This window comes from Triticum aestivum, chromosome 5B, assembly GCF_018294505.1.
Source record: "Triticum aestivum cultivar Chinese Spring chromosome 5B, IWGSC CS RefSeq v2.1, whole genome shotgun sequence".
Taxonomy (NCBI): Eukaryota; Viridiplantae; Streptophyta; class Magnoliopsida; order Poales; family Poaceae; genus Triticum; species Triticum aestivum.
In genome coordinates, this window is record NC_057807.1 from 649,667,842 (window position 1) to 649,739,930 (window position 72,089).

General features: G+C 46.2%; 1 protein-coding gene across 1 annotated transcript; it reads left to right on the forward strand.

Moving 5' to 3' along the window:
* The first annotated feature begins 31,624 nt into the window (after positions 1–31,624).
* On the forward strand, positions 31,625–32,329 carry LOC123117395 (probable histone H2A.5). The gene has a single exon (XM_044538164.1). The coding sequence runs from the start codon at positions 31,691–31,693 to the stop codon at positions 32,150–32,152; it is 462 nt and encodes a 153-aa protein (XP_044394099.1). The 5' UTR covers positions 31,625–31,690; the 3' UTR covers positions 32,153–32,329.
* The last annotated feature ends 39,760 nt before the right edge of the window (positions 32,330–72,089 follow it).

Here is a 72,089-nt window from a genome sequence, read left to right on the forward strand (position 1 = left end):
CCCCCTTAAATAAGGTATTCAACCTCATACTAATTAAAATCTAACAAGCAAAAATTCAACTACTAATCTAATAAGCATCTGAAAAAACCCCAAGATGCTTTTATCTCTGAAGCAACGGCATTGCAGAGGATGTTCAATGCTATCAATATCTCTGAAGCAACAACAAAATTCCACAACTAACCCAAACTAAATAAGCATAGACTGCCCCTTCCCCTCGACCACGCTTCCCCTCTCCTTCAGAAGCCCCAATCCAACACAAAAAATCCAGCCCTTGAGAAGCTCTTTTTGATTAACATGACAACACCCAGTACATGAGCACATCCTTCACTATATTTACAACCAAACTAATGCACCATCTAATCACCTCAGGTAGACAATTTCCAAAACACAAGGCCATGCACAACCCATCTCATAGCCTCTGCCTGACAGGCATCAATCAAGCATCAAATAACTGCAACTATGACAATATGCATCAATCAAGCATCTAAGAATTGCAACTATGACAGGCATAATCCCTAGAACTGAGCATCCATTTAATTAATCATCAAGCCAAAGAACTAAAGCAGGCACCAACCCAAACCAATAGAGAAGTATATATTTGACTAATCCATCGTCTAATCCTCAAGCCAAACACCTAAAGAATTGCAAAAATTCCACTACTAATCCAATAAGCATCTGAAAAAACCCATCCCTCAATCCGGCTACTTCTAACCTAATCTAATAATCATATGTGGTCCACCATTCTTGCACGAATCAAATACAGAAAAACCATAATGCAGAGAAAACCCTACCTCCAACAAATCTAACCAAACAAAGTTCTGGCCACAAACACTACAATCTAAAAACTACCAACTAAAAGTGATAGCAGATACCTTCTGCTCCGCCTCCTACTCGCTGGAGCCGGCCTCCACCTTCTCCACCTTCTCCACCTCGTGCGCCTCGCCAGAGCCCGCCCCCACCTTCTACGCCTCGCCAGAGCCCGCCTCCACCTTCTGCGCCTCACCGGAGATCGCCAGAGCGGGCGCATCTGGCTGGACCGCGCCGCTGCGGCCCGGCCCCGCTTTCTTCAGATCTCCAGCAGAGGGAGCACCGTGCTGGACGCCGGCACGCCCCCTCACAATGGTGCCCGCAGCGACCTGCCACGCCTGCTCCACCAGATCTACGCCCCAATCGGGGCGCTCGCCTCCTGCGTCCGCCATGGCGATGGAGAGGATGCGGTGAGGGAGACGAGGAGGTTGGAGAGGAGATGGAGTGGGGAGTGGGGAGTGGAGAGAGGGAGACGATGCGGCGGGGGGAAATGGTGGGCGATGCGGCCGGAGGTGGTTGCCGTCCACATTTATATGATGGGACAGTTTTGGCAACTACCCGTGACACGTGCTGCCCCACGCGCGGGCGGCTTCACGCGTGCACGAAAGGCCGCCGTATACAAACAAATACATATACGGCCGGGCATACGATCCTATATGACGACCAACACGCCCGAAACCAAGGAAGCGTGCACCCGCCCTCCCTCGTGCGCCCTTAAGGCCATCCCATGTGAGGGGCGGGAAGCCCCTTTCGTTTTAAAATGTTCAGGACATGATAAATCTCACAGATTCAAAAAATGTTCGTGATTTCAGAAAGTGTTCATATGTTAAAAAAATGTTCATGAATTTTTAGTAAATGTTCAAAATATTTTGAAAAATGTATGAATTTTTTAAAAAAATTCATGAATTCGTAAAAGATATTAGGAAATTTTAAAAATGTTCACAATTTCAAAAATATATTTCTGAATTTGGAAATTTTTCCTGATTTCAAGAACAGTTCATCGTTTAAAAAAATGTTCCTGAATTCAAAATATGTTTATGTTTTTCTTAAGAAAGCGTGAATTTTAAAAAAAATCGCAATTTCTTAATAATACGAATATTTTTTGAAGTTGATGAAAAAATATAATTCAAAAGTGTTCACCCAGCAGCCATGCCTTCTTCGTCCGGGTCGATGCCATAGCTATCAAGTAGAGGATGCTCATGATTGCCAAAAGTACCTATTTCCACTTTCTGATAAGAACTAAACGTGTATCAGAATGATGCTAAAAGTAGAGCATGAGCATGTACCAATTGATGATTAATTGATGCTACCTATTTGTGTTTGAATGGGCTCAATAAAGCTGGTGCTGGTTTATGCTCTCTGCGTGACCATGATGGTAACGAAGACACTTGCTTGGCTATGGTCTTGCTGTCAAATTTAAGTATCAGTTCTTTAAGACTCTTTGTTTTTGCTGCTTCGTTGGGATCGACTAGCTTTCTCGGGCATCCACGTGCTCTCTTCCTTTTCGGGGAGTTGGGTGCACCACTTTTGGGGGAGTTGGGTGCACCGGTATCCTTCTGGGAGTTGGATGTGTCGGATTCGTTGGAACCATCAGGATTGTTGACTAGTTGTACATCGTCTTCTGAACCATCAGGTAGAACTTCTTGCTGGGCATCGTACACCTCCTTCTGTATAAGAGAGAGTGTTGCGTTAGTTCTAATCATGAGACTTATGAAATAAATGATATATTCTTGATGTGGCGCTAACCATTATGGGGAACTTATATGATTCGAGACGAAGCGCATTGCAATTTGAATGCAGTAAGGTTGTACATATTTTCCACCTGAAAATATTTATCCTTGCCTATATTTGATAACCGACACTTACGTCAGCATAGCTTTCAAGCTAAACAAAGTACAAATTTAAATTAGGCTTTCAATTACCTGGTTAAAAATATCGGTCATTTCATCCCCGTTCCATGACAACATGTACTGCAGTGTCCAAACCGCACAGGAAGTCCTGCGATGTTTAGTTAAAGATAAGTAATCTTATTCGTGTAGGCAAATAATAATTTATGAGGCCATGCGTACCCATCAGTCTGTTGTGGTATGTTCTCATAGCGTTTTTGGTCCATTCGGCAAAATTGATGTTCTTAGCTGGTGATATCAACCCATTCTTGACAACTTCGTCGATGCAGCACTGAATCGAGTCAACCTAGGGTACGACGAGTTATACATAGGGTTACAGTACTTTGGGAGCTCATGTGCCATGCGGATCAAAAGAGGCAGCAAGAGAACACTTACAAGAGAATCTTCCTTAGTCTTGTCGCAATGATAATTCATGGAGTTCAGAGTCTGAATTTCTTTTTTGTCAAAATTAAACATTATTACCATCCAATGGTTTTGGTGTACATTCAGTGGGACATGCACCTGCAGTAAAATTTGGGTTGGGTTGAGAACCGAAATTTGTCGTGTACAGTGTGTACATAAACTATGAAAGTGAGGAAAACGTGTACCTTTCGACGCCCTACAAATTTTTCTGCTACACGAGCTAACCATGAGACTGCACGTCCAACAGGAACCACCCCCTTCATTTGTAACAGCTTTTCGGTTTCTTGAGGGGATATGATTGAGGTAGTATCATTCTCAATTTGGCTAATGCGAGCATATGCCATAATAACCTGCCAAATTTTCAATCATACAATGATAAGACAGTTGTTGCAGTAATGATGTAGAATAGAGTATAATGGGCTTACATCACCATAAATGTATTTGTCGTCCAAATTTCGCTTCAGATTTTCTGCTGTGAGGGTAATGTCTCCGATTCTAACTATTTCAACAGGGTCGTATGTTCCGCGGATGTAAACGGCTGTCTCTATGTCCTCATCCGTGAACTTGTAATCATTACCAAAGACAGGCTTCATCGGAGTTAATTGTGGTTCCTCGTTGTTTGTCGTCACATGTCTTGCACTTGGTGTACTCGAAGTCCCTGTCGTGAATTGGCTAGCCCTAGGAGTTCTTGTCAGGGATGAATTGCACACATTGACTTGATCCTACAATGAACAAAGGTAGTTCATCATTAGTTTGTTACTTTTAGATATTAACGTGTTCGGCCATATTGATCACCTGCACGCCTCCTTTCTGTGACACTGTTTGTCGGTTGCTTGTAAATTCGTATTTTATTTCCTGTAACAATGCAAACAATAATGAACATGAAGGAACATATTCATACAAAATACAAAATGCACAGTATGACATACATGGAGTTCCCTCCTTAAGTCTTTAATTTCGTCCTCGGCCTTCGACAACCTAGGATTAGTGCCAGTTTTAGTCTTCATGTTGATCAACTCTTCACCTAGCATCTGGTATTTGACATCAAATCTGTGCTCAATTTCCATTAACTTCCTGCCTACCTTCTTTTCATGATCAGCAATGCATGCATTCATGGCTTCAATTACCATGTCAATCTGTGTAAACAAAATACAACCCCGTTGATAACAATAGCTAAATGAATGAGGTTCCATGACACCTATTTGTGATATTGCAAAAACAAATAGTCTTTGGAGTACATACTTGCTGGCTACTAAATTGATGTCCTTGTGATGGTGCTCGATACGGATCATGTTGATGCACATGTTCATCAATTTTTCTTGGAAAATTATTTGAATTCTCGGACGGTCGTTGAGGAGCACAAATTTCCAGGACAACCTTTTTTTATAAAATATAATGAACCATTAGTACCAAATAAAAAATCGGATATAGAAAGTTCAATTGTAGATAGGTACCAGCCCGTTATGAAGACCTCCTTTCTCGTAAGCATCGCTTCTTAAAGTAGCCATCATTTCGTCCCATCATGCGATCAATGGAGAGGGTCTAGAAGCATACATCAATCGACCACTATGCACGTGCTCCCAGTACCAATACTACATAATAAATTAGTTCATCACCATACAGATATGCAACAGAACAATAATTAAAGGACATTAAGTAGTGATCTAGCACTAACCTGGAGCAGAATTAGATTTCCTTGTAGACTTACGTGATCTCGATTTCTAAACTTGTGAACGAACTTGAAGAAGTGATTAAGTGTGAAACATCCCCAGTTAAATTTCTGAAGGTTTTCATGATCTGTAACAAGGTTGAGAAATTTCGAGTCCACATAATGTTGTGCTGTTGGTGCTAGAACAGTACCAATTGCGTACAGAATGAACTGTCTCAGGAAATCGCCGTCTGGGGCTTTGGAAGCTCGGATCGCCGTTTCAAGGTCAGAAATCAAAATTTGCCCATTGTTTGCATAGGCGGTAAACAATTCTGTGTCGGTTTGCATTTCCATATGTGGCTCTATATCCTCCCCTTCTATCGGAATGCCAAATATACACTGCATGTCCTCTTTTGTTATAGAAATTGGCATACCAATGGTAATGGATTGCGTGTCCATATCTATGCTCTTGGCTAGTCTAACCAACATTATGCGCCGTAGAGTCACTTCATGCACCTGGGTTAGACCGCCAAGACTGGTTTCTGATATGATGTACTTTTTGTGGTCTGGTGACAAAGTTTCATGGTTTTTCTGAACCTTGTCTGTGAGCATACTAACTTCATATGGCCATGCTTTTTGGCGAGTTCCTGTTACATGCCATTAAATTATACTGAGTACACATGAATTATGTGTACGAAATGATTGTACACAAACAGTCAATTATTTACCGCATCGGTAATTTCGGAGATGGGATTTTCTCCATTATGAAGGTTTGTATCTGAAACTGACATTGCTGGCTCGTATGCAATGATAAAATCCGGCTCAATTAATCTGAACAAAATTGGAAAATGTATAACAAAATTAGCAGCGAATTAATTTTAACAAAATTAACTGGGTCATTTAACATATGATCCACTTATGGGTTTAAGCACAGAACCTATTTGGGTGCAAAACCTATGAGGGTTCAACTACTAAAGGAGCGGCCGACAACGACTATAAAGAGTTACGATCAGGTAATACCTTATCTCGGAGACGGTGCCGCTGAGTAGATGGCGGCAGTTAGTGCGTCGCAAACTATAAGTGCCGGTATAGCGCGGTCGAGGGCGCAAAGGAAAAACGGCGCGTTCACGCCAGGGGGAGGCGGTGAGAAGAACACTGATGTCTGACCCCTCAAATCACGTTGGCGGTGGGCGGCGAGTGGTGGCCGCCGACTCCTGTATTCCGTGGGCGACCGGCGTCTCCGATCTAATCTTGCAGCGGTCGTGGGAGGTGCGGACGGCCCGGGTGGTTAGAATGCGGAGCTGTAATCGCGAGATTTAGGGAGGGGTGGGCCGCGTGAGTTATGTGAGATTTGGATAAATGATATAAAAAATAAGAAAATTTTGTCAACTCGTTAGGGGTTTAGGGGATTAGGGTTATTAGGGTTTAGGGGTTTAGGGGTTCAAGGTTTAGGGTTTAGTGGGTGGAGGGGGTAGGGTTATCAGGGTTCAGGGTTTAGGATTTAGTGGGGAGGGTTAGGGTTATCAGGGTTTAGGCTTGAGTGTTGACATGCAAGCCCGGAAATGCGCGTGTCAGAGATCGTACTTGCGTGTACATGTACTAATAATCCCAAACTTTCTTAATGGCATCCCATGACCACATAGAGAATGCATGTACACACACCGGACATTGGTGGAGCGTTGGTCTACAATGGATTCCCTCCGGTAGCATCGATCCGGTCTGTTGACTGTCTCGGCCGACAAACTTCGTGCCACATAGAGCATGCATCCATCCACTAGACCGGATCGATGTTGGGTTGGTTTCATACAGGTAAGGAACCCAGCTAGTGCTTTCGGGGTGTTGACATGCTAGGCCGGAAATGCGCGTGTCAGAGATCGTATTTGCGTGTATAATCCCAAACTTTCTTCATGGCATCCCATGACCCCATAGAGAATGCAAGCATAATGTTTTCCATGTGGGGCAAAATTTGAATGTTTTTACAGTTTAGTGAGGGGGGTTAGGGTTATCAGTGTTTAGGGTTTTAGGGTTGACGGAACTATGTTTGTCTTACAGTGGACCTATCACACACACCGGACATAGGTTGACCGTTGGCCTACAATGGAATCCCTTCGGTAGCATCGATGTGGTCCGTCGACTGGCTCGGCCGACATACTTTGTGCCACAGAGAGCATGCATCCATCCACTGAACCGGATCGATGTTGGGTTGGTTTACATGTACATGTACAGGGACCGAAAATGCGCGTGTTAGAGATCGTACTTGTGTGTACATGTACTAATGATCCCAAACTTTCTTAATAATGGCATCCCATGACCACATAGAGAATGCATGTACACACATCGGACATTGGTGGAGCGTTGGTCTACAATGGATTCCCTCCGGTAGCATCGATCCGGTCCGTTGACTGGCTCGGTCGACAAACTTCGTGCCACATGGAGCATGCATCCATCCACTGGACCGGATCGATGTTGGGTTGGTTTCATACAGGTGAGGAACCCAGCTAGTGCTTTCGGGGTGTTAACATGCTAGGCCGGAAATGCGCGTGTCGGAGATCGTACTTGTGTGTGTAATCCCAAACTTTCTTCATGGCATCCCATGACACCATAGAGAATGCATGCATAATGTTTTCCATGTGGGGAAATTTTTTGAATGTTTTTACGATTTAGTGGGGGGGGGTTAGGGTTATCATTGTTTAGGGTTTTAGGGTTGACGGAACTATGTTTGTCTTACAGTGGACCTATCACACACACCGGACATAGGTCGACCGTTGGCCTACAATGGAATCCCTCTGGTAGCATCGATCTGGTCATCGACTGGCTCAGCCGACATACTTTGTGCCACAGAGAGCATGCATCCATCCACTGAACCGGATCGATGTTGGGTTGGTTTACATGTACATGTACAGGGACCGAAAATGCGCGTGTTAGAGATCTTACTTGCGTGTACATGTACTAATGATCCCAAACTTTCTTCATGGCATCCCATGACCCCATAGAGAATTCATGCATAATGGTTTCCATGTGAGGCAAAATTTTGAATGTTTTTACGGTTTTGTGTGTGTGTGTGTGTGTGGGTGGGGAAGGGGGGGTTAGGGTTATCAGGGTTTAGGGTTCAGGGTTTTTTGGTTTTTTGGGTTTAGGGTTTAGGGTTGGTTTACAATGGATTCCATCCGGTACCATCGATCCGGTCCATCCACTGGCTCGGCCGACAACCTTCGTGCCACATTGTTCACATTGTCCAATTAACACTTTGTATAGATTTTTTGGGTAAAAAATGAACGAAATAATGCAACTAATCTGAACGTAACGTTTGGCATGTATCAAACCAAGTAGCCACTATTCCTCAAAAAAACAATTAGCCACTAATTGCGCCAAACATATCTCGTAATTACCAACGAAAATGGGTTGACAATTATTTCTGGAAATTCTTGGAAGGAATTTATGGCTCTTCCTTTTTTAGAGAACAATAAGTTACAAATTTGCTAACATAACAATAAGCTATTTCCTCTTTGCTAAATTTTATTTTGGAAACAAGAAATCAGTTTTCAATTTTATTTGTCCTTTCCAATAGATTTCAAATGAGCTTTTCCTTGGTCTGGTCATACAAGGCATTAAGCACAAATGACATTGCTTATACAGAAGCTGACTGAAAAATTTTGTTAACAACTTCTAACGACTGATGATCAACAAGTAAACAAATCCCACAACAATTATTGAAAAATAAAATCCCACGGCCATCAGATTTGCGTGCTTCTTCAGATCGATCAACTGCCTTAAGTTCTTGTTGATCTTCTTCAATTCCACCTTGAGTTCCGCATCCGCCACCATCGGAGGAACATTGGCATAGCCCTTATTATCCACCGTCGATGGCAGATCTAGCTCTAGGGTTGCCCCGTGCCTCAAATCAATTAAGCCATCCGTTTGAAGCCTCTCAATGTATTAATCCAGCCACTCAAAATGCTTGCATGTTTTCAGCTTCTGAAAAAGGGAAGGGAAAACCCAAATCCCAATTCCGAGGAAATAAAAATAAATCTGGGGTCAGAATTCATAGCAAAAAGACACAACAGAACATAGATTTAACCTTCCCCGCTTCTGGTTTGCTCACGCATTTCACAAATTCCCGCCCATGGTTTCCATTCTTCTCCGATATGGTTGTCAAACGCTTCAGTGGCGCGGTGCGTGGGCAGTCGGGGCATCTGGTCATCGGCAGTGAACCATACTGCGGCCATGATGACGGAGAGGCCGAACTGGACATGGACATCTCTCGTCTCTCACCGTCCGCCGGCGATGGCAGGCTTTGTCGCCGGAGAAGAATAACAATTTGGTGGGGCAAGGGAAAGGGAGGCAATGGTGGGCCGCGGGTTGGCACGGGCACGGCGATGGCTCGGGCTTCTGTGATATGTGGTTGGACCCGCGGTCAGTGCACATGTTTTGGAAGCCCCCAAAAGATTGCGCTCGTTAAAAAAACTTGCATGGAAGTGCATTACTTCAAAATAACTAATTAACCCTACAATCACGGATATATACCTTCCCATTCTACCGCATATCTACCCTATCCTAACCACCCCCATCTACCTTGTTTCTCCTCACATAGCCATCGCCGGGATCGCGCCATTGCTTCTCAAGCGACCACGCCGACGCCGGATTAAAAAGGTCTCCTCCACGGCTCCTCACATCTTCGATTGCAGTCCCTCCCATCTTCGATTGCAGTGCTGATTATTTTTTCCATTGATTCGACCAAGAAGTCATTTCCGAAGAGATTAGAAAATCCAGCTTTTTCCATAGTTGAGTAGTTCTGGTGTAATTGGAGTACAGGATGTCATGCAAGAGCTTTTTGACTGATAGTTTGTAGTAGTTGATTGTACTAACTGGTTATGAATATATTTTCTCGATGGTATTGTTAGGAATTAGTTGGATGAGGTTGTGGATACAGTTTTCATACTATGGGTATATGTGTTGTTGTAGGGACCATGGTCTCAGAGGCGCATAACAACCGTGCGGAGTACGACAAGTCTTTGCATGAAGCGCGCCGGGAGATCAACTTGAAGGTGCAAAAGGATCGCGATGAGGTAGATAAGAAACTCAAAAAAGAACGTTCATACGTGGACAGGATGATAAAGGAGGAGCATGAGGAGTTTTCCCGTCAGATGGCGAAGATGCGTCTTGAGATTGAAGAAAAGTATAAGCGGGACTGTAAGGACATGGAAAAAAAAGTTTTTCCTTGGCTACAAGGAAATGCATCAAACGTTGCAGAAGGATCGGAAGCTTGTGGACAGTATTATACAGACAGAGCGAGTCAGGATGGATGCCTATGTGTTGCAGGCACGTGCGGATATGGACAGTAAGCTGCTACAGGAGCGGTCGGACATGGATTATAAGGCCATGCTGGAGAAGGTCCGCTTGGAAGGACATATGTTAGAAGAACGTGCGATCTCACGGCCACCCCGACAACATGTATTCAATTATTCTCCCCCTATAAGTATCTCGCACCGATTCTGCACGTATTCTATGATACAAACATCTTCAATTTGTGGCAACCTTATGTCGGCGATTGTATGTAGGCTAAGCATCATGAGACGGCACAATCGCCATTCACTCGAGACATTGCAATAGAGTCACCCGTTCAATGCCACATCACTCCACCCCAGCAACATATCTTCAATTCTCCCCTTGTAACTACCTCGCAACGATGCCATACCCAAGATATGGTATGACCTTTTAAAACTTGTGTCTAAACCCACTGTCAACGTTTCATACGCAGGATAAGAAACATGTGATGGCAGAGTCCCCAGTCACACCACATGAAGGATACATTCCATATAACAAGGTGAGAAGGTTTGAGATGGAACAATCCCCAGTCACTCCACATGAAGGATACATTCCACAAAAGCAGGTTACAACGCCGCAATGTTGCTATGCACATAAAAAATTATGTTTGCCCCTTTACTCATTGAATGTATTAACTCTGATGTGAGATACTAGGTGCTGGTCATGGAATTTTTTGTTAGTAGGGATGATGTGTCACATGTCCCGAGAGCATACTTTGATGAACAGCCGGCAGAAGTCAGAATTTTTGAACCCGCCAAAGTGACCTACGATCTCATTATGAGTGAAATGAGAGATTCTTTTGGTTGGAAATTGGGAGCAGAACTGTTCTACTTCTTACCTGAGTCTGCATGGAAGCTGCCAGAAGGAATGTCCTTGATTGCAGGACCAAATGATGTAGAAAAAATGCTTTCTGATCTGGATGGCAGCAAGACATGTCACCTGTACATTGTGTACAATAGAACTACAGGTTGTTATCCCGAGTATGACATTGATCCAGAGGTTCAAATTTTACATGTTACATGCATCTAGTTTATGGCTACGTCTTTTTTGAGTTCTTCCTAATACAATTCCTATGGTTTTCTACAGGAAGTGAGAATCCAAGAAATGGAGGGTCTTGCTAGAGAAATGGCGGAGAAAGAACAAGAACAACTTCAGTTGTATGGTTACATTGATGTTAAAGAGAAAAAGATTGAAGCACATGGGTCATCGCCAAGCCCGATGCAATCTCCAACGTCGCAACGCAAGAGGTCACTGGATTTTGGCAGTGCAGAAGACCATATGGAGTAGGCTCAATTGTTTTTCAACCAGTTTAAGCTTCAAACCAGGATTATTTTGTTGCAAACAATTTTTTTTCTGTTTCACACTATGTTCGCAATTATGGTACAATTTATTCATGAGACAGTTCTTTGAACAACAATGCATGTGTTTTATGATCAATCATACAGTTGTTTCTGAGTTGTTTGCGAGATGGCATTGCATCTAAAGAACTTTTCATCTATAAAACTTGTAAAAAAATCATTTATGTTGTCTTTGTTCAAACTGTTTTTTCGTGCCTTTCATCTACACGTGTTCGTAATCATTATAGCCTACAAAACCATACAACGTCGAAAAACAGTTTCCAGTTGGCATGGATGCTTGTCATGTTGGTACAAGGGTTTCGAAATTTTTTTGGGTCCATTTCAAGCATGCCGAAAAAATCCGTCTTCCCAGACGGAACATCCCCTGCTACCCGAACGGCTAAGTTGAATGACACCAATTTTTTCCATCAAGTGCGCAAGCACACCCCCGTGGGCCGCGTGAAATCTGAGCTAACCCCAAAACTTGCTGGTTTTGACGTAAAATAAGATAGAAATATCAAGGGAAGAAGATAGAAATAGCAAGCAAAACACAGATAACCAACGACATATCAAATAGATGGGTAGAAATCATAACATAGTTCGGATAGATAAAGTTCACGGTAGAACCAACGACATGATTTAATAGAAATATTTAAAAGATAAAAAACTTGCCCTAACACGCTAGGGCAAGACAAGCTGACGAGACCGGGCCTTCACCACCATCTTCACTTCGCCTCCTCTCCAGTGCTCCTCTCCATCCCGTCCTCGCCGATGTAGTAGGGGAGGGTGTGCATACCATCGCGGGTGGGGAAGACACAATCGAAGTTTGTGAAGATGTTGTGGGTTGTGAATGCGATGAATTCGCATCCACACCAAAACACCTTGCCGAGGAGGTAGTACACATCAAATCTGTTGGTGAAGGTGACGGTGAGCCCTATCGGCGGAGACCAGGAGTTTGGACGCACTTCATCCAGTCGGAACATCACGGCGAGCCCGCCGGGAGGTGGGCGAAGCCCGCACGGAGGAACCACTGGGCAAAGCCCCTTGCACCCCTCCAGCGTGAGAACGCACACACGCGAAGTGTGCTCTCCACGACGACGCCGGCCGGATACTGTCTCTCCGGCACGGTCGGTGGGAGCCGGTAGGTGGGGCCGTTGTACTACATCCTCGCCGCTCGCTCAGAGAGTGCTCTGGGTTTGGGGAAGAAGAGAAGGGCGGCGCAAATGGATGTGTGTAGAAGGTGAGGGCTGGTGGTTTAAATAGGGAAAGGGGAAGGGAAGGGAACCGACCGTGCTTACCTTCAAACTAGCCGCGTCGAACGATCCATATGCCACTTTAATTGCCACGTTGAATAGATGCGGGTGGATCAAAAAAGTGTGAAACCAAGGCTTTAATTGCCACGTTGAATAGATGCGGGTGGATCAAAAAAGTGTGAAACCAAGGTTTTAATTGCCACATTGATGAAAACAAGGTTTTAATCGCCTCGCTCGCATGCATGCACGTCCGCCACCCGCGCATGCAAACCCACGTCACCGCCCTTCCCATGCATGCAGGCCTCAGGTGCAGACAACGAGATGGCCCAACGGTCCATCCAGCGACCCAGTGGGTGAGGCTGGCGTGGGACGGCCCACCCGAATTAGGCCCAAGCAAGCGTCGCGCCGGGCACATCCTAGGGGTGCAGGGAGTTTAGTCCCACCTCGCCCAGCGAGGGGAGCTAGCACCAGTTTATATAGTGGGCTGAGCTTTCCCTCTCAAGTTCCTTTCTAAAGCGGGCAGCACATTGCCTAACTGTCTCCGTCCCTGCCCTGTGGGGCCTACTTGCAACCTGTTTTCACAATCTGGCGGGCCTCTGCATCCTGGACCAATAAATGATTGGGTTTCTAGTCGTATGCAGGCCGTTGAATTGTGAAAGCAGGCAAGTAGGCGGGCTTTTTTTGTCATATTTCATTTTTTGCATTTGTCACCATTTTTTCCATTGCAGCCTGTCCATGATGCTGCATTTTGGCAAGAACAAGCTAGAGTTGTACACACCCTAATTTAATGTTCAAAACATCGACGTATACCTCAAGGGGACATTGTAAAATAATTGTTTTCAAAATTTTCTTTCATAGACATGTTGCACACATGATCTCTTCCACAAACAAAACTAGGTTTCCAAGGTTTTGTATTTTTTTTTTGAATTTTTTTGAATTTATAATGCCCTCTAGACTGACTGCTGAAAACATCGGTCTATACCTCAAGGGGGCATTGTAAAATAATTTTTTTCAAAAAAAAATTTCATAGACATGTTTGGCACATGTGGGTCACCATGTACAAGAAAACTGGGGTGATTTGGAGGTGGTGGAAAAATTCACCTTTTTTCAAAAACTGGCTTAAGTTAGACCAAATGGTCCCTCCGGAATGCGGGCATTTTTTAGACCACCTCCAAATCACCTCAGTTTTGGCACACATGATTTCTTGCACAAACAATGCTAGGTTTCCAAGGTTTTGTATTTTTTTTGAATGTTTTTGAATTTATAATGCCCTCTAGACTGACTGCTGAAAACATCGGTCCATGCCTCATTGTAAAATAATTTTTTTCAAAAATTTCTTTCATAGACATGTTTGGCACATGTGGGTCACCATGTACAAGAAAATTGGGGTGATTTGGAGGTGGTGGAAAAATTCACCTTTTTTCAAAAACTGGCTTAAGACCAAATGGTCCCTCCGGAATGCGGGCATTTTTTCGACCACCTCCAAATCACCTCAATTTTGGCACACATGATCTCTTGCACAAACAATTCTAGGTTTCCAAGGTTTTGTATTTTTTTGAATTTTTTTGAATCTATAATGCCCTCTAGACTGACTGCTAAAAACATCGGTCTATGCCTCAAGGGGGCATTGTAAAATAATTTTTTCAAAAATTTCTTTCATAGACATGTTTGGCACATGTGGGTCACCATGTACAAGAAAATTGGGGTGATTTGGAGGAGGTGATTTGGGTGATTTGGAGGAGGTGGTGGGCAATGTCAGTTCGAAAACTCTAGAGATACTTCCTCAACCAATGATGCGACCCAAGGACCTTCATGCAAAAACTAGGCACCTGCATGCAAGAGTCGGGGACCTACATGTGAATAGTGATTCATCAAGGTCTTGACAGCTGCTGGCACAGCGGCTGCCACCCGATTTGCATGCAGCGAAGATGAATGTGCATGGAGGTTTCTCAAATATTTCCAAGCACACCCTACTGGGCCCCGCTTATTCAAAAAATACGTCAGTCATTAATGATCTCTAAATGAAGAATATGCATGATGATTATGAATATGCATGACAACCATAGTAAGGGTGAAGAATCATATTCATCCTACAATGAGGACCAACGCTTGCTAAAATCACCTCGATGAAGGTATTTAAGCAGGTAAAGGAGCTGGTCGAGGGGCGAGGTGGGACTATTTTTAGTTACACGAGAACAACGCGTGAGATCGTACGCGACGTGGGCCGTCCGGAGCTGCAACCTCGAATGGGCCGGTGTTTGGGTCGACGTACGAAAACGGCCTGCCATGCATGAGCCATGCAGACCGTGGGATCGCGCGGGAGATCCGTCTGGCGGCCGTGCGTGCGTGCAGAAATACATCACAAAAATTATTCTACTCGAAAATAACAAGTGCTCCATGCTAGCCCTTATTCATGTTCGAAATACATCATCATTCTTAAAGTTGGACATCAAATGATACACACAGAAAATGAAAACGAAAGATGTCGAACTAATACAGTAACATGGCAGTACAACCGCACTTCACTAAATTACTGTCACGATGAAATAGAATGTAAAGACCACGTCACACAAAGCTGAATGGCACACGACTTTCTCTGGCTCATCGTCAGTTCATGTTGTATGTAGACATCACAGTTTAGCCTCGAGATCATACACAGAAAAATAGAATAAATCACATGGACATCAATTATGAGTAAAACACATGCAAAAAATAAATATGAACATATTTCATACCTCTAGCAATTTAGCGCATTTACGTCGATTGTGACCAGGATTCTTGCAATAGCCACAGATATTCTGTGATCTTGACTTCTTTGTCTTTGCATGCAGCCTTTTCTTCGGTGCACCTCGTCCTGGCACATGCACGGGATCCAGAACCTTATCAACTTTCTCCGAGTGTGGCATCAATGGGCCAAACCTAATGCTGTTATGCTGAGCATTAGTTGACTCCTTGCTGTCAGCTTGTTCAAAACTTGATTGCTTGCCATGATGTTGTGCTTGCAAAAGCATCTTTAGACGTGATAGTCCTCATCAGAGTGGCATGCCTTGAAACTTGCGGCGTGATTACAATTCCGCAACTCGCGGTACCTCTGCAGGCTTACCGAATAGTCATACATCTGGGTTTTTTTGGTAGGTGCATATGCACATTTTGCATTCATAGTCCACCTAGTGGGAAGCAACAACTGGGCAGAATTGTTTGTTTTAAAATCTCCAATATGTAAAAAATGTGGGAACATGATGTGCCTGCGCATTCCATCTTACGGCAAGAACAACTCACCCTGTGCAAAAAACCTCCTTGCTCTTCAATTCGCACTCCAAACTTTTTATCCATTCTTTCCTGCTTGGACACAACATAAGTGGAATCTTTTGATCCATCTAGTATCTCTCTGATCTGACATTTGCTGACAGCATCTATGCTCCATAAGACCATCTTAAAGACACCAGGTGTGAAAACTGTTGCGGCGTGTTTCTCAAGCGGCGAAGCATTTTCCTCTATAAATGGAATGGACTGCAAGGCTTCGACGTCTTGGAGAGCTTCGTTAATCCGTCGCGACGCAAGGCAACGCTAATAGTGCTCTAGCATTTCAAACAACGACATCTTACCCTCAAGATGCGTATGTAGCACAGAGTTCAAGCTCTCACTCCTCTGATTGCTGCTCAATCCTAGGAAACAACGCCCCTCAAGATATGGAGCGCACCACAACTTTCTCATCTGATACATCTGATGCAGCCAAGCTCCTCACTGGTTACTTTATTCCGTTGTAAGAATTGTATCCATTCTATATCATACTCTTCAATGGAAGAAGTATCATAAATGAAAGATCTGAATTCCTCCTTTACATCGTCATCATGTAGATGGCGTACAATGTTCTGCTGAATGTGCCATATACATAGTCTATGGTTTGAGTCTGGCCAGACCACCCTGATTGCTCTCTGCATTGCAAGGTCCCCATTTGTGATCATAGATATCGGATGCTTCTGTGCCATGCAATCAGAAAAGGTCCGCAACATCCACTCGTATGCATGGCTTGTTTCATGAGAAATTATACCACAACCAAAAATGACAGTGCTCCGGTGGTGATTCAACCCGACAAACGGCACGAATGGCAGATTGTATTTGTTGGTTCTGTATGTGCTATCGAAAACAATGACGTCTCCAAAAGCCTTGTAGTCAAGTCGCGATTGACTATCAACCCAGAACAGTCCCTTCAGATGGCCATGCTCGTCTACCAAGTACTTGAAGAAAAAATCCACATCTCGCTCTCGCCTCGCCATCATGTGCATGATCACCGTATTAGCATCACCGGCGCTGATTGTCTCCTGCTTATTAGCATGGCAGAAATTATAAATGTCCCTCTTTATGCATCCAACCTTATCAAATCCACCGTATTGAAAGCACAAAATATCCATAATACGGTATTTGCGGATCCCACATTTTTCCATGTCCGCAATGTCCGCTTTCTGCTCATCGCTAATTCGTCTGTGCGAATGCAGCAGACAAGAAAGATCCCATGGGGCTAGAGGATGGTTGTGCTCATCGATGAAATCCTTGACAAACCACCGACCAGTTTCCTCCTGTCTCGTAATGACCAATTTAGCATTACACCCAACACGAGTTAAACTTCGTGGCCTCCTCTTTCTATCTTCCATCTTTCTTTTCATGTGCTTCTCTTCGCGAAACCCTTGACGACTACACACAATTTTCCTTAAAATTATGTATTTGTTGGATCCATCCCACTCAACGTAGCTTTTCCTCACACTAAAACCTTTTTCAAGAGCATATTTGTTGTAGAATTTATAGCCTTCAGCCTCACTATCAAACAGCAAGCCTCACTATCAAACATCTTGCTGACAACATTTAGATACTCGAACATACTCTCATCACTTGCATACGCCATGTCTTTCTGCATATGACATGTAAGGGAAACCAATCATCAACATCTTTCTGTTTATCAATGTTGCAGGTGTAAAATAGCTCATAGGCAAAGACAAGTGCATGGAAAAGACTTTGCTCGTTTGACATGTGAGGGAAACCAATCATCAACGTCCAACAAGTAGTATCTCATCTTCCTTTAAACTATATTTCATGCACTATGCAAATCTAAAGTGATGATGACTTTAATAAACTAAATTAAGTCAACTATGGAACCAGTATCTCATCTTCCTTTAGTATATCTCATCTCAAACGTCAAGTATGTCACTTTTTTTCTGTGGTACCAAAGGAAGTAAGCAATGCCCTCAACATCTTAGTTAAACTAACATGATGCGATTAGCTCAAGAGAAACTATGCCATGATGAAGCTTTCCATTCGTTGTTCTAGTCCGTACAAATCTCGCATACTGCTAAATTACCTGGATCTTGTGGGGTTGAGGTTGTACTGCATGCACGGTGGAGGGGCGCAACGGCCAAGAGAACGAGCAGAATGCCAAGCCGGATTCATACCTTAATGATGGTACGCGCGAAGAGATGGGATCGCCCGCCGCCGTCGCCGCCGATTCAGCCGACGCAGATCCGACCTTCTTCTTCTTCGGTGACGGCATGGGGGGCTGGGGACGGAGAAGGACGAGGACGATGAATTTATTCCTCTCACCAGGCAGGTCGAGGACGGAGAAGGTCAGGAGCGGCGAGCGGCGACGAATACATCGGAGGAGGATTCTGAACTGGATCGAGTAGACATGGATCTGATCCTCAGGTGATCGGTTCAAGAAAAGATATTTCCCCTGGACCATTATGCCCTTATCGCAATTAACATATTAAATTTAATAAATTAAAATTTCCCGCAAGATCGGACGGCTAATAAAAATCAGACGTGATCAGACATGTAAGTACTGCTAAGTACTCCGAGTACTAACCCAATCACCGTAAAACAGCTCTTTATTTATACTGAAAAATGTTTAGTAACATTTGTGCAACTAGCCTCGTGCGATTTTAAGAGGAATGAAATCCTAGTTTCCACCGGAAATTACTCCTTTGAATGATGCTAGAGTACTCGTTTCCTTAGGGCATCCGCACCCTCAACCGAACTCCGCGCCATCCGATCCAGCCGCACAATGCCCAGCTGCCTTCCTGACACACTCCCCGCAATCCCATCGGGTAATCCAGTGCCCTCACGGCCTCTACGACTCCGGGGGTCCATGACGCATGGGCCGTGAACACAGACGGCCCCTTTCATTTGGCACATTTCTCATCGACCCGTCGTGTACTCCTTTGTTCGGCGGTATCGGGTCTGCCGCATCAGCTGGTGCCATCGTGTGCACTTGTCTGTCTAGATGGGGGTATGACAGGCTGGCCTGCCCGGCCCTCTTTGTCTACTCTGTCGGTCTACGGCGGTGGCTAGCCCCAAATGTTCGAATGCCACCTACTTGGCCTTTCTGTCCACTCGGTTGTTTCATGCTGTTGTGGTTACCGTGCCATCTGGTCCGGGTGTTAGATCGCCACCTGCTTGGGCATTCCTGTTCACTCGACTATTGGATGTTGCTAGGGGTTAATTGTATGGTCGAGGTTGTCTATTCAAACACGCTTGGTCGACACTTCTTTCGCCCGTCTATTGCTGGAGCCTACTGGTTTAGTGTTGGTTGGTCGGTCCACCGGTTTGTATGGTTGAGGTTGTCTGTTCAAACCCGCTTGGTCGGCACTCTTGTTCTGCTCGCATATTGCTAGAGGCTAACTATTTAGGGGTGGTTGGTCGGTCCACCCTACCGGTGGACGTTGTTCAGGGTATCCCATTAGTGTTGATTGGGGATTTTTCAGTCGATGCTTTCAGTCATAGGGCGGAGCATGTGTTCGATGGGCTGATTTGTAGGGCGTGAATGGGAGATCTAAACTTTCTTTTGAAACTTCACAACTCTCAACGTAACACAACGGAACAGAAAACTTCAGAAATAGTTCTATCGAGAAAATCTACTGAAAGATAATACAAGGAAATAACAAGGCAGGCTACTGTGAGATATTCATCAGATAAGAACCGAGAAGAATAACAACGCGTATAGTAAATGAATATGAGGAGGATAAACAAACAGACAGTCTTCAACATAATGAGAGATAACACAAAACAAAACATGATCTCAACACATATAGAATTGCACGAGGAGAATGAACAGTCAAATTCTTGAAGAACAACATATGTGGAATAACTCGACCGAAAGTAAATTACTGAAAGTGATGTGGAATGAGAAAGAATGAGTGGTGCTCGATGGCGATAGAGTATTTGATAGATCAGTTCACTCTTCTGCAAAACAGCTATGTCTGATTGGAGGAACTTGTGATTGAACACGGGATCAAACTTCTCCCCATCTTATTCTCCTCAACGTGAAGTTCCTTGAACTTCAATTGATTTCACTTGTGGTAGATTCTTCTCAGCAATCTCCAAACATTCAACAGGCTTTGTCATTGTGACCACAATTACTCTTGGCCACTCTAGACCAATGCCTAACCGTCTAGAGAGTATGCAACTCTCAAGAGTAATAGGCTCAAGAACTCTCAACTTAGATCTACGGGATGCTCAACCACTATCTAAGTTTGGGCTCTAGGTTTTCTCTCAAAGAATTCACTCAAATCTCGCAGAGAGGAGTGCTCAAACAAACTTGGCAAAACAAACGGAGCAGCTAGCAAGCAACGGTTGGAGCGGGGCGGCTATTTATAGCCGGAGTAATCCCGAGGGTGAAATGACCAATAGGGGCCGACGGCCAAACCAATGGCCAACCGACATGTTTTCAACGGTCGGATTTCAAAATAACACGACAACTTTACTTGAGAAACAAGCAAAGCTGACTCCACTGCTTGAGTATTTTTCTTGAATCCCAGAAGAACTTTGGGTCAACTCACTTGGGATGATATATCTCGGTTAAGCATCAGGATAGACAAAAGTCTCAAAACACTTGAACGCCTTTTAATAGTATGGTGGTACTATGACTCAAATGAATAAAATGAAACTATGAAAAAGAACTACTTCTTCTAGCCGTCTTCATTCATCTATGTTGTAGTCAAATATCTCGGACCGCACTCCGTAGCAAATTCTCAGCTCCGCAATATATTTGGGGGTCAACTCGACATGCATCTCCTCGCAATAGCTTTAGCATACTTCTCTGCTACGCTGAAAATCATCACAGAAGTTTATAACCAACTTCTCAGAACTCCAAGGACCATATCTCTCTGTGTGCATTAGAAAACACATTAATCCCTCACTGTTTTATCCAACAATCTCTAAAACACTCAAGAGGCACTAGATTGCACCAACAATCTCCCCCCGTTTGGACGACTATTGACAAAACAACTAAGTATCAGAGAGTAGATATTTATCGTAACCAGTAACACGTGGAATGTAAATAACTCATAGATATAAAATAAGCTCCCCCTAAATGTATGTTGTATTGAAATATTTGCTTTTAGAGAACCTGCATATTTAGGTTTAACTGATGGAGAGATATTTTGATATCATCGAGATAAATGGATTGCACTGATGAATAATATGAAGAACAATTGAGTGTGTCCCTAGTGAACTCTGGAAATAATTCTACCCACAAAATAGTCTCGAAGGAATAATATGGTGAGATGGGTTATTAACATTACAACCATCACAAAGTGTCACGGGAGTCTTACAATACGATAAGAATCAAATAGAACACCAAATGTTGTAAACTCGAGAAATAAAATACCCTGGAAAAATAGCCGGATCTAATAACTCTCGATGTCTTCCCTCACTTTTTTCAACAAGTGTCAAAAAGGTAAGGCAGTCTACATGCCCGAAGAAGAAGAAGACTGCGATCTAGAACTACTTAATGAAGATGGAGCTTGAGAATCATCTGTGATGTTTCCGGTGGAAGCAGCATTGTGAGGGAGAATCTTCATCAGTAGTGACAACATTTCCTTCAGCTTCATTTCCTTTTGGAATGACTGGGTCCGTTGGGCCATCGGGGTTGTCCTGGTGAGCATTTTCTTCGCCTTTCTTGAACTGCGGTGAGGTGGCTTCGGATTCTTCAGTTACATCATCCTCATTGAGAACAATCAGATCAATAGTTGTTGATTTTGTTGGAACAGGAGGAGTATCTCTTCTCTTGCGATCAGTCTCAGAAGCATCAATGTAATCATATTTCCTCATGATGTCGGCCTTTTTGAGTTGATCTTGGGTGTGGAATTTCCTCAGAAGTTTCTAGAAAAACGACGCTTGTCTTGTTTCACAGTGAGACGAATTTTCCTAGCCGTGTTTGGAACAAGATTGATTTCGGAGGCTAAGTGTTCTTTCTTTTTTTCTTTCGTGGCATAGATGATTGTCATGCAGCTGCTAGGTTCGGACACAGACTTTATAGAGCAAAGGATTTTCAGGATTGGTGAGCACTACATTTTTCTCCTTGATGTTGAGATATTTGGCCTTATCGTTTTCTTTCGGAACTTGCAATGTGTCACACACAAGAGGTGTGAAATAATTGGCCAAATCGACATATATAGCGCTTTGGCTTGAGCCATGTTGATAAGTTTCTGGATCGAAGGGGCGTAATCTTCGGAGCGAGAGGAAATTCAGCGGCATCGACTAAGTTACCAAGGAATAAATCTTCAATTTTGAATGTGCCACAACATGATATTGCATAGAGTATGACGCGGAACACCTGAAACCTTTCGAGGACAAACTGTTGGGCAGAGAGTTTTGCAGAGAATGGTGTAGAACATCTGATGATTAAACTCGAGATCATTGGGGTCAGGATCACCGGAAGCATCGCCTCCAACCTTGTTTGGATCCATCAAGAGATGCACTTGTTCATCGTTCACATTAGAGAAGTGCATCCTATATTCCATTCCATTTTCTTCGAACTGAGGAAAATAAAGAATTTCCAACATCTCAGAGGCAGAGTAGATGAATTTTTTCTGTTTCTACATCCATTCAAAAGTCCAAGTCCTGCTACCCATTTTGTCTTCCGAGACATAAAGGGTAGCGTAGAGCTAAAGAATTAACTCCCTGCTCCATCTATGGTTGAACTCGAGAATTTTCTTCAGATGAAGTTCATCAATCTGGGCAAGAACGTTCTGGAAGCAGGGCAGTTGGCACATCGACGCAATGTCAAGAAAATCATGCTGAAAGATTTGATACTTGAAGCACAAAACTCTCACATAATAGGTGACCTGGTTGGTGGTCCAGAACCAAGGGTAATGTGCAGTTTGCTCTTCATCTTCGACGTCACAAAATAAAACTCACTATCACGAGCAGAAAAACATAGTAGTCCCTTTGTCCCAAAATAAGTGTTGCTTGATTTAGTACACAGCGACACTTATTTTAGAACAGAGGGAGTATTTGGTTACTGTGATGGATAAACCCATGTAAAATGACAAGCTTATGAAAACACAGCTAGCCAGCCAGTTGTAGTAGGCCGCGTATATATACGAAATAAAAAGAGCAAACATGACTAACGACTGAAAAGGGCGCGGCAAAGTACGCGTGACTCTAGTGACTAGTACGCTCTTCCCCTGTGGTCTGAAGACTTACAAAGACGTGTCTGTCGCTGTCGGTCAGTCCGCCGTTAGTTAGTTAAGCTCTTCCATTTCCATGTGTCCAATGCTTTGCTTCTGGTGGCGACTACTGAGAGCGTTTATTTAATCCTAAAATGAAATCGATTCAACGCTCGCGCTGCATGCATGCCCTTGTCTGTAGTGGTTTGTTAGCTTGTTAATCCTTGCATCGCTGTCGGTCAGTCTGCCGTTAGTTGCCGCGCTGCTTCCATTCCAATCCAAGAATGCACTATACAAGCAACAGTGAAGCAAAGCTGCTGCTACACATGGATGTATACTTTCTTAGGATGGTCATCAAGAAATATTCTCCATTCAAGTTTGCTAGTTTGTGGTACACTCCTACACAGTAGTACATGTGATGTGCTGTGTGACCGCGACCGACAGCTAGTGACTGTGCACCAAAAAGATATGTGCACGTTTATCTTTCACCAACAGCTCCACCCAATATGCTGGAGTCAACCCCTTCACAAGACTACCATGCTTACACACGGAAACAGACCAACTCCAATCATCGAAGTGCTCAATATAAATGGACATGGATGCACGCCCCCATCTCAGTACAAACAGCAAAGTAAACCACAGGACTAGCCAAGCTTCTTTTCAGGATCCTCAGTAGTCCATGGAGCGCAAGCAGGAGCAGGAGAAGAGCTTCGAGGAAGAAGCAGCCATGGCCATGGAGGCCTCCTCCTCGGCGCTACGGTCGCTGCTGCACCGCATGGCCCAACGATGCGCCGGCTACCTGGGCCTCGCGGCGCCCCTAGCATCCGACTACTCCCAGTCCCTTGGCGCTGGCGGCGATCACCTGAAACCCACCGGCGCTGCAGATGGCGTGGTGGTGCGGCCGGAGGAGGAGTTCACGGTCGTCCAGGTGCAGTCGAGATCGATGGCGTTTCAGAGCAACCGCAAAATAGATCAAGGAGTCGGCGGACGTGGTGGGATCAAATATTGATTAACCAACACGTACAGCTCCATTGTAGATTTCCTCCCGTGATGATCGATGTTTGGGTCTGAATGACCCAACAGGTAGTATATATATCTACCGAATAATTTCTACTGCTGTTACCTTGGTTTTATATACGGTATAAAAGTTGCCTTTTATTTATACTGGAATGCTTAGTAACTTTTGTGCAACTTGCCTTGATGCGATTTTAAGATGAATGAAATCCTAGTTTCCACCGGGAATTACTCCTTTGAAGGAAGCTGGAGTACTCTTTTCCTCAGGGCATCCGCACCCTGAAACGCTCTCCGTGCCATCCCATCCAACCGCATCGTGCCCCGCTGCCTTCCTAACACACTCCCTGCCGTCCTATCACGTTATCCGGTGCCTCACTGCCTCGACACTCCCGGGGTCCATGACGCATGGGCCGTGAACACAGACGGCCCCCCTTGTTTGGGTATTTTCTATCGACCCATCGTGTACTCGTTTGTTCGGTGGTATCCACGATAGTTGGTGCCATTTCGTGTCTGTCCAGATGGGGGTGTGAGGGGTTGGCCTGCCTGGCTATCTGTCTACTCTGCTGGTCTACGGCGGTGGCTGTTCCTGGATGTTCGAACGCCGCCTACTTGGCCTTTCTATCCACTTGGTTATTTGATGATGCCGGGGCTACCATGCCATCTAGTCCCGGTTGCTGGACCGTCGCCTGCTCGGACTTTCCTGTTCACTCGGCTATTGGATGATGCTAGGGTTAATTGTACGGTTGGGGTTGTCAATTCAAACCCGCTTGGTCGACACTTGTTTCGCCCGTCTGTTGCTGGAGCATGCCGGTTTAGCATTGGTTGGTCGGTCCACCGGGTTGTATGGTCGAGGCTGTCTGTTTAAACCCGCTTTGTCGGCACTCTTGTCTACCCGACTATTGGACGTTGTTGGGGCTACCCCGTGAGTGTTTTATGTTATTTTTTCTTCTTTCGGCCATGCAATGCTTTCGGTCTTAAGGTGGAGCCTGTGTTCAATGGACGGAGTTGTTGATCTAAGTATATCAACCAAGGGGGGTGATTGAAAGATTTTTTTTCAAAACTTCAAAACTCTCAACACAACACAACGTAAAATAACTATCAGAAACAGTTCAAACAAAGGGAATCTGTTGAAAGATAAGATAGCGAGAATAACAAGGCATGCTACTTCGAGATATTCATTAGAACAGAACTAAGAAGAATAACAATGTAGCAGTGGATGAATATCAGGTGGACAAACAACACGGACAATGGCGGAGCTAGCAGAGAATCGAAGGGGGGGGGGGCAAAGAGAAAATATACACCTTTGGGGGGGGGGGGCAAATGACAACAATCTTCATTATTTAGGGCTCTTATTTTTTTTCCTTCAGTAAATATGCCACGGTTGGGGGGCAGCAGCCCCCTCAACATTGTACGTAGCTCCGCCACTAAACACGAACAGTCTTCAGCATAGTGAGAGATAACACAGAACAAAACATGATCTCCACGCATATAGAATTGCATGAGGAGAATGAACAGTCAAAGTTTTGAAGAACAACACATGAGGGATAACTCAACTGAAAGTAACGCGGAATGAGAAAGGACAAGTGGTGCTTGATGGCAACAGAGTATTTGCTAGACCAGTTCACTTTTCTGCAAAAAAAGTTATGTCTGGTTAGAGGGACTTGTGATTGAACACATGGTCAAACCTCTCTCGGTCCTATTCTCCTCAACACGGGTTCCTCGAATTTCATTTGATTTCACTCGTGGTAGATTCTTCTCAGCAATATCCAGACATTCAATAGACTTTGTCTTCGGTGGCCACAATTACTCTTAGTCATGCTAAACCAACACCTAACCGTCTAGAGAGTATGCAACTCTCAACAGTAATAAGCTCAATAACTCTCAGCTTACATCTATGTGATGTTGAACCAGTATCTAACTTTTGGCTTTGGGTTTTCTCTCAGAAGAATTCCCTCAAATCTCTCAGAGAGGGGTGCTCAGACAAACTTGTCAATTCAAACATAGCAGCCAACAGGTAACAGTTGGAGCGGTGCGGCTTAATGTCTACTACACAACCTTATTCTTGTAGACTCGTGTTGGGCCTTCAAGCCTTGAGTTTTGCAGGACAGTAGCAAATTTCCCTCAAGTGGATGACTTAAGGTTTATCAATCTATGGGAGGTGTAGGATGAAGATAGTCTCTCTCAAACAACCCTACAACCAAATAACAAAGAGTCTCTTGTGTCCCCAACACACCTAATACAATGGTAAATTGTATAGGTGCACTAGTTCAGCGAAGAGATATACAAGCATAATATGGATAGTAGATATAGGTTTTTGTAATATGAAAATATAAAAATAACAAGGTAACTAGTAACAAAAGTGAGCGAAAACGGTATTGCAATGCTTAGAAACAAGGCTTAGGGTTCATACTTTCACTAGTGCAAGTTCTCTCAACAATGATAACATAATTGGATCATATAACAATCCCTCAACATGCAACAAACAGTCACTCCAAAGTCACTATTAGCGCAGAACAAACGAAGAGATTAATGTAGGGTACGAAACCACCTCAAAGTTATTCTTTCCCATCGATCTATTGGGCTATTCCTATAAGTGTCACAAAACACCCTAAAGTTCGTAGTAAAATAACACCTTACGACACACATCAACCAAAACCCTAATGTCACCTAGATACTCCAATGTCACCACAAGTATCCGCGGGTTTGATTATACGATATGCATCACACAATCTCAGATTCATCTATTCAAACCAACACAAAGAACTTCAAGGAGTGCCCCAAAGTTTCTACCAGAGAGTCAAGACGAAAACGTGTGCCAACCCCTATGCATAAGTTCACAAGGTCACAGAACCCGCAAGTTGATCACCAAAACGTACATCAAGTGGATCACGTGAATATCTCATCGTCACCACAGATAAGCACATGCAAGACATACATCAAGTGTCTCAAATCCTTAAAGACTCAATCTGATAAGATAACTTCAAAGGGAAAACTCAATCCATTATAAGAAGGTAGAGGGGAAGAAACATCATAAGATCCAACTATAGTAGCAAAGCTCGCGGTACATCAAGATCATGCCAAATCAAGAACGAGAGAGTGAGAGAGAGAGAGAGAGATCAAGCACATAGCTATTGGTACATACCCTCGGCCCCGAGGGTGAACTACTCCCTCCTTGTCGTGGAGAGCGCCGGGATGATGAAGATGGCAACCGGTAATGATTCCCCCCTCTGGCAGGGTGCCGGAACAGGGTCCCGATTGGTTTTTGGTGGCTACAGAGGCTTGCGGCGGAGGAACTCCCGACCTAGGTTTATTTATGGGGATTTTGGTATTTATAAGAATTTTTGGCATCGGGCGCAAGTCAGGGGGGCCACGAGGCGAGCAAAAGGGTAGGGGCTCCCAAGGGGGTAGGGCGCGCCCCATGTCCTTGTGGTGGCCTCGGGACTCTTCTGGTCTGTCTTCTATGCTCCGTGGGCTTCTTCTGGTCCATAAAAAATCACCGTAAATTTTCAGCTCGTTTGGACTCCGTTTGATATTCCTTTTCTGCGAAACTCAAAAACAAGGAAAGAAAACAAAAACTAGCACTGGGCTCTAGATTAATAGATTAGTCCCAAAAAAATATAAAATAGCATATAAATGCATATAAAACATCCAAGATGGATAATATAATAGCATGGAACAATAAAAAATTATAGATACGTTGGAGACGTATCACGGCTATTTATAGCCAGAGCAATCCCAAGGGTGAAATGACCAAAAGGGGCTTGTCGCTGGACCAATGGTCAACCGACAGGTTTCCAACGGGCGGATTTGAAACTACACGATAACTTTGCTTGAGAAACAAACAAAGTTGACTCCATTGCTTGAGCATTTCTCTCGAAGCCCGGAAGAACTTCGTGTCAACTCACTTGGGATATATCTCGGTTAAGCATCAACATAGACAAAAGTCTCGAAACACTTGAACCCCACTTAATAGTACGGTGGTCATATGACTCAAATGAAGAAAATGAAACTACGAAAAAGAACAACTTCACGCGGTTTTTCTCCGCCGCAGTCAAATCTCTCCAATGCACTCCATAGCAATTGCTTCAGCTCAACAATATTTTTGGGGGTCGACTCCGATACACAATCTCCTCGGTAGCAAACTCCTCAATTGCTTTAGCATACTTCTTTGCTACGCAGAAAATCATCGCAGAAGTTTATAGCAAACTTCTCAAAACTCCAGGGACCATATGTCTTTGTGTGCACTAGCAAACACATTAGTCCCTCACTGTTTTTCTAGCAATCTCCAAAACACTCAAGAGGCACTACATAGCACCAACAATATTCCCCTTTTCTAGATGATTGTTGACAAAAGAGTTAAGCATGAGAGAGTAGATATTTATTGTAACTGGTAATGTGTGGAATGTAAATAGATCAAAGCTATAAAATAAGCTCTCCCCTAAATGTACGTAGTATAGAAAGTTTTCCTCTTAGATAACCTGCATATTTAGGATAAACTGATGGAGCGATACTTTGATACTGTCGAGAGATGGATTGCACTGACGAATAATACGAAGAATAATTGAGTGCATCCCTAGTGGACTCCGAGAATAATTCCACTTGCAAAATAGTGTCGAGGAATGGTAGGAGTTATTAACATTACAAACCATCATAGTCTCATGAGAGTTTTACAACACCGATGAGAATTAAATCGAACACCAAGTATTGTATAATCAAGAAATAAAACACCCTAGAAAAAGACCCGAATCTAATAACTCTTGACGTCTTCTCCCCCTTTTGTCAAGAAGTGTCAAAATTTGACAAAGAGCATGAGGCAGTCTACGCGCCCGAAGAAGAAGAAGAAAACAATCTGGGACCGCTTGATGAAGGTGAAGTTTGAGAATCATCCGCGATGTATCTAGTGGAAGTCATTGCCGAGGGAGAATCCTTATCAATAGTGACAACATTTCCTTTAACTTCATTTCCTTCAGGAATGAATGGGTCAGTTGGGCCATCGGGGTTGTCCTGGTGAGCGTTTTCTTCGCATTCCTTGAGCTGTGGTGAGGTGGATCCAGATTCTTCAATCACATCATCCCCACTGAGAAAAAATAGATAAATAGTTGTTGAATTTATTGGACGGCGAGCAGTATCTCTTTTCTTGCAATGAGTCTCAAAAGCATCAATATAATCATATTTCTTCAGGATGGCAAACTTCTTGAGTTGATCTTAGGTGTAGAATTTTGTGAGAACATAGGAACGACGCTTGTCTTCCTTCAAAGTGAGACGATTTTTCTTAGGCATGTTTGCAACAAGATTAATTTCAGAGGCTAAGTGTTCTTTCTCTTTTCTGCCTTTAGGGATGGCAACTTTGTCCATGGGTATGGGTACCCGTGGGTACCCTACCCGGAAACAATGGGCATGGGCAAGACTTGGAAATATTTTGTACCCACAAGTAATCGGTATCCATATGCACAAAATATATGGGTAGGCATGGTTATAAATTTGCGCCCATGGGTAACCCAACGGTTACCAAAAAAACTAATAAATGAAAGTAACTCCTCTGACATGTGGGGTCAACATCCAACTCCTATGACCCAAACCTAAATATTGTATTCTCTAAACTGACGATAGCTCATAGGACTGCAATCACTTGTTCGCTACTCCTCCAACGTCTTATGTGACTCCTCGAAATGATGAAATCTTGACTCATCACATGTCAAACTCTCGATCCAGCAATTCCCAATTCCCACCGTTGCTCCCATTGCACCGGGCTACCACCAACCGTTGCTCATACTCCCTTGATGCATCCAAGAGGCCAATCATCAGAGGAGGCCGCATTGGTGTTGTATTGCTCGCCCATCATCACTCGAGTTTTAAACTAATTTTCCTCTAGCTTTGAAATATTTAAATGCCATGCATTGAACTCATTAGATACTCACCGGGTATAGGATACCCGATGGATATGGGCATGGGTTCCAATTTACACCCACATGTATTTAAGTGGGTGTGTATAGAAAATTTCTGGGTATGGGTTTAGGCAGAAGGAGGTTGTACCCACCGATACCCTACCCATCGCCATCCCTATCCGTCTTGGCTTTGATGTTTGTCAAGCAGCTATTGGGTTACAAGCTTCATAGAGCAAAGGATTTTCAGGATTGGTGAGCATTGCATTCTTCTCCTTGATGCAGAGAGATTTTCCCTTATCATTGTCTTTCAGACACTGCACTGTGTCACACATAGGAGGTGTGAAAATAATTCCGGTCAAATCGACAGATATAGAACTTGCCTTGAGCAATGTTGGTAAGTTTCTGGATCCAAGGGGCATAAATCTTTGAAGCCAAAGGAAATTCAACAACATAGACTAAGTTGTGAAGGAATATATCTTCAATGTTGAATGTGCCACACCATGATATTTCATAGAGAGTATTACATAGAACTCCTGAAATCTTTCAAGGGAAAACTATTGGACAGAGAGTTTTGCAGAGAATGTTGTAGAACGTACGATGATTAAACTCGAGATCATTGGGGTCGGGATCACTGGAAGCATCGTCTCTAACCTTGTTTGGATCCATCACCAGATGCACTTGTTCACATTGGAGAAGTGCATCCTTTCTTATTTGGAGGATATAAACATAAACTTTACTTTATTTGGATGTGTGCTCAGCTAGACTAGCGAGCAAATAATTGTTGCCTAGCTATGCCCAATTAATATTACCATCATATAAAATAAATAGATGAAATTTCTAATAACATCTACCCCGCTGTTATATGTCATATTGATCTTTTTTGCGGGTGACATGTTATATTGTTTTTTTACATGTCATATTGATTTGAATTTAAATAGAACCAATATAACATTGTGGTTTACTTGGCCCAATTTTTTGATAAAAGATTCCCATGGTTGCATGGTTAGAGGGACAGTGATATCCCCAGCACACCAGGGTTAAAGTCCTGGTGCTCGCATTATTTCTGGATATATTTCAGTGAGAGGAGACGTTCCTATCGACGACGAGACGTCTATGGTGACTTCGTAAATCTGGAGATGATATGCCGGCTTAGTCTTTCGAAGGTGCTCATAAGAGTAGGATGTGCGTGTGTGCGTTCATAGGGGTGAGTGTATGCGCGTACTATGAGTGCTTGCGTCTGTACTGTGCTAAAAAAACCTTTTATTTTTGAGCCAAAATAAACCTTCCTTGGTAAGCCACCTAAAAAAATTGCAATCAATGAAAAAAATAAACCTTACTTTTATTTGAAAAAATAGGCCTTCTTTGGCTCCTGTAGAAAGGAAGGGGTTGATAGCTGATCCGATTTCTGCGGTCCTTCCATTTCTCTCTTTCGTTGGCAAAAGTTTTGACCGAACAAAGAGCAGGGCGCACTGTAACTCTCGCATCGCAGCCGTCCATTCGCCACCGATCCAACCGTCCATTGCCCGCGCGCGCGGATCGACGGCCCCACACTGCTCCCTTCCCGCGCCGTTTAAATAGTCTGCCCAAACCCGTCGTCCAACACAACCCACTCCCGCCTTCTCAAATCCCCCATCGCGCCCAAATCTCTCCGCACCTCCAACCCACTAGCCGCAATGGACGCCTCCGCCGCCGGCGCCATCTCCAAGGCGAAGAAGTACGTGGTGGGGCGCAAGCTCGGCGGCGGCCCCAGGAAGAAGGCGGTGGCGCGGTCCGTCAAGGCCGGGCTGCAGTTCCCCGTCGGCCGCATCGGACGCTTCCTCAAGAAGGGCCGCTACGCGCAGCGGGTCGGCATGGGCGCCCCCGTCTACCTCGCCTCCGTCCTCGAGTACCTCGCCGCCGAGCTTCTTGAACTGGCCGGGAACGCCGCCAAGGACAACAAGAAGTCCCGCATCATCCCGCGCCACCTGCTGCTCGCCATCCGGAACGACCAGGAGCTCGGCAAGCTGCTCGCCGGCGTCACCATCGCGCACGGCGGCGTGCTTCCCAACATCAACCCCGTGCTGCTCCCCAAGAAGACGGCGGAGAAGGAGCCCAAGTCGCCCAAGAAGGCCACCTCTTCCCCCAAGAAGGCTTAGTCGGTTACTGTCTAGTGATTCCTGATAGTAGTAGTGTCCTGTTTGGATAATGATGTCGATGCAGTAATGTTCTGTTCAGCTGAGAGAAAAAGAGAGTCAGAAATCTCTCTGACTTGCAGTAAATTCATTCTCTGTTATATGTCTGTTCATGATTTTGCAATGCTATGGAGTTTTACATCTGTGTGGTAGGACAAATCGTTGTATTTACCAATCGTTTGAATCTGACAAATTCACATGATCTAGTTACTAGAAAAACTAGTCGAAGTCAGTTGCAAGCTGAAGAAGCCAAGGATACTGCACCCAACCTGTATTTTACCTGTCACGTAGTACGAGTTCAGGTTCAGACATTTGTGCATGTCGAGTACTACCAAATGCCAACGTTTCACCTATGCTTTGCCCAGCTTCTGTAGAATACATGGTTAGCCACAGAAGCATTTTCCCGTAATTGGTTGTCGCCCAACCCAATATCACCACATTCTGCCTGAACAAGTTCAGTTGCACATCTCTGAAACAAATGCAGAGAAAACCCATCCTTGATAGCCTACAGTTGCTGTGATCATTGCTCTGTTTATATGCATTGCTTGCTTTTCTATCTAAAATGAAGACCTATTCTTGATGTATATGTATTGGCTAAACTGAACCACACTAATTATAAAAATCAGCAAGTGATACACACATGATCGCTGCCAAATATATTCACGGTTAGATAGAGGAGTTTGGTCCCAGGAAACAATCAGGTCATGCAGTGGATAATTAAGCAAGTTTGGTTGATGTCGCAAATGGTCATCACATCCCTGTTTTAGTGTCCCGGTTATTCACATTTAAGGCATAAACCAATTTATGCTTGATAAGAGTTAGATCGGTGATCTTGCTATGCTAGAAACAAGGTCCTATGCAAGGACCGAATAACCACAACAACTCAATTAAACATTCTAGAACCAAGCTAACACCTCATTCTGCCGCATAAAACATAGACCATCTTGAGAGATTGTATGGAGAAATGCAACTTACAGATTATAGGCAGGCACAACCAGACAATAAATAACAAGGAGATGCTATATATTTTCTCATATATTGTTATGACCGGGTTGGTCTATAACCGGAAGAGGTCCACCGGGCCTTAGTATTAGGGGCTTGACCCACAAGTTATCTTAGGCAAATTATTTTAGGAAAATTATTTTAGGCTAAAGTTATAAATACTAGTTGTAAGACATCGTTTGATATTAAGCAATAAAGATAGTTCTATCATATTGCCCGGCTCCAGAGGAGCCGGAACCCTAGCCGCACCAAACCCTAGCCGCCGCCGGCCTTCTTCTTCCTCGCGACGGCGCCAACACGCCGGAGCCGCCGCCCTCGCCCCCAACCCTCGCTATTCTGCCCGTATAACCTACGGAGTAGAGCCGGTAGGAACCCTAGCCCTACCAATTTGGTATCAGGTACCCGGGTTTCGACCATGTCTTCTCCACCTCCACAGCCACCGCCGCCACCACCGCCGCTACCCGTCTACTCCACCACCGCCGCTGCCGCCAACTCCTCCACCGCCGCCGCCTCCACGCCGGGCACCACGGCCTCGCTCCTGGCGGGTGTCACGGCGTCGCTCTCGGCGCCGCCCCTCCAGGCACCCGGCACCGCGCCGGGCCACGGGCGGCCACCCGCCCCCGTCCAACCTACGCCCCCGCCATCACCTCCCCCGCAGACGCAGCTCACAACGGAGGCAATGGCCGGCGTCCTCACCGACCTCGTCGCCGCGGTACAAGGCATCCGTCTCTACCTGGCGAGTCCCTATGGGCCGCCGCCACCACTCCATCCAGCCATGGCCGCACCTCAGCAGGCGCTGCCGTGGTACTCGGTACCGGGGGCCGTCACCGGAGGCTACCCGGCGCTCCCCGCCCAGGCGGCCGCACCGTCGCTGTAGCCACCATGGCCGCCACAGCTTGCGCCAACCGCGCCACTCGCCGCCACCTCGGGGCCACAGTGGCCCACCTGGACCGCGCCGCCCGCGCCGTCTCCCGCCGTGCCATCCCTGCCAGCAGCCCTGGAACAGGGTCCTCCACCGCCCCCGCCCAGCCCTAACCTGGGCCGGTCATCGCCGAGCGGGCTTCCGATCCAAGAGGTCCGCTTCTCGTCGTCACCCTCGCCACTTCCCGGCTGGCTCCACGGGCCGTCCTCGACCTACCCGGAGGCTCGTCCACCGTCCGGTTTTCCGTTGCAGCCCGAGGCGTCGGGCGCCACCGAGAACTACGCCGGGCTTTCCCACATGGACCACGCACCATCATCCGCCCTCCGCACCGCCGAGACAGTGGGCCAAGGCGCGCCACACCAGCAGCCGCCCCGGTTCGCCAAGATTGACTTCGCCACATACGACGGCTCCGACGACCCGCTTAACTGGCTCAACCAGTGTGACCAGTTCTTCCGCGGACAGCGCACGCCTGCGTCGGAGCGCACTAGGCTGGCTTCCTACCATCTCCGCGGGGCCGCCCAGACATGGTACTACGCCCTCGAGCAGGACGAGGGCGACATGCCCCCGTGGGATCGTTTCCGGGAACTGTGCCTTCTTCGTTTCGGGCCACCGGTCCGCGGGAGCCGCCTGGCCGAGTTGGGCCGCCTGCCGTTCACCTCCACGGTACAAGACTTCGCCGACTGCTTCCAGGCCCTGGCGTGCCACGCGCCCGGTGTGACGGCCTTACAGCGGGCGGAGCTTTTCATCGGTGGCCTTCCCGACCACATTTGCGTGGACGTCGAGATGAAGGGGCCCCAAGACCTTCAGACGGCCATGTACTATGCCCGAGCGTTCGAACAACGCGCCCAGGCCTTGACGCGTCCATCCGCGCCACGTGGGGGCCAACAGCCTATTCGGCCGTCTCCGGCAGCACCGACACCATCCACGGCCGCCCCGGCGACCACCCCGGCTCCGACGCGGCCATTCAGGCGTCTCACTCAGGCGGAACAGCTGGAACGCCGGCGCCTGGGCTTGTGCTTCAACTGTGATGCGCCCTATGCACCGGGCCATGTCTGTCCCCGCCTCTTCTACTTGGAGACGTCAGACGAGACGGGCGAGGAGACTCTGGAGGATGACCTCGGCGCCCCAGCCCTTGCGGAGACCGCAGCGGCGCCCGCGCACGCCCCGGCCACCGCCCTCGTGGTGTCCCTACACGCGCTGGCCGGTATCCGTGATGAACGGACGATGCTCTTACCGGTCATGATCCAGGGCGAGCGCTTAGTGGCCCTCGTGGACACGGGATCCAGTCATAACTTCCTGCCAGAGACCACCATGCGGCGCCTTGCATTACAGCCCACCGGCGGCGAGCAGTTGCGAGTCACAGTCGCTAATGGAGATCGTCTCCACTGCCATGGGCTCGCCCGTGACGTGCCCATCACTATCGGCGGCGAGCACTTCTCCATCACCTGCGCCGTCATCGACTTGGGCTGCTTCGACTTCATCCTCGGCGTTGACTTCTTGCGCACTCTTGGTCCTATTCTCTGGGATTTCGATGCGCTGACGATGACCTTCTGGCGGTTGGGCCACCGCATTCGGTGGGACGGCATTGGGGGTGCCGCACCCTCTCCACCCCTCCAGCTAGCCGCAACCACCGTAACGGCCGAGCACCCACTCTTGGAGAGCCTCCTACAGCAGCATGATGACATCTTCACCGAGCCACAAGGGCTGCCGCCTACCCGCACGTATGATCACCGTATACATCTTCTGCCAGGCTCCGCGCCGGTGGCGGTCCGCCCTTACCGCTATCCGCAGTTGCAGAAGGATGAGTTGGAGCGGCAGTGTGCGCTCATGCTCGCAGCCGGCATCATCCGGCTCTCCACTTCGCCATTGACTGCGCCGGTGCTTCTCGTCCGCAAGTCAGACGGCACTTGGCGTTTCTGCATCGACTACCGTGCCCTTAATGCTATCACACTTAAGGATAAGTTCCCTATTCCGGTGGTCGACGAGCTCCTCGATGAGCTACACGGGGCGCGCTTCTTCACCAAGCTCGACCTTCGGTCGGGGTACCACCAGGTGCGCATGCACCCGGATGACATCGCCAAGACAGCGTTCCGGACTCATCACGGCCACTTCGAGTTCTTGGTGATGCCCTTTGGCCTCACCAACGCCCCGGCGACCTTTCAGGCTCTGATGAACGACGTCCTCAGGCCCTACTTACGCCGGTTTGTGCTTGTTTTCTTTGATGATATTCTGATCTACAGCGCGTCTTGGGCCGAGCACCTCTAGCACGTCGCCATCGTCTTCAACGAGCTTCGAGCGCACCACCTCCACCTTAAGCGCTCGAAGTGCTCGTTCGGGACGCCTTCGGTGGCCTACTTGGGCCACGTCATCTCCGTCGACGGGGTGGTATGGGCGCCGACAAGGTGGCAGCCGTCTCCGCATGGCCGACGCCTCACTCGCCGCGGGCTCTCCGCGGGTTCCTCGGCCTTGCCGGCTACTACCGGAAATTTATTCGGGAGTTCGGGCTCATCGCGGCGCCCGTCATGCGGTTGCTTCGCCGCGACGCTTTCTCCTGGGACGACGAGGCGACAACGGCATTCGAGGCCCTCAAGGGGGCCCTCACGACGGGCCCCGTCCTCCAGATGCTCGACTTCGACCGCCCGTTCGTGGTGGACTGTGACGCCTCAGGCGCAGGGTTCGGTGCCGTGCTTCATCAGGGCGATGGGCCCCTTGCCTTCTTCAACCGGCCTTTCGCTCCACGTCACCTTAAGCTGGCAGCATACGAGCGGGAGCTCATTGGTCTTGTACAGGCCGTTCGTCATTGGCGGCCGTACTTGTGCCGGTCCTTCCTCATTCGCACCGACCACTACAGCCTAAAGTTCTTGCTGGATCAACGGTTGTCGACCGTGCCGCAGCATCAGTGGATCAGCAAGCTCTTCGGCTTCGACTTTTCCGTCGAGTATCGGCCGGGCCGCCTTAACACAGTGGCCGACGCACTGTCCCGTCGCGACTCCGACTTTGTTTCCTCCACCGACGAGTCCGCCGGGGCGGCCCTGTGCATCCGCTCTGGGCCAACGTTCGGCCTCTTCGCCGACATTCGCCGCGCCACTGCGACGGCCGACGACGCTGTCCGTCTTCAGCAGCAGCTCACGACCGGCGACCTGGAGGAGCCTTGGCGCTTCTCTGACGGACTGCTCCTACATGGGTGCCGGGTCTTTGTTCCGGCGCATGATGATCTCCGTCACCAGGTGTTACAGCTCGCCCATTCGGCAGGACATGAGGGTATGCAGAAAACCCTCCATCGTTTTCGCGCCGACTTCTACATCCCTGGCGATCGCGCCCTGGTCCGCTATTGGGTTCGGTCTTGTCAGACATGCTAGCGCAACAAGACAGAGACCCTGAGGCTGGCCGGGTTACTCCAGCCCTTGGAGGTGCCATCTCAGGTCTGGGCGGATATATCCATGGACTTCATTGAGGGCCTTCCCAAGGTGGGTGGCAAGTCGGTCATCCTCACGGTGGTCGACCGCTTCTCCAAGTACGCCCACTTCATCGCGCTCGGCCATCCATATACGGCGGCATCAGTGGCCCGGGCCTTCTTCGACGGCATCGTCCGTCTACACGGATTTCCTACTTCGATCGTTAGTGATCGGGACCTAGTTTTCACAGGCCATGTATGGCGCGACCTCTTCAGGATGGCGGGTGTCCAGCTCTGCCTGAGTACGGCATTCCATCCTCAGACGGACGGACAGTCCGAGGTGGTTAACAAGGTCATTGCCATGTATTTGCGTTGTGTGACAGGTGATCGGCCTCGCGCTTGGGTGGACTGGCTTTCTCGGGCGGAGTACTACTACAACACCTCTTATCACTCCGCCCTGCGCGCTATGCCATTTGAGGTGGTCTATGGGCGACCACCCCCACCTATCCTTCCGGTGGATCCGGAGACAGCTCGGACGGAGGTTGCGGGTGAACTCATCCGCACTCGTGACGAGATGCTTGCTGAGGTTCGTCAGCGTCTCCTTCAGGCACAACAGTTGGCCAAGCACTACTACGACGATCATCATCGCGAGGCGGAGTTCGCGGTGGGTGATTGAGTGTGGCTGCGTCTTCTCCACCGCTCTACGCAGTCACTCGACCCGCGAGCAAGGCGCAAGCTCGGCCCGCGCTACACCGGGCCCTTCCCTATCTTGGAGCGCATTGGGAAGGTGGCCTATCGTCTTCAGCTTCCAGCCCGCGCTCGCATCCACGACGTCTTCCATGTGGGGCTACTCAAGCCTTTCCGTGGCGAGCCACCGGCGGCTCCACCGGCGCTTCCTCCCATCGCCGATGGTCGCATTCTTCCAGAGCCGGCAAAGGTGTTGCAGGCACAGCTTCGTCGTGGCGTCTGGTTCATCCTCGTTCAGTGGACAGGCCTTCCGGAGGAGGAGGCTACTTGGGAGCAGCGTGAAGAATTCCGCCAACACTATCCAGATTTTCAGCTCGAGGACGAGCTGTTTGCGCAGGCGGGGAGAGATGTTATGACCGGTTTGGTCTATAACCGGAAGAGGTCCACCGGGCCTTAGTATTAGGGGCTTGACCCACAAGTTATCTTAGGCAAATTATTTTAGGAAAGTTATTTTAGGCTAAAGTTATAAATACTAGTTGTAAGACATCGTTTGAGATTAAGCAATAAAGATAGTTCTATCATATTGCCCGGCTCCAGAGGAGCCGGAACCCTAGCCGCACCAAACCCTAGCCGCCGCCGGCCTTCTTCTTCCTCGCGACGGCGCCAACACGCTGGAGCCGCCGCCCTCGCCCCCAACCCTCGCTATTCTGCCCGTATAACCTACGGAGTAGAGCCGGTAGGAACCCTAGCCCTACCATATATGTTCATCATTTGTATTTTCAGGGTGCAACTTAACAAATCATTATCTGTTTCCAGTTGTGAGAATTGATCAATGGATTACAAGCCCTGTGACTGTGATACACTCATACTCCTATCTCTGTCCTAAAGTAAATTATTTGCTCTGTCGTCCATCTGTTCATGATTTTCAATCTCTAGACTTGTATTTTCCACTTGTTTGAATTTGACAAATTCACTTGGCCTGGTAACTAGAAAGACTAGTGAAATCCAGTTGCAAGGTTAACAAGTCAAGGAGCATCGCCTAACTGTAGTCATGTATGAGGTCAGATACACTGGAATTTAGGTTTAGACATTTGAATATATGAAGTACCATGCCCAGCTTATGCAGGAATAATGGGTTATGTCACCCAAGATCACTACAATCTAGAACATGTACCATGTTGTTTGATGACTGAATAAGTTCAGTTGCACATCTCTGAAGAAAGCAGACAAATCTCATTATTGATAGCCTGCAGTTGCTGTGGTCATTGCTCTGTATATATATGCCTTGCTTGCTCGCCTATCTAAAGTTATAAACTGAAGACCTGTTCCGGATGTACAAGTGTTAGCTCTTTTTTTTTGAAAAGGAGGATAGCCCCCGGCCTCTGCATCAGAGCGACACATGCAGCCTATTTTTACTAAGACAAAGTACGGTAACAAGATCTCAGGTCCAGTACTGACTCCCAAACAGATTCCATAAAAAACCAAAGGAATAAGAAGATGCCACAACCGGCGTAAAAAATAGGCAACGATGACTAAACACCTAGCCTAATCGGTTGATGATACCCCGTGCTACCGTCTCCCACCGGTTGCACCCAGTAAACAAAAGCTCCCGGGAGTCTGCATGAGTGAGTAACGACCATGTACGGATCCAAGTAGTGGTTCTGAAGATAACCTGCAAGAAGTTGTTAATGTTTTTCTGGTTAAAGATCATATCATTTATGCAGTTCCATATAGCACAAAATAGTGCACATATCCCTCCAAATATGTCCTGCGATATTTAAATCCACACCATGTAGCCACATCCCAAATAGCGTGTTGATGCTAATAGGAGGATTCACATTGAAGGCTATATGAAGAGACGCCAAAGTATTTTGGCCAACGGACAATCGGGAAAGAGGTGTTGAATCGTCTCATCATGGTCACAAAAACAACATCGAGAACTACCGACCCAACTTCGCTTTACCAGGTTAACTTTTGTTAATATCACTCCCTTGTGCACAAACCACATGAAGATTTTAATTCTAAGCGACACTTTAATATTCCAGATGTGAAGAGACCTCGGGATTGGCCCAAAATCAATTAGGTCCAAATACATAGATTTCACCGAGAAGCTACCGTTCGTAGATAGTTTTTGGTGAATGGTATCTGGTTGGTCCAAAAGCAGAACATCCATTAGCCTGCGAACCAAATGCAGCCAAGAGTTCCATCGTTCCCCCACCAGAGACCTTCTGAACTGGATATTAAGGGGGGCCAATTGTAACACTGTAGCAACATAGGCTTCCTTACATTGTACAATATTATACAAAGTGGGATACTGAATGGCTAAGGGCGTCTCCCTTAACCATGCATCTTCCCAGAATCTATTCTTGTTACCATTGCCAATGATGAATTTCACCCCATGAAAAAAGGTATCTTTTATCCTCATTAACCCCTTCCAAAATGGCGAATCATTAGGTTTAGCGGTGACCTGGGCTAAAGTCTTGGAATATAGGTACTTATTGCGCAAAATTTGTACCCAAGTTCCCTTAGTCTCAATAGATAATCTAAATAATCATTTTCTTAAGAGATACTTACTTTTAACTTCTAGGTTCTCAATCCCTAACCTACCTTGGTCTCTGGGCCTGCAAATGACATCCCACCTTGCCAATCTGTATTTCTTCTTAACCTCATCAGATTGCCAGAAAAAGCGGGATCGATAGAAATCTAATCTTTTTCGTATACCTACCAGTACTTCAAAGAATGATAGAAGGAACATTGACAAACTAGTAAGAACTGAGTTTATCAACACTAGCCGCCCTCCATAAGACATAAGTTTTCCTTTCCAGCAACTTAGTCTTTTTCCAAATCAATCCTCGATACACTTCCACTCCTTATTCGATAGTCTGCGGTGGTGAATTGGAATCCCTAAGTAACTGAACGGTAGGGAACCCATTTCACAACTGAACAACTGTCTGTAAGCATCATGTTCCTCTTTGGCTCTTCCAAAGCAGAACAACTCACTTTTGTTGAAATTGGATTTAAGTCCCGACAATTGTTCGAACAAGCAAAGTACTAGCTTCATATTTCTAGCCTTGGCGAGATTGTGTTCCATGAAAAGAATCGTGTCCTCCGCGTACTGCAGTATGGACACTCCCCCATCCACTAGATGCGGAACTAGCCCTCCTACTTGGCCATTCTCTTTAGCCCGGCGAATAAGAACTGCCAACATATTTGCTACTATGTTGAACAAGACAACGAACATCAAATCCCCTTGTCTTAAGCCCTTACGCGTCTGGAAATAATGATCTATATCATCATTCACCTTAATCCCAACACTACCTTTCTTAACAAAGGAATCCACCAGTTTCCTCCAGGCTTCATTGAACCCCTTCATGCGCAAGGCCTGTTGTAGGAAGGGCCATTTGACCTTATCATGCGCCTTCTCAAAATTCACTTTGAAGATAACCCCATCCAGTTTCTTTGAGTGATATCATGAAGAGTTTCATGTAAGACAACAACCCTTCGAGGATGTGTCTTCCGGGCATGAACGCCATCTGAGTTGGTTGCACCATCGAATGAGCTGTCCGCGTCAACCTATTTGTGCCCACCTTGATGAAGATTTTGAAAATCACATTGAGTAGACAGATCGGTCTGAACTGCTCAATGCGCACAACCTCCTCCTTTTTTGGCAATAACGCAATTGTTCCAAAATTGAGGTAGAAAAGCTGCAGATGCCTGTTGAACAAATCACGAAACATTGGCATAAGATCTCCCTTAATGATATGCCAACATCTCTTGTAAAATTCTGCTGGAAACCCATCAGGTCCAGGCGCTTTATTCCGTTTCATCTCTATTATCGCTTCAAACACCTCTTTCTCAGTAAAGGAGCAGACAAAACCTCGTTTTCGTCTGCGTTAAGTTGAGGTATGTCCCCGACTGTGTGCTCATCAAGCGACAAAAAGTTTTCTTCGGGGGCCCCAAAAAGTTTCTTATAATAGTTGGATATGTACAAGTATTAGCTAATTGAACCACACTTATTGTAAAAATCAGCAACTCACATGCACATGGCCGTTGCCAAATAAATAGCTCAAGCTCGAGTAGTATATATTCAGGTTTAGAAATACAAAAATCTCGTAGTGCTTGAAATATCTCATAAAAAATTAGTTTATAAAGTTTAGTTTATAAAATTCTATGGGAGCAAATGCCCCTGTTGCACACACTAGCAACGTGTATTAGCAATCGAACGGTGCTAAGTTATTTCCTATGTTCAACCCCCTTGAAAATTCAAAACAACATTCAATAAATCCATAAGTGTGCATGTTACTATAAAATGGTGCATATGATATGCCAACAAACTTTTGAAGTGAAATATGCGACAAAACTACCATCTCTCTCTCTCAAAGTAGGCACACTTTTCAGAACTCTTTGGATTACCGGTGGTGAAACCTAGCTTTGATTTGGAAGGAATCTATATTAAACTTTGGATTACCATTTCGTAATTTTAACCACTAATTCAAGCAGTCATATAAGGAGAATACACCAAGTTTTGAGAACTCTAGAATGTGTTTAATTTTTTTTAAAAAAATTCAGATGTCAAGTACTTAGCAGCGTTTGCTCTGGAGCTGCACGCTGCCAGTTCTACAGTCTTAGCCGAGTTTGCTTGTTCCACGCGTGGCTGGTCTTTGGTATGCAAACCGTTACATACGTTAGCAGCGTTCGCTTAGTGCAAACACTACTAGTTCGTGTGCATACAAACCATCCGGCACGAGTTTTATTAACTTCCTGCTCACGCTCACTCACTCTTCTTCCTCTCCCCATCTTTTTGTGACCTCTCTCCGCCGCGCCCATCATTCTAATCGCGAAATCCACGGCCGCCAGAGTTTTGACGCCTGACAATTATTGGCGGCGTCCGGGCCGCCGGCCGATGTGCACGCGCCAAGCTAGTACGTGTACTGCCCACGGCAGCGTGCTCCTCTCGATCTGCTCCACATGTGGTGGTGAGTTCAATCCGGCCGCCCTCAATAGTACAAATGCGTATACTTAGTTTATTGCATTTAGTTAAATATAATTTATTTGCCCAGTGTACCTAGTTTATTAGATTCGATTAATTTGTGTTATATATACATAGTTTAGATCGATTATAGCTATGTAGTAGATTGATTAATTACTATGTACAACTTGATTTTAATTATCACAATTTGAGTGTGCAAATGGTTAATTAATTAAAGTGACTCCATTTTAAAATAGTTTTCCACAACATGAGTTTAATAACTATCTTACATATGCATGTAATTTGTTGTGAATGCATCAATTGATCCGGTGTGTCCCCATTGTGGCGATAGCCGGGTTAACATGTGCTACATGGTAGTCGAACAGGGGCAAAGATGGACGACAACCAATCGCTTTTCCATTGTGCTTCGAGCGGGCTTCAAATCGAAGATGGTATGTTAGTAGATGTGACTAATAAATGTCTCACCCCCCTATAGATGATTTCATAACCTATTGGCTTCTTACATGATATATAGATGTGACTAATAAATGTCTCATTCCCCGTTTTATTTTGTCAAGATCATCCCTTGCTTTGCAAGCATTGAGGTCCTTGAGAAGCTAGAAGTTCCAGTGGTCGAGTAGACAACTATAATTAAGTCCAAACTTCAAATGGAGGAGCGCTTCGGTTTCCCAATTTTAATAAAAAAAATGAAAATGATCAAAACTTTTTCAGCTGCCTTGATCTCGCGGTCTGCATGCCTTACCTTCCTTCTAGTATCTAACTGGACTCTATCCTTACCAGCGAGAAGTATATATGGTGTTGGAGATATGCCCTAGAGGCAATCATGTACGATGATATTTCCTATGTGTTTATGAATAAAGATAGTCCTTGGATGTAATCAATGATACTTGTTGGCAAGTATGTGACTTGTCTGTGAGATCTTGTGTTGTATGATACATCCTAGATTGTCCCTAGTCGCAAGTGATGTGTGGGCACATGTCAGACTAGACTAGCATATGACACGGTCGATGGCTTGGTCTCACTAGCCATGGAGCATTGGATGCTAACCGGATAATATGGACTCCGAAGGATCTGGTCGGATTCGATGTAGTCGAATCCGAGTCGAGATAAGGTCTGAATCGGACATACCCAACTATGAGATGCAGCGATATGTCATCTGTGAGTCTCTAGTACAACATACGTTCTATGCCCTAAGACCTGAGCTAGCGCATGTACTCGGGATGGTGACAGACTTGCTTTGGGCCGACCAAACTCTACTCCGTGACTAGGTAGTTACAAAGGTAGGTTTCGGGTTTGTCCAGTCCCATGCTGCGAGACATGGTCGAGCAAGATGGGATTTGCCCCTCCGATTAGGAGATATATACTCTGGGCCCCTCGTGTGATCCGACCAGGATAAGCATGGCCAAGCGACAAGGATTATGAGATAATCCGGATAGTGGTCGGCATCACTGGAACGAGAAAGAGGTCGGGCTACCACAAGGATGACAGACTTGCCTTGAGCCCGACAACATATATCGTGTGGCAAAGGGAACAGAAGTATGATGTACATGTTCGCCTAACCAGCTTCATGGTCTGTTTGGTGTTCGGCATGCCTTGCTAGAGGCCGCTACCAACCATGCAGTTCGGAGGTCTTCCGAACTGCGACCAAGCCGACTTGAACCTAAGGGGTCGCGCGCTTAAGGGAAGGAACCTACGAGGTTGGATCCGAGGACTCTGGTCGGATGTGATCCGAGCTGTATTCGGATCATGGCCGAGTAGACTTGTGGGCTTTAGGATCCGTGCGAGGCCCAAGTGTTGAGCCCGCGACGGACACGTATATAAAGTGGAGGTGCGACACACTCATGCGGTTGATCGCTTTGGTGCTGCAACTAGGGTTTGCATGTGATGCGAATAGCCACCTCCACTCGCTGTCGACTGTGTGATCGGACTTAGCAGGCCGCCACACGGTGTTCCTCCTGCACGCGCGGATACCGTTAGAGGCGGTGCACTTGCGCCACTCCGACGAACTTGTACGTGGGATCGGACGACCGGCTGTTCGAGGGAGATCAGACGAGGAGGAGACTATCCACGGGGACGCGCTGCCCCAACTCTTTTTCCACTGCACAACACTGCGCGTCTAGTGGTAACGAACTGCGATCCATCTCCCGTAGCATGTTCCTGGATGTTTTGCACGTAGGATTTTTAATTTTTAGTCGACGCATCCTATCGTAGAACCCATCAGTGGTATCAGAGCCTCTACTATAGGATTGGATTCAGATTGTATGCATATTAGATATGTGGAGGCGGCAGATGAGATATGTTGTCGTTGATAAGATCGGCTATGTGCATGGTTGATGAGATCAACCGCACATGGGGATTTATGTGGCTATGTTTTCTGATGATCGGAATCGATGAGGTCGTGACACAACCTACCCCTACCGGTCGGTATCCGCCATCAGGGTTAACAGTGAAATGTTAATCCGTATCGGGTTCGCGATGATTGATAAGATCGGTTAGTTCAAAAAATTCGGCGTGAACGGAGTTCAGATGCGATCTGTAATCGGGACTGCCGTGTGCGTAGCGACGTGTATTTCGTACCCATCACACAAACCCGTAGAATACGATTCTATGCATAACTTTATTTTGCAGGTTTGATGTGAATAGTATGGCTCATGTGTATGTGATGCATGTGTGTAAATTATACATGGCCTGCGCGTCATGTTTGTCAGCCGGCAGGAGCCAAAGTGCTGTCATTATAATGTATAACGACCTGCGTGTCGACTTGTGATTCTATGTAAAATTCATTACTAGTTGTAGTAGTTGGATAATAGAGATCAGGTTGGTGGCTTGGCATCCCGGCGTGAAAAACAAGATGGAGTTCATAGATGGTCATTGAAGTCGGAGCCGACCTAGAAGAACATCCATGAAGGAGCCATACTATTTCACAATATGTGTTTATTTGTGATTGTTATGCTTCTTTGGTTCTATGCATGTTAGAATGGTAGAATGATCCCTCATGAATATCAAGCGAATTGCCATCCCCGATGTTGCACCTTCGCACGTCAAGTACGTCTAGTAGTGGGCTCATAAAATTGAGGTGCTGCTGGGTGTCCTTGAACTGAAGGGTTCGTGTCGAACACGGACATGCACTGCGTCAGGTTAACTTGACAAGGCTATCAAAATGGTTTTGGGCCTTGTGGCAAAGAAGGTTGGGAGCCGGGGTATAAGATACCTTCCCGACTGGCAGGAGTCATATAGAGATATGATTAGTAAGGAGTTGCTTACCAGATAAGTATGTTGGCTAGCAGTGATGCTAAAGCTCACTAGTCGCATGCGCTAGTCGGATCCTGAATCGCTGAGAGTTTGCGGAGGGATGCTGACTTCAGTGGGAGTATTTCTGTTTAGGCTAGAATTACTTTACATAAACACATTGCTTAGTGATTGCATATTTTCTGTTGTAGATCAATGGCACCACCTGCTCAACCCAACTTTGCATTGAAATCAATTCTGGAAAAGGATAAACTGAATGGAACAAACTTTACCACCTGGTATAGAAATCTGAGAATTGTTCTCAAGCACGATAAAAAGGAACATGTTCTAGAGGATCCGCTTCTAGAGGAACCTGCCGATAATGCTAATGCCACAACTAAGAATGCCTACCAGAAACTTGTTGATGAATCAACGGAGATTAGCTGTCTGATGCTGGCTTGTATGGAGCCCGATTTGCAACATCATTTCGAAAATGTTGAGGCTTACGATATGATCGAGAGTCTCAAGAGCATGTTTCATACACAAGGTAGGACCGAAAGGTTCAACGTCTGGCGATCCTTGATGGATTGCAAGCTGAAGGAAGGTGATCCACTGAGCCCGCATGTGATCAAGATGATCGGATATGTGTAAGCTTTGGATCGGTTGGGCTTCCCGCTCTTGGACGAGCTTGCTACAGATGCAGTTCTGGGTTCTCTTCTACCCAGCTATGGGACGTTCATCTCGAACTATCATATGCATGGCATGGATAAGAAGCTCACTGAATTGCATGGGATGCTCAAAGTGGCAGAGCAGGATATTAAGAAAGGCACGCATCAAGTGTTGATGGTGCAGAAATCGGCTAAGTTCAAGAAGAGTTGGTCCAAGAAAAAGGCTAAGGCAAAGGGCACGGAGACGGTAACCTCCGCCGCTGCGCCGAAGTCTGGACCGGACTTGAAGACCGTTTGCTATCACTGCAAGGAGACTGGTCACTGGAAGAGGAACTGCAGCAAGTGGCTTGCAGAGCATGGCAAGAAGGTCGTAAATGCTTCTTCGGGCAAAGGTACACTTATTGCATATGTTATAGACATTTACCTTGCTGACATACCTAGTAGCTCTTGGGTATTTGATACCGGATCGGTTGTTCATATTTGCAACTCGATGCAGGGGCTAGTAAGAACTAGGCGTGTGGCACAAGGGGAGATTGACATCAGGGTCGGCAACAAAGCAAGAGTTGATGCGTTGGAGGTCGGCACGATGCAGCTCGAGCTTCCTTTCGGATTCATTATGGAATTGAATAATTGTTATTACATTCCTGCACTTAATCAGAACATTATTTCTGCCTCATGTTTGATGATCAAGGCTATGAATTCAATTTAAAGGACAATGGTTGTTCGATATTTTTGAATGGTATGTTCCACGGCTATGCACCCATTCTTGATGGGCTATTCATACTAAATCTAGAACAGGAACCGGTCTATAACGTGAATGTCTAGAGGCATAAGCCTAATGAGATAAATCCGACATACTTCTGGCATTGCCGGCTTGGACACATTAGTCTGAAACGCATGAAGAAGCTCCATGATGATGGGCTCCTAACTTCGTCTGACTTTGAGTCGTTCGAGACATGCGAATCATGCTTGCTCGACAAGATGACTAAGTCTCCTTTCGCAAAGAGTTGTGAGATGGTGCCCGAGCTATTGGAACTTATACATAGTGATGTGTGTGGTCCAATGAGCACAACTGCCAGAGGTGGCTATCAGTACTTCGTGACTTTTACCGACGACTTGAGTAGATATGGATATATCTATTTGATGAGGCACAAGTCAGAAACTTTTGAAAAGTTCAAAGAGTTTCAAAACGAGGTTGAGAATCAACTCGGCAAGACTATAAAACTTCTACGATCTGATCGTGGAGGTGAGTACATGAGCCCAGAGTTTGATGATCATCTGAAAAGTTGAGGTATAGTACCTCAGCTCACACCTCCGGGTACGCCACAGAGAAACGACATGTCAGAACGGAGGAATAGGACCTTGTTGGACATGGTCCGGTCTATGATGAGCAAATCGGATTTACCATTGTCATTCTGGGGATACGCTCTAGAAACTGCAGCTTCCACACTTAACAGGGTACCATCAAAATCCATAGACAAGACACCACATGAGATGTGGACCGGGAAGAGTCCCAGTTTGTCTTTTCTAAAGATTTGGGGTTGTGAAACATTTGTCAAGCGACTTGTGTCAGACAAGCTTACACCTAAATCAAATAAATGCATATTTGTGGGATATCCGAGGGAAACCTTGGGATATAGCTTCTACAACCGGGAAGGGAACAAAGTGTTTGTTGCTCGGAATGGGGTTTTCCTTGAGAAAGAGTTTCTCAGTTGGGAGGCTAGTGGGAGGACGGTCCGACTCGAAGAAATTCGAGGACCACTCGGGGACGGCTCGACTGGTGATGAGATCATACCGGAGCCAGTCAGGGAACCCGTAGTGGAAGCGGCACCGGAACCACGGAGGTCGGAAAGATTGCATAGAGTGCGTGATGTATTGTTGCTAGAAAGCGACGAGTCGGCCATGTATGCGGAAGCGATGGTGAGCCCAGATTCCGAGGCATGGCTGGAGGCCATGAGATCCAAGTTAAAGTCCATGGAGGAAAATCAAGTCTGGGACTTGGTTGATCCGCCACCTGGCATAACTGCCATTGGTTGCAAATGGGTCTTTAAGAAGAAAACCGATGTGGATGGAAATGTTCATATCCACAAATCTCGGCTTGTCCTAAAGGTTATGGACAAATTCAAGGAATTGACTACGACGAGACTTACTCGCCGGTAGCGATGCTGAAGTCGGTGAGGATCGTACTAGCTATAGCTGCATATTTCGATTATGAGATATGGCAAATTGATGTCAAAATGGCTTTCCTTCACGGAAATTTAACCGAGGACGTGTATATGATACAGCCCGAGGGTTTTGTCGATCCGACTAGCACTAGTAAGGTATGCAAGCTCAAGAGATCCATTTATGGGTTGAGGCAAGCATCTCGGGCATTCGTTTTGATGAGGTTGTTACTGGTCTCTGTTTCATCAAAAGCAAAGAGGACTCTTGTTTATACAAGAAGTTAAGTGGGAGCTCGATAGTGTTTTTGATCTTGTATGTGGATGACATACTACTGATCGGGAACGATGTTTCGATGCTGAACTCGGTCAAGGAGTCATTGAATGGCAAGTTTTCGATGAAAGACCTTGGTGAGGCAGTGTATATTTTGGGCATTAAGATCTATAGAGATAGATCGAGGAGGCTGCTCAGCTTGAGCCGGAGCACGTACATAGATAAAGTGTTGAAGCGGTTCAACATGAGTGAGGCGAAGAAAGGGTTTTTGCCACTCTCACATGGTATAAGGCTAAGTGAGACTCGGAGTCCTTCGACATCTGATGAGCGAAGCATGATGAGTAGGATTCCGTATGCCTCGGCAATCAGATCCATCATGTATGCCATGATATGTACAAGTCCTGATGTTGCTTTTGCAATAAGCCTAACAAGTAGATACCAGGCCAACCCAGGTGAGAGTCACTGGGCAGCGATAAAGACTATTTTGAAGTACCTGAAAAGGACTAAAGAGATGTTCCTAGTCTATGGAGGTGAGGAAGAGCTCGTCGTAAAGGGTTACGCCGATGCTAGTTTCCAAACCGACAGAGATGATTGTCAATCACAGTCCAGATTCATGTATGTCCTGAATGGAGGGGCAGTGCACTGGATGAGTTCCAAGAAGGATACGGTGGCCGATTCTACCACAGAAGCCAAATACATTGCGGCTTGTGAAGCTGCGAAGGAAGGTGTTTGAATCCGGCATTTTCTGGATGATCTTGGTATTTTCCTAGCCTCGGTGAAACCGTTGGACCTTTATTGTGATAATTCTGGTGCCATCGCACAAGCCAAGGAGCTGAGGAATCACCACAAGGTCAGACACATAGATCGGAAATATCACCTGATACGAAAGATCTAAAGAATGGTGATGTAGAGTTATGCAAAATTCACACAGACACTACTAGGGAAAACACTATACACAGAGGTATAGCAGTAGCGTTGGTCAAAACTCGGCGCTAGCACTACTTAGTAGTAGCGCTTGTTGCAGAACCACGCTACAACCATTATTATAGCAGTAGCGCGTCTTCACAAAAAAGCGCTACTACTAAAATTCCCTCACTAGTGCCGGTAGGCTAGGAATAGTAGCAGCGGTTCTCCCAGAAGCACGCTACTGCTAAAAACATTGTAGCAGCGCGTTTCTGCTGTAGAGCGCTACTGCTATGTAAATCTTTTTATAGAAAAATAAGTAGAAAAGGAAATGAAAATGAAAGAAATAGAAAAAGGAGAAATGAAAAAAAGAAAATGCAAAGAAAACAAAATAAAAAAAAGAAAACAGAAAGGGTTAGCTGTAGCGCGTTTCTCTGGAACATGCTATAGCGCGTTTCGGCAAAACACGCTACTGCTAGTTTGACTCAAATCCCGGCAGCCCGGCCGGGCTCAAAATTTCGCTAAGTCCTTTCCTCCCTCTCTACTCCCCCTGTCCCCCAACTGCTCCATCGCCGCCGTTGCCCTGCCGCCTTCGACCACACCGCCACCGCCCAAGGCCGCCTTCGACCACACCGCCGCCACCCGCCGCCTTCGACCACACCGCCGCCGCCCGAGGCCGCCCGCTCGACCTCACAGCCGCCGCCCGAGGCCGTCGTCGACCTCACTGTCGCCTCCCTCGAGCTCGCCGCCGCCACCCTCGACCTCACCGCCGCTGCCCGAGCCAGAGCCTGCCCTCGCCGCCGACCGTAAGGCTATGCCTCTCCTGTCCCTACCCTCCTATTTCTCTCTGCTAGGGCAATTATATATATGTTGATACTGTGTTGATGTTCATATGAACCCTAGGTGTTCATATGAACCCTAGATTTTTTTAGGGCAGTAGGCATTTTATAGCATTTAGGAAAAATGATTAGCAATTTTTTTAGGAAATTAGCTAGGGCAATTTTTATGAAAATTCCTAAACAGTAATTCCATTTAGCTTTAAACTAATAGAGGGTATATAAATAATAGTAGCATTTAGATTTAAATTAACAGAGGGTATAAACAAAAAACACTTAGCTATAAAAAATATTTTGACTACGGACCTGAATTTGTTCCAAATTTCATTCAAATGAAATTTGAATTATTTGGACTATGGACCTGAATATTTTTGAAGAAATTGGGTGTAGGTACTAAGGTCTTGCTGTGGAAATTCTGGTGAGGTCAAAAGGGTTAGAGAAAATGTAGTTCCTAGACTTTTAGCTTTAGACAAAAACAAAAGTATTTAGCTATAAATAAAAAACAGTAGCTATGGCATTTAGCTATAAACAAAAAACAGAATTGTTTTTCTTTTCAAAAACTTGGTCAAACAGAACAGTAGCTATGGCATTTAGATATATGTCATTGATGTTCATTTGCATATTCCATTATTGTTGATTATATCTTTTCATTGAAGTGGCCATGTTATATGCAAATTCCTCAATAGTGTTTGCTCATGTTATATCTTTTCATTGAAGTTGTTCGATTGTGCCCAAGTGGCTTTGTTGTTTCCAGGGAATGATGCTGAGTGGCCTATGTTTTGCCGGAATGTTGATTCATTTCTGTTCCGGCAAATTTCAGGTTCTCGATTTGTCCACTTTTTAGCAAAGGTCATGCCGAAATTTTCCGTGAATTTCGGCATGACTTGTGCTACAAACTAGGACATATCGAGTGCCCGGGATTTGCCGCACCAGGAAGGAGTCAACATTCCTGCAAAACAATAGTCCTTTTTATGTCATTATTCATTTTATTAGGTCTAGAATTAATTGACTAGATTTAATCATAGGAAACATGGCTAGCAACGATGAAGGACAGGGTTCTGGTGATTGCGACGACGTCTACCGGGCGGCAGACGAATATTTTAGCCTTACCGACGATCAACCGATGTTGTTGCTGGGCCCACCGGTGGCATCGGGGACTGAGACCGACACGCAGACCGGTGCTGAGACTGAGACCGGCGCTGAGATTCAGACCGGCATCGAGACCGGCGCTGAGACCGGTGCTGCCTCGGGGAGCGGAGCCGGTGTAGAACCGAAAGCAAAGAGGCAACGGGTTCCTAACAAACTCAGACTACTAGACTGGTGGTCACGGAGGTGGACGACGGCAATTTTGAGCCAAAGGGGCCCGAGGAAGCGCGCGCGTGCTACGACAATCAAATAGGCTGCATCGTACGGACAACCGCCACCATCAACGATGAGAAACTACAGAAGATAGAAAATATGAGGAGCTCCCTCCTAAAGAAGTTTCACCAGATATTCTTGTTCCCGGGCCGGAATGAGAAGGATTATGAAGATCCAGACGAGGACCCGACAATGAAGAAGATAAACAAACACGCCATGACCAAGTTTAGCGACGCGTTGGCCGCCTGGAAAAATCGAGTGAAAGCAAAGATCAACGACGGGGAACCCTACTCCGAGATTGTAAAGGATAATCCGACAATCACGGAAGAGCAGTTTCAAATATTCAAGGAGGCTTGCGAGGCCGAAGCTGCCAAAAAAAGTCTAACTACATGAAGGGGCTTCAAAAGAGGAACATTGGGAGCCACCACCTCGGAAGCCGTGGTTACGGCGGAAAGAGGTCCAAATGGGCCAAGGAGGACGCGGAAGCCGCGAGTCTGGGCATCCCAGACCCCTTGGCGGATTTCACCGTCCTGCAGGAGCGTGACGTCCTGAGGGCCCGGCACCGTTGGGACCCAGTGAAGAAGGTTTACGAGACAACACCAGTCATTACGGAGTTCATGAGACTGTTGGTAATTTTAGTTTCTGATCAATTCGACTGCACACGTTAGTCATATTTGTAAACGATCCTTGTGCCTTTTGCAGAGAGAGCAGCACCGGATTGCGGCCGAAAGCGACTCGCCGTCTGAGGCATTGGCGAGGCCCAAGTGGGACACTCCATTCAACCGGGCGTTGAACATATTGAAACGACAATCGGTGGATACTCGACCGTCATATGGACGCGTGCACGGTGTCGGAGACAGCGCCACGTGGAAGAAGTACTACCGTGAGACCACAGAGGAGAGAAAGGAAAGACGGAGGTTAACTGAAGAAAACATTGACAAGAAGGTTGAGATTGCGGTTGAGAAGAAATCATCTCAGACAGTCACAACAGCGGTAGCTGCCGCAAAACAGGCGATTGCAGATATATCTACTTCCTTGGTGACGGGCGTTTTCACTTGGACAAGGCAAAATCCAGAAAAAAATGCAGAGGACTTTCCCCTTGCTGACTTCTTGGGAGCACCTGCTCCCGCACCTGCTCCCATACCTGCTCCCTCACCGGCTCCCGCACCTGCTCCCGCACCGGCTCCGGCACCTGCTCCCGCACCTGCTCCCGTATCGGCTCCCGCACCGGACGTGCTCGGTGGTGCCTCCTCTTTGGCTGAGCTCGACGCCCTCACGGTATCTGTCACACCGGCCCCCTTCAATATAAATGTATAATCTCCCGTTTTCGTTGCCTTTCGGATGTCTCACGTCGCAGACTTTTCTTTGCAGGCCGACGAGACCCCGTGCATCATATTGTACACCATCGGTGAACAGAAGGTGGACGTGGGGAAGGCGACAATAATGGAGCCGAAGGAACCATTGTTCCACAGTCGGCCGATCCCCCCGAACGTCTACAAGGTTTTCGTGGCTAGTGTCAAACCGGGCCACGAGAATTTGCCTCCTCTAATACCAGTGGGGATGACGACGAGACCCCGCGGCGGCTTGGTGATTGTTGCAATGGGCAGGTCCTGTTGTGGGCAAAGAGTCTGCTTCGTCTGGAGGCGGCCGGGAGCACACCAACGAGCACGCAGCCTCAACAAGGTATGAACATCAACACTCCACCTACCCAATTAGCGTCGGGTGTCGGGTTGGGTGATAGCGGACAGGGTAAGGAGGAGGCTCCATTAGTCGCTGATGACGTTGCCATGGATGAGGATGAGGATGACGATGGCGCTGAATAGTATGTCTATACTGGCGCCTCCTCAGGGTTTGAGCGTCATGAGTCGGTGCCTGAATTACCATCTCAACGTATTATTGACGACCTTCCGGTAGTAAAGAAGTCTAGGAAGAGAGGGAGGAAAGGCAAAAAAGCTAATTCTATGATCCAGCCGCCTCAGCAGCCTCGGCTTCAGGACCGTATATTTATCCCCGATGCGGATAAATGGCATATCCTCGGCCAACCAATCCTACCCGCAATAGCGCTACGGGCCAGATTCGGCGATCTAAGGAGACTTCATGACGATGTGCTGCGGCTAGAGAAAGGCCTCATCGCCTCGAAAGATCCAGGATACCCACTCTACGTGGTTAACGTTCCGCGGCAAATGTCGTACGTCGACACCTTCCCTGCGGATAAGTTCTTCCTCCAATTCTATTACATATTCGACATGTTTCACGTGAAGAAGCTGGACTTTACGTTTGTCCGCCTTTATGGCTTGCACATGAACTACATCATTGGGGTTGAGCAGATACGTCATATCTGTGTCGCTGACCCGTACTACATGCACGAGAGCTTCTTGGGAGTCTGTGCAGAGCAGCGTGAATACGCGAGGGATTACATCGTCAGTTTCATGCTCGCCAATAAGGACAAGGAGGCGATTCTCGTGCCTTATCATCCCGTGTAAGTCATCCGCGTTGCTATCCTTCCTTCGATTTCAATAATTCATTTGCACGGTGGAGGCTAATTAATTTGAGGTGTACTTATTTTACGCAGCTGCGGGCGCGCCGTCCTCATCATCCTCTACCCCCGATTCTCCCACGCTCTTTACTTGGACTCGTCGAAGAACATTCACAAAAAGGATTACACCCACATCAAAGATGTTCTCGACAGTGCTATGTTTTACTACCAAGCAAGGGGTGGAGAGGTTAGGGACAAGAAGAGAAGGGGCGGCAGGGCCGCCTTCAGCCATAAGACCGACTTCTGCTGCATCCAGCAACCGAACGATTCTCTTAATGATGGATTCTATGTCCTACACCACATGCTGGAGTACAGACGGGATCACCAGAACCTTCACATGTCACCTAGATCTGGCGATGCCCATATTCTGCAATGGGCAAAGGACATAGGAGATATCGAGGATCATCGACTTCGAGCTGAGTTCTATAACATCCAGCGCGAACTTGCCCAAATCATCATGAAAGAGGTCGTCGGAAAAACAGGGATGTTCTACGGAGAAGGACAAATGTCGCGGGAAGACGTCCGAACATGGATAGCCTCTCAGCGTCTCGACATGAAGCCTTTCACTAAGCTCGGGGACTATCTCCCTGACCTCGATGGATGGCACGGCATGTTGGAGTGATTGTCGATATATGACAATGTGTCTGTTTAGTCCATACTTTCTGTATGACAAAACTTTGAGTTATGCGCAGTGAAACTTTATTTGTGATGTAATTAAACCGTCCTCCTCCTCGACTAGCGAAGATCACTCTAGTTAGGGCATTTTGGGTACGATGAACTTTGTTATTTATGCTTATGATATGTTGTTTCTATTTTTGTCAAGTCTGTCTCTTTCTGTTGCTCAACTATATATGTTGCATATCATCGACTCATGTGATGATGCAGGTGCATAGATCATCGATGGCGAAGAAGTGCTACGCCAGGAGTATATATACGATGAGTGGCCAGAGTGTCAGGCCCAGGTGTTGCCGGTTTCCGATTTCCGAGCGACAGGCAGTAGTTAGTTTAGGTTCACACTAATGCGAGAGAGGGATACGAACTCATGTACTCAAAGTTGATAGCTCTTCTCGCGTATATCATTGTTTAGATGGATGACGATGTATTTGCAAGTAATCAAGGACTTGTATCGCTATTTTCGAGATGATGACAAGAGACCACTTTGTGTTGGATGATGATTATGATGAGACTATTTGTATGTATATGCTATGATTACATTCGTGGTCTCGCAGGCATTTGTATGTGTATCATGATGACATTTCTATGTGCTAAAGATTCTTCTATAAAGCCTGTTCAAATACAAAACAAATATGCCAAAAAAAACCCTGTTAATTAGCAGTAGCGAGTGTATAAAAGTTAGCAGCAGCGCCGCGATAGCAGTAGCGCGTCGTTGCAAAGGGCGCTAGAGCTACTAGCAGTAGCGAGCTACCAATAACCGCGCTGCTGCTACACTTGTGTAGCAGTAGCACCGGTGACCACGCGCTACTGCTATACGTTAGCTGTAGCGCCTTATTAGTAGCGCCCCTCCCCACGCTACTGATACACCTAAAACCCGCACTGCTGCTAGCCTTTTCCCTAGTAGTGAGATGCAAATGTTGCAGATCCGTTGACTAAGTCGCTTCCACAACCCAAGCATGAGGGACACGTTAGAGCTATGGGCATTCGATGTCTATTTGATTGGCTCTAGTGCAAGTGGGAGACTGTTGGAGATATGCCCTAGAGGCAATCATGTATGATGATATTTCCTATGTGTTTATGAATAAAGATAGTCCTTGGATGTAATCAATGATACTTGTTGGCAAGTACGTGACTTGTCTGTGAGATCTTGTGTTGTATGATACATCCTAGATTGTCCCTAGTCGCAAGTGACGTGTGGGCACACGTCAGACTAGACTAGCATATGACACGGTCGATGGCTTGGTCTCACTAGCCATGGAGCATTGGATGCTAACCGGATAATATGGACTCGGAAGGATCTGGTCGGATTCGATGTAGTCGAATCCGAGTCGAGATAAGGTTCGAGTCGGACAGACCCAACTATGAGATGCAGCGATATGTCATCTATGAGTCTCTAATACAACATATGTTCTATGTCCTAAGACCTGAGCCGGCGCATGTACTCGGGATGGTGACAGACTTGCTTTGGGCCGACCAAACGCTACTCCGTGCCTGGGTAGTTACAAAGGTAGGTTTTGGGTTTGTCCAGTCCCATGCTGTGAGACATGGTCGAGCAAGATGGGATTTGCCCCTTCGATTAGGAGAGATATACTCTGGGTCCCGGGTGTGATCCGACCAGGATAAGCATGGCCATGCGACAAGGATTATGAGATAATCCAGATAGTGGTCGGCATCACTGGAACAAGAAAGAGGTCGGGCTAACACAAGGATGACAGACTCGCTTTGAGCCCGACAACATATATCGTGTGGCAAAGGGAATAGAAGTATGATGTACAGGTTCGCCTAACCAGCTTCATGGTCTGCTTGGTGTTCGACATGCCTTGCTAGAGGCCGCTACCAACCATGCAGTTTGGAGGTCTCCCGAACTGCAACCAAGCCGACTTGAACCTAAGGGGTCGCGCGCTTAAGGGAAGGAACCTACGAGGTCGGATCCGAGGACACTGGTCGGATGTGATCCGAGCTGTATTCGGATTGTGACCCAGTAGACTTGTGGGCTTTAGGGTCCGTGCGAGGCCCAAGTGTTGAGCCCGCGACGGACGCCTATATAAAGTGGAGGTGCGACACACTCATGCGGTTGATCGCTTCGGCGCTGTGACTAGGCTTTGCATGTGTTGCGAAAATCCACCTCCACTCGCTATCGACTGTGTGATCGGACCTAGCAGTCCGCCGCACGGTGTTCCTCCTGCACGCGCGGATACCGTTAGAGGCGGTGCACTTGCGCCGCTCCGGCGAACTTGTACGTGGGATCGTACGACCGACTGTTCGAGGGAGATCGGACAAGGAGGAGACGACCCACGGGGACGCGCTGCCCCAACTCTTCTTCTGCTGCACGGCACTGCGCGTCTAGTGGTAACAAACTGTGATCCATCTCCCCAGTGGCGGATCCAGGAATGGAGCAAGCCCCGGGCCCCCAAAAAAAATTCATGAGAGAAAAACTTAACCTCCATCAAACTATAGCTACCTCATATATGGCTCAATTGTATCAATAATTTCAAATTTAAACTTAATGCTTAAAGATACACCAAAAATAGATTAGAAAAAAATGACAAAAACTACATTCACATTCAAATACAATTCAACTGAAATTGAATGTTTGACAGCAGCAACAACCAACTCCATAAGCAGATTGCAGATAAAAAATGGTTAATCTTTGAAATTTGTATCAACAGAAAACAGTCCCATTACCAATTCTGGGCAGCAGTCAGCAGGGGGATTGAGGGAAGACGGCGTGGCCGCGTGGAGCCAGGAGAGGTCGAGGCGGCGAGCCGGCGAGCACCGGAGGCCGGAGCAGCAGGGGACCAGCCCAGGTTGGGCGAGCGGCGGAGGGCGCGGGCGGGCGGCCGAGCAGGCGTGGACCGTGGGGCGGAGCAGGTGGGGAGAGCGGCAGAGTAGGCGAGCAGTGGAGCGCGGAGTGGAGGGGAGTCCCCGGCGGGCGGCGGCGGCGGCTGCCTGCGTGGCTGCGCCTGCGGCGATCTAGGTCTGGGGAAGGAAGCTGAACGAAGGGAGCAGGGGCGAGAGGTGGGCTGATCCGCTGAGGCGTTCGTGCGAGCCAGTCCGGTGCAAGGCGATGGAGCAACTGCTGGCCTGGCCCTGGATGGTTGGATGTCTATTGGGCCAAGCCCCGGGCCCATTCAAAAACATGTATAGGTAATAACTATAAAAAAACGCCACGCCCCGGGCCTGGGCCCTGGGGGCCTGGGGCCCAGATCTGCCCCTGCATCTCCCGTAGCATGTTCCTGGATGTTCTGTACGTAGGATTTTTAATTTGCAGTCGATGCACCCTACCGTAGAACCCATCATATGGACCCTAGAAAACTCCACTCCAGCGACTCCATCCCTTAGTGATGGCGTTCTCTAGTGGTTGAATACATCTACTCATAAACCTAGCCATGGCATGTCCTTAGTGGTTCAAAACCATATGAATCATTTAAGAGTCACAACGCCTGCCTACCCCTTCCCCCTTTTTGCTAAATTGAACGGGGGTGAGGGAGAGACCCCTCCCCCCACACACATGGGAGAAGGGGATTCCATGTGCTCTTCAAAATCTCCCCTTCGTGTTTTTCACTTGGTCATTTCTCCCAAGTAATAACCAATAAAAACCCTTAAGGTTTTCTTTGGTGATCATTTCGTTGGGTTGAAGTGCCTTTGTCCCAAGCCGTTTAAGTTTTTATTTTGTGATGTCATTCCCCGGAGTCAAAGTTCCTTTGTCCCAAGCCATGCCTCTAGGGGGTGAGAAATCATCGAATGCGGGATTAATGGACCCCCCCCCCCCCAAATTTTTTTTTCTAAATTTCACTTGGATGTTCTTGGGGGGGGGGGATTAAGATGAAAACTGCTCTTACGTGCTAAATGGACGTGCGTTGCAACGGGGACGTGCATATTCTAGTGGTTCAACATCAATATTGTCGGACATAGATCTTGCACCCATTATATTCTAGATTTTGTCAAGATTTTATTTGAGTATGAGTAGGGGCAGGGAAGGAAAGTTTTTGATTTAGGTGAGGTGTTGGTAAGATTTGATCTGATTTGGGTGTGGGTAATGGAATACAAGAGAAGTATTGATTTAGTTGAGATTTTGGTAATATTTGATTTGATTTGGTTGAGTTAATGCAGGATGTGGGGAGGGGACGTGGTAAGTGGTGGAGACAGAGTCGAAATTACAACGACTAACTCCTCTTTAATAGTAGAGATGAACAAAAGATGGTCGATTGAAGCGGGGTGTAAACTATGCGGTGAAGCAGATGAAGTTTCCAATTTTCATCTTGGTGTGCTTTAGTGGCAGGTTTTAGGTAACAATCGATCTAATGAGCCAAGGATGTACGCATGAAGTTAGTTTTTTGAAAAGGTTTCTTTCTTGAAAAGGGTGCGACTTGCTGGGGCACGAGGGCGTAGGCCGGTTAGGTTCGTTGTCTTCAGTCACGTGTACTAGTTGTAGCCTGTGTTGCATCCATTTGTTCATCTCGGTTGCAGCCATGTGCTGGCTGGTTGTTTATATTTTATTCTTTGGTTGTAAAGCTAGTGGTATCCCCAGTGGAACACCATATTAAAGATTTCTATAAAAAGTTGGGCTCCAACCTTTTTTTCTCAAAGAAACAAACATAATACTCCACTCACTTTCATGGAAGTACATAGGAGGAGGAGGGTGCCGCTGACTCATTTACACCCAAAGGCGAAGCTACACAGTGAGCTTGGCACTCATCCATTGTGCCATAGCGGGTTTTGCACTGATCCATTGTACAACAGTAGCATCGACTTGTCTTTGGATTGCAGGATGGGAAAACATCAAGCTTGTAGCACGCAAAAGCCTCGGCGTCACCGGACTCTATTCCATTGCCTATGGAATTGTTAAGACAAATAAGGATAGGCATTAGGGATAATATGTTACTCGTTGTCCTTATTACTCATGGTTATGAAATTAAGTTGCGCAAAAACACAACAAGAAGGGACATGAGAAAACAAAGATGTAAAGTATGTACTGCTTACCTTGTGCATGAGTAGCGAAGCATACGAGAAGAAGCAGCGCTAATGCATGGAGGCGCTTCGTGGACTTCTCCATGTAGATGTTGTAATAGTTTTTGTTGCTCTTTGGTTGTGTTTTCGCCGAGACTGCTGGTATATAGGGAGAGGTTTAGATAGACATGTGTGGCAAAAACTTAAAGCAGGGTTATATAGGAGTACATTGAATGGTAGGAAATTATAACGCCAGGTTGTTATTTGGTCATGCACGTCTTTTGGCAGGTAATTAATTCCTCCTTTTTTTGGCAAGGAATAGTTCATTCCCTGCGCCTTTTTGTAAGGTGCATTAATTGTTATTTTCAAAAGTTAAAATTTTCTATCTTTGAACATGTTTCTAGAAGCTATCTGGACGTTCAATAATAAATAAATAAAATATGCAAATATATTGCGTGATGGATCTAAGTATACTGCTTGGTATTGCCGATCTTAATATCTTTTCTATAAATTTGTTAAAATTACAAAAGTTTGAATTTTACAAGAATGACACAACTTATAAAAGTGAATGGATGGTTTATTCCATGTTTCATTTTATATTTCATTTGCTGATTTCCTATTTAAAAAAATAAATATATTGTTTCATTTTAGTGGAGCCTTGGGTGAAGCTAGACACGTCTGGGCAGACCCATTCTGTCAGTGAGCGTTTTTCTTTCTTTTTTTCCCGTTTTTTCGTTTTTTCACCAAAGAAATCTGCTATAATTTTTTAGGAGCTAGACACTTAAAACCCTATTTAAAATAAAAAATATATTTTATGAAAAAGTTCACTACTATGTGTTTTATAAAAAGTTAGTGTATTTTATGAAAAAGTTCACCTTATAAAAAAAAGAAAGTTCAGAAATAATATTGATCATATTTAAAAAACATTGAATATTAAAAGATGTTCAATGTATATTACAAAAATGTTAAAGAAAAAATGTTCATCATATAAGAAAAAGTAATCATTGCCTATTACGAAAATCACCATATACTGAAAGAAATTTAGTATCTATTCTAAAACCGTTCAACATATATTCGACAGAATGATCATCATACAATAGAAATAAGTCTCACCGTATATTGCAAAAACTAAGAAAAAAACTGCAAAATGAAAAAACCATAAAAAATAGAAGGAAAACCAAACCTGAAGGATAAAAAGGAAAAAAATTTAAAAAATGAAATTTGAAGCTGAAACACAAAACCACACACAGAAAAAAAGATAAATCCAGCTGCTAGTGAAGAATAAAAAATAGAAGAAAAAACAAGGATGAAAAAATGAAAAAAAATAGTGGCAAAGAAGAAAATCAGAACTGGGCCGGCCCACATCACCCAACACGCGGGCGTCACATCCATTATTTGCTGCCTGCAGGCGGCAAATTAGATTGACCAATTTCACGGGCACTCGTCTAACACACATTGAGGGGATGAGAGCATCTACAACCAGACCCCCCCCTCCTATCCACGCCAAAGCCAGGGTGGGCTGCCTGCACGCATAATTGTTACCCAACCGGATTTGGCAAATCCGTCCCAAATGTCCGGACTGACCGACACTCCCACGTAGGACCGACCGCAAGGGCCCACACGACGCGCAGAAACCGTCGGTCCAATGGGCGACTCCTCCGGTTGTTGGTGCAGACACATTCATGGTACCGTGTGGCGTCGCTCGGTTGTGCCGCCCAACGGACCAACTCCGACTATTTAAGGATAGCAGGACGACGGCAGGCCAACCCTAGCCCATGTCCATTCCTTCCCTCTCCCTCCTCTCCACGCCGCCACCTTCCATCCGCTCGCTAGCCATGGCCCGGCAGACGATCACCACCTACGCCGTGCTAACTCCGGAGCACCAGTTGCAGCTGCTAGAGGAGATCTGGGCCACACACAATGCTCCGATCGTTGACGACCTACCTTCGGATTCACCACAGCCAAAGGAGGAGGAGCTGGAGCCAGAGCAGTAGGACGCTATCATGGTGGAGAAGGAGCCAGAGCTGGCGGAGGAGGACGCGGAGGAGGAGGAGTCGGAGGAGGCCGCGGAGGCAAATCCGATGCCTGCAGGCTTCGACACGGCCAACGCCATCGCGGAATTCGAGCTAGTCTAGACAAAGACAAAGGAGGCGACATAGCAGGATGCCATGCTCGAGTCCTTCCAGTCGAAGGCCGAGGTTGGAGGCCAACCGCTGCTTCCTCCGCCGGCGAATGGCAGAGATCGACGAGATCTTCGCCCACTTGGAGGAGGTCGAGGAGCCGTACGTGCGCCTGGACGTCAATGACCACGAGGCTGGCGGCTCCAGCACCAACTTTGTCAACATCTCCAACGAGGAGGACGAGTAGTTTAGCTAGTAGTAGTAGTTTACATAGATCATGCCGTTGCATGGTTTTGTTTGAAAATGCTAAACGGAAATGGCTACTAGACTTGTTTTTGTGCGGTTTAAATGGCCACTATATTATGGTTTGTTGGAGATGAAATTTGCGGTATGCCTGGTCACCGTCCACGGGCGTTTGACAACTTATATTAGGTTTCCGTGGTTGTACTGTAGATGCTCTGATGATGGCTATTGAAGATATCAAGTAGCATGTGCCAATGCTTTTGGCGGTTGACCGTGTCGTGGGCATTGTCCGAATGGTTTAGCTCTTACATGGTTTTTATTGCGTTCCTTTGATAATAAGGTGTGTCTTATGTCATATACTCCTTTTACCTGAAATTAATTGTCACAGAAATAAATGTATCTAGATGAATTTTAGTTTTAAATACATTCATTTTCAATATTTTTATGATAAGTATTTCCGACGGAGGAAGTATATATTTCGTCTAAATGAAAAGATGGTGCCCCTGTCGATTTATCAAAAATAGAAGAAAAACCTAGCATGTACGGAACTCGCTACGGTAAGTATATCCGTTATCCATCCTACGTGTGTGTTTGTTGTTGGACTTGCGTAGCAACCCTCCGTGAAAGCTAGCTTAGCTCAAGACGAAACGAACGATGCATGGGTTAACAAAGTGTACCTAGGCTGATAATCTATCTACTCTAGCTAGTAATTGTTGGAAATATGAGCAATTTTCCGAATGATTTTATTACCAGAAATACTAGATAAAGCATGACTAATATAACAAATATAAAGCAAGTCATGCAATCTGACAAAGAGAAGGTAAACATCGTCTGCATATATGAATTTGAGGTAAACATATCTAGAACAAACACTAGATGAAGATGCTTATACCACATAGAACCTAACATATATAGGGCAGAGACTAGAGCCAAGAACTGTAGCACGACTTCTAACAGAAAGGATAAGAACACGTACGGCACAGCAGCAGCAGAAGCGCTGGACTTAGGGTCGATGTCCTCGCCTGCCATGTCGTCGAGGAGGTCGTGGACGTCGGGGAAGAAGTCGTCGTCGGGGAAGTAGTCGTCGACGACCGGATCGTCCGTGATGAAGCAACCAGTAGTCGCGCTGAGCGCTCCCCAAAAACCTTATCACCCTTCTCCCGTACATGACTCAAAATGTGCGGTCTCGGAGGCCTACTGTCCCGACGCACGGTGCACGCCGCAAGCCGGGATGAGGAAGACAGCAGTAGCGCAGAGTTTGGAACTGTGTGGCGAGAGGAAGAGAACCTTCTGATGTGTCTCTCGGGAGAGGAGCGACCTCTCTTATATAGGCACAGCAGAGGGACGCGAACAGGCTGCGCCGGGAGGTGAAGCAACGGAGGGAGACGAAGTGAACAGGCAACACGCGAAGAGGTGCGCCGTTCGTATTCATTATCCACTACCGCAAAACTTTTCAGCTCCCAGGTGACCTTTCGTATACCCGTAGTGCCTGGCAAAAATTAGACATCGGCTCGGCTCATTCCCGCAACCCGCGGCGCGTCGTGACGAGGCGTGGCGTGGCGAGGCGGGCGGCGGAGGAGGAGCGCGCGTGGATGTCCCTCTTGTTCTCATGCTCATACAAGTGGGGAAGGAGCCTCCCTTATAAAGAGGTCCAACTCCCTCTAAACTAGCAAGGTGGGACTAAACTTTAGTTCCACCTCTTGCCTTGCACAAATGGGCTGCGTGGGCCTCTCGGATTTATTAGGAATTTTTGAAACTACTATTGGGCTAGGCCCAAATAGGCAAAAATTCCAGCAATCCCCCACCAGATCCCAGAGGCACACAAAATTTGCCTTTGGTTCCAAAACACTGTTTTATATACCGGTGCTGCAGTGGAGACTGTTAAGTTGAACTTCCACCTAGAACTCTATGCTACACTAGTAAGCAACTTGAACAGTGGACTGGGCCTTGAACTGCAAGTTTTCTGCGAATCTAGCTTCACATAAAGCCTTGACCGATACGTGGCTACCGTGGGTCTTCCCCGCGGGTGGAGCTTATGCGTCATACTCCGTGACCTTTCATGAGTTTACTAGAGAGAACCCTACTCTCATAGATTGCGACGTTTAACAATCAGACTCATATAGGTGCGTTCTTCAAAAGATGTTCTGCAGGACAACATCTCTGCTTCAAAGAGCCACTTAGAACACATTAAGATATACATCAACCTGCCATGCAGATTAGGAGAGTATTGCATCTTCATGGAGTGGTATTTTATCAGTAGGAATACTCTCCTCCCAGTTGACCAACAGCTTGTCTTCCACATCTAATTCACGGGATCTCCGATCACAAAGAATAGGTTACCACTGTGAACAACTCATATTGTGGGTCTCATACCCATCTTCCTCGATGCATTATCTATCACATTACGTGATAGACCCTTAGTAAAAGGATCTGCCAGATTTTTAGACGTTTGGACATAATCCAATGCAATAACTCCGGAGTTTTTCATTTTTCTGACAGACTTTAACCTTCTCTGAACGTGTCTTGATGACTTCATGTTATCCTTTGAGCTGCTCACTTTAGTGATCACAGTTTGATTGTCACAGTTCATAAGGATACCCGGTACAGGTTTCTCAACTACCGGCAAGTCATTCAAGAGCCGGCGAAGCCAATCTGCTTCGACCGTAGCTGTATCTAGTGCTGTGAGTTCTGCTTCCATTGTTGACCTCGTTAAGATGGTCTGCTTGCAAGACTTCCAAGAAACAGCGCCACCTCCATGAGTGAATACATAACCGCTCGTGGCCTTTATCTCATCAGCATCTGAGATCCAGTTTGAGTCACTATACCCTTCAAGCACCTTTGGATGCCCAGTGTAGTGAATTCCATAATTCGCAGTGCCTTTCAAATAACGCAAAACTCTCTCTAGAGCTTTCCAATGCACATCTCCTGGTTTTGAAACAAACCGACTCAGTTTGCTAACATCAAAAGAGATGTCAGGTCTTGTAGCACTTGCTAAGTACATAAGCGAGCCAATAATGTGAGAATACGTAAATTGATCTCTAGCAATTCTTCAATTCTTTCGAAGTAGCACGCTAGCATCATATGGTGTTGGAGAGGGCTTGCAGTCACTATAGCCAAAGCGACTCAAGATCTTTTCCACATAGTGAGATTGAAGCAATGTAATCCCACCATCATCATCTCTCAACAACTTGATGTTCAGAATGACATCAGCCACTCCTAAATCCTTCATCTCAAAACAGCGAGATAGGAAATCCTTGACCTCCTTAATAACATTCAGATTTGTTCCGAAAATCAGTATGTCATCAACATACAAGCAAAGCATAACTCCCTCGCCCCCACCATGGCGATAGTACACACATTTGTCAGCTTCGTTCACAACAAAGCCTGCAGCAGTTAAAGTTCTTTCGAATTTCTCATGCCACTGTTTGGGTGCTTGCTTGAGTCCATACAAAGACTTCAGCAACTTGCACACTTTCCCTTCCTGACCATCTACTACAAACCCATCTGGTTGTTCCATATAAATTTCCTCATCCAACTCTCCATTTAGAAAAGCAGTCTTAACATCCATTTGATGAACGAGAAGACCATGTGAGGCAGCTAGTGAAAGTAGAACTCGAATAGTGGTCAGTCGAGCCACAGGTGAGTAAGTATCAAAGAAGTCTTCTCCTTCCTTTTGGGTATAACCCTTTGCCACGAGCCGAGCCTTGTACTTTTCAATAGTACCATCAGGCCTAAGCTTCTTCTTGAATACCCATTTGCATCCTATAGGTTTGCACCCATAAGGACGATCAGTTATCTCCCAAGTTTGATTCGCCAAGATGGAATCCATCTCGCTACGAACCGCTTCCTTCCAGTAGTCTGCATCTTCCGATGCATAGGCCTCCGAAATAGAACTGGGAGTGTCATCTATGAGATACACAAGAAAATCATCACCAAAGGACTTTGCAGTCCTCTGTCTCTTGCTCCTAATAGGAACTTCATTGTTCTCCTCCACAGGACTTTCAAAGTGTTCCATCGAAATGGCAGGTTCGGTAATTGTAACTGGTTCCTGATTCGATGAACTAGGCATCTCCTGATTAGATGAGGTAGCCATATCCTTCATGGGAAAGATATCTTCAAAGAAAGTCGCATCATTCGACTCCATGATCGTACCGACATGCATGTCAGGTACCTCAGATTTTACAACCAAGAATCTATAGCCAATGCTATGAAAAGCATATCCCAGGAAAACACAATCCACAGTCTTTGGTCCAAGTTTCCGCTTCTTTGGAATTGGAACATTGACTTTCGCCAAACAACCCCATGTTCGCAGATAAGAGAGTTTTAACCTTTTCTTCTCCCATTCCTCGAATGGAGTTATCTCTTTGTTCTTTGTGGGGACTCGATTTAGGACATGACACGCTGTCAATATCGCCTCCCCCCACCATGCCTTGGAGAGACCCGATGTGTCTAACATGGCGTTAACCAAATCAGTTAGAGTACGGTTCTTTCTTTCGGCCACCCCATTTGACTGAGGTGAGTAGGGAGGCGTCCTCTCATGGATTATACCATGTTCCGCACAAAAAGCATCAAATTCATTGGAAAAATACTCTCCACCACGGTCGGACCTAAGCCTCTTGATTTTTCGATCAAGTTGGTTTTCCACTTCAGCTTTATAGATCTTGAAAAAGTTCAAAGCCTCATCCTTAGATTTCAGAAGATACACACGGCAGTATCTAGTGGAGTCGTCAATTAACGTCATGAAATATTTCTTTCCACCTTTTGTCAAAACACCATTCATTTCACATAGATCTGAATGTATAAGTTCTAGTGGTGCAAGATTTCTCGTCTCCGCAGTCACGTGAGACTTACGAGGTTGCTTAGCTTGCACACACACTTGACACTTAGATCCCTTGACAGTGGTGAAACTAGGGATTAAGTTCAACTTCGCTAGTCGCGACATGCAACCAAAGTTAACATGACAAAGACGTGAATGCCACACATTTGATTCACTATTGTTGCAAATATGATTAACAACTTTATTGCAAACGTCTGATAAGGATAAACGAAACAGGCCTCCTGACTCATAGCCTTTACCAACAAAGGTTCCATACTTGGATATTACAAATTTATTCGACTCAAAGACAAGCTTATAGCCATCTCTACACAGAAGAGATCCGCTAACAAGATTTTTATTGACGGAGGGGACATAATGCACGTTCTTCAGCCGCACGATCTTCCCCGAAGTAAACTTCAGATCGACCGTGCCAACACCACGAACAGAAGCACTTGAACCGTTGCCCATCAGCACGGTTGAAGTCCCTGCGGTCTGATAAGACGAAAACATGGAAATATCACCGCATACATGCACATTAGCACCCGTGTCAATCAACCAGTCAGGAGAATGACATACTGAAAGAATAGTGGGAAATATACCATACCCAGCATCCTTCATGTCAGTGTCTCCAATGACAACATTAGCGGTCTTGCCGCCTTTCCCAGGATGACGCTTGTCATAGCGATTAGGGCAACTAGGAGCCCAATGATCAGGATCTCCACACACATGACAAGCACCTTTCTTCTTGCCATTCTTCTTCTTGAATTTCGTGTGTTGCACAGCCTTGTTCTTCCATCAAACTTTGCTTTACCATCAAACTTGCCCTTGTTCTTGAACTTGTGGGGCTGGAAGTTCTGCTTCTGTACCACATTGGCACTAGATCCTCCCTTAATACCTCGAGCACGTGTGTCCTTTGCTCTCGCCTTTTCTTCCACATCAAGAGTACCAATGAGATCCGGAACGGAAAACTCCTGTCTCTTATGTTTCAGTAAGGTAGCAAAGTTCCTCCATGAAGGAGGAAGCTTAGTGATGATACCCCCGGCAACAAACTTGTCCGGTAGAATGCAATTGAAGTGCTCAAGTTCTCTAGCAAATGACTGTATCTCATGAGCCTGCTCAACCACGGAGCGCTCTTCAGTCATCCTGTAATCATAGAATTGCTCCATGATGTACAACTCAGTGCCGGCATCCGAGACCCCAAACTTGGCCTCGAGTACGTCCCACATATCTTTTCCATTATCAATTGACGCATAAGCATCAACTATGTTCTCTCCAAGAACACTCAAGAGCGCAACCTTAAACAAGGTATCTATTTTCTGAAAAGCTTGTGCCTATTGGGCATCTTGCTCTCCTTCAGGTTTGCCAAGAGTGGCGTCATAGCAGCTCATGGTCTGAAACCATAAGACTGCTCTCACGCGCCACCTCTTATAGTGGATACCTTCAAACATAGGAGGTCTCATGGAAGCAACAAAACCACTCGGGGTAAATTGCCTATAATAAGGTTTTTGGATTGTTGGAAATATGAGCAATTTTCCGAATGATTTTATTACCAGAAATACTAGATAAAGCATGACTAATATAGCAAATATAAAGCAAGTCATGCAATCTGACAAAGAGAAGGTAAACATCGTCTGCATATATGAACTTGAGGTAAACATATCTAGAATAGATACTAGATGAAGATGCTTATACCACATAGAACCTAACATATGTAGGGCAGAGACTAGAGCCAAGAACTGTAGCACGACTTCTAACAGAAAGGATAAGAACACGTACGGCACAACAGCAGCAGAAGCGCTGGACTTGGGGTCGATGTCCTCGCCTGCCATGTCGTCGAGGAGGTCATGGACGTAGGGGAAGAAGTCGTCGGCGACCGGATCGTCCGTGATGAAGCAGCCAGTAGTCGCGCTGAGCGCTCCCCAAAAACCTTGTCACCCTTCTCCCGTACAGGACTCAAAAGGTGCGGTCTCGAAGGCCTACTATCCCGAGAGGAGCGACCTCTCTTATATAGGCACAGCAGAGGGACGCGAAGGAGCGACCTCTCTTATATAGGCACAACAGAGGAGCACGCGAAGAGGTGCGCCGTTCGTATTCATTATCCACTACCGCAACCAGCGGCGGGCGGCGGAGGAGGAGCGCGCGTGGATGTCCCTCTTGTTTTCATGCTCATACAAGTGGGGAAGGAGCCTCTCTTATAAAGAGGTCCAACTCCCTCTAAACTAGCAAGGTGGGACTAAACTTTAGTTCCACCTCTTGCCTTGCACAAATGGGCTGCGTGGGCTTCTAGGATTTATTAGGAATTTCTGAAACTACTATTGGGCTAGGCCCAAATAGACAAAAATTCCAGCAGTAAGTGATCATCTGGAAGACTGGAACGAGCAGGAACATGTGAGGTTAGGCATTTATTCGATTAGAACTGAATAAACTGAAGACTGATCTCGCTCCTTTCTGCCAACTCATGAACGCACTCCAGTGCCCATTACCAATCCAAACGGTGACTTGGCAATTGCCCAGAGCTTGCTAGTGGTAGATTGGTTAGTTAATTTGTTGTATCTCTATTTCTAATGGAGCAGTTGGTAGTCTCGCTTCCAGGTTTTTTTTCGTCCCACCACTTTCGTCTGGTTTTTTTCCGTAGGTTAACCGTCGTAGATTTTTTTCGATGATGGTTTCTTATTCACCGGTTTATTTACCCCTCAGCTCTTTACTTGCAAATCAGGACTTTCCAAACGTGCACGCAATCACGGATCTAAATTTACTAACTTATCCAAATCAACCAATACTTTCCATTATTGCAAATTTCTTTAGGAAACAAATAATAGATTTTAAGGAAACAAATAAAAGATTTTAAAGACACATCATACTTTACTAATAATCACAAAAAATCAAATCTAAATTAATTAACCTTACCTTAAATCACTCAATCACTTTAATTAGAAAACATTTTCTTTCCTAACTGCACCTCGCTTAGTGTGCACATAACAATCCGAAGTAATTAGAGTCACATGATTGAATCCATTTATTTAGAGCGACATGATTGCGTTCCGGGATGGAGGCCATGATTTCGTCGAGGTCGTTGCTGCCTCCTACACTCAGGGTGTGTCGCCGAGATCGAGGCGAGCATGAGGAGTTGTGGCCACCGCCATGGTCACCTCATCGCAGGGGATGGAGCACGCCGTCCGCCTACAGCTTGTGGAGATCAGCACTTTCCAAACGTGCACGCAATCACGGATTTAAATTTACTAACTTATCCAAATCAACTGATATCTTCCATTATTGCAAATTTCTTTAGGAAACAAATAATATATTTTAAGGAAACAAATAAGAGATTTTAAAGACGCATCGTACTTTACTAACAATCACTAAAAATCAAATCTAAATTAATTAACCTTACCTTAAATCACTCAATCACTTTAATTAGAGAACATTTTCTTTCCTAACTGCACCCCGCTTAGTGTGCACATAACAATTCGAAGTAATTAGAGTCGCATGATTGAATCCATTTATTTAGAGCGACATGATTGCGTTCCGGGATGGAGGCCATGATTTCGTCGAGGTCGTTGCTGCCTCCTACACTCAGGGTGTGTCGCCAAGATCGAGGCGAGCATGAGGAGCTGTGGCCACCGCCATGGTCACCCCATCGCAGGGGATGGAGCACGCCGTCGGCCTACAGCTTGTGGAGATCACTGTTGCTCTTCAGGTCGCGTGGTGACCGGATCTTGCCGATGTGTCCCTCCCCGACGACCTCCTCTTCGCCCGGTTGGCCGGCATGGATCTCGCCACTACTGCCCTCAACTTCTCTGCCTCGAGCTCGACGGTCAGCCACCATGGATCCCCCAGCTGGAGGGTCACGTGAACCAGCCGTCCTCCCATGCTGCAGCGGCGAGAAGGTGACATGGCTCTCCGTACACGAAGAGTGGAGTGTGGAGTTCGGTCAAGTACTTATATACTTGGCCTCTACTGCTGATCCATGTACATGGAGAAGAACAAACAACCGCTCATTCATGCTTCGTTCCACTCCTTTGCGCTACATTACTGGAGGTGACATTTTCCTATCTCTCTATGTTGTAACAAGCCTGTTGCCTGCATAGTTAATGGATTTTTTATTTAAATTTATCGCTGCTTAGTGCTTTGTTGCAATT

Coding starts and splice junctions, on each gene's coding strand:
- LOC123117395 (XM_044538164.1), top strand. CDS start 31,691: ATGGACGCCTCCGCCGCCGGCGCCATCTCCAAGGCGAAGAAGTACGTG.